The sequence below is a fragment of the Strongylocentrotus purpuratus genome, unplaced genomic scaffold (assembly GCF_000002235.5).
Source record: "Strongylocentrotus purpuratus isolate Spur 01 unplaced genomic scaffold, Spur_5.0 spur5_scaffold_1, whole genome shotgun sequence".
NCBI lineage: Eukaryota > Metazoa > Echinodermata > Echinoidea > Camarodonta > Strongylocentrotidae > Strongylocentrotus > Strongylocentrotus purpuratus.
In genome coordinates this window covers 5,459,434-5,515,240 of record NW_022145594.1, presented here as the reverse complement: position 1 = coordinate 5,515,240, position 55,807 = coordinate 5,459,434, and the positions used below count along the sequence as shown (strand labels likewise).

The 55,807-nt window shown below is 37.4% G+C and overlaps 4 protein-coding genes across 4 annotated transcripts in view; all 4 read left to right on the top strand.

The window, feature by feature from the left end:
* The first annotated feature begins 3,236 nt into the window (after nt 1-3,236).
* Nucleotides 3,237-6,703, top strand: LOC105445273. The gene is made up of 5 exons (XM_030978952.1): nt 3,237-3,486; nt 4,031-4,117; nt 4,646-4,741; nt 5,376-5,450; nt 6,442-6,703. Exons 1-5 carry the CDS (start codon nt 3,484-3,486, stop codon nt 6,508-6,510), a joined length of 330 nt encoding a protein of 109 aa, XP_030834812.1. The 5' UTR covers nt 3,237-3,483; the 3' UTR covers nt 6,511-6,703.
* A 10,929-nt stretch (nt 6,704-17,632) lies between these two features.
* Nucleotides 17,633-29,973, top strand: LOC589618 (deleted in malignant brain tumors 1 protein-like). The gene is made up of 6 exons (XM_030978399.1): nt 17,633-17,825; nt 19,077-19,409; nt 26,144-26,476; nt 26,942-27,175; nt 28,473-28,787; nt 29,657-29,973. Exons 1-6 carry the CDS (start codon nt 17,633-17,635, stop codon nt 29,971-29,973), a joined length of 1,725 nt encoding a protein of 574 aa, XP_030834259.1.
* Nucleotides 29,974-32,687: 2,714 nt separating this feature from the next.
* LOC115921456 lies at nt 32,688-33,460 on the top strand. The gene is made up of 2 exons (XM_030978951.1): nt 32,688-32,953; nt 33,296-33,460. The coding sequence occupies exons 1-2, from the start codon at nt 32,690-32,692 to the stop codon at nt 33,428-33,430; spliced, it is 399 nt and encodes a 132-aa protein (XP_030834811.1). The 5' UTR covers nt 32,688-32,689; the 3' UTR covers nt 33,431-33,460.
* A 20,781-nt stretch (nt 33,461-54,241) lies between these two features.
* The window catches only part of LOC115921179 (deleted in malignant brain tumors 1 protein-like), an 11,580-nt gene continuing 10,014 nt past the window's right edge, over nt 54,242-55,807 (top strand). Inside the window, exon 1 of the mRNA XM_030978369.1 lies at nt 54,242-54,431. Within this exon, the coding sequence (XP_030834229.1) occupies nt 54,242-54,431 (190 nt within the window). The remainder of the gene's footprint in view (nt 54,432-55,807) is intronic.

Genomic DNA, 55,807 nt, shown 5'->3' with positions numbered 1-55,807 from the left:
ATGAATATTGTGATACAAGTGTAGGTATTTGAGAGAAAATCACGTCCAGGAGATGATCCCCCATAATACTTAGTTCGTACTTTATTTCCAAAAATATGAAGGACTTTGACGTACATACTCGACGATACCATAAAACAATATACCAGGTTTTTTTTTTTTTACTGCTGGTAGGAAAATTTCTAAATATTTTGAGGATATTTTAGACACACGCAAAAACAGAAATACATATTGTGAACTTGAAACCAGAAGACGATGGGGTCTCACGCCATACAATGTTTATTTCATTTCGTAGAGAGGGCCTCTGGATCCGTCAGTGGAGTATGCTACAGTCGATAAACAACACAACACTTCCTCAAATCTTGGTTCATCATCTGCTCAGGTATCAATATACAGTATCTGTTCTTTTGATGTATTCTATACCTAAGAAATTATCTTATTACAGGATACACCTACAATGCCACACTTGAACGAACGTCTTCAATTACACTTCTTTTTCAAGAGCCAGTTTTTCTTTCATTAGAGATCATTCAAATGATGTATAAATTACGTCACTGGGTTTTTACACACACACGTAATACCCCCTTACACACATAAATACACGCATATAATATATATAGATATATTTACATATTATATAGGTATAAACACATATATTTATATTTACTTATATCAATACTTATCCATATCACTCTTTCTGCAATCTCTCTTTTTCTATCTCTATTACAGAGAGGGAAATGTGAATATATGATCCCGTTTATCACTGTATTAAATGAAGAACAACAAAAAACAGCAACAAACATAAACAGACTAACTACTTATTGCAAAAAGATTTCATATGGAATCTGAATAGGATTATCATTTAGTTCTAACACCCATTACATAACACACTTATCTCCTTCTTATTACAGCTTGGTCTCCTCGATCTGTCTTTGGACTATGCCACAGTCAACGAGCGAGTTACAGACGTGAATGCTGAGCAGAATATGGTATTAAATGCATGTTTGAAGCAACGGATACAAAATCATTATAAGAATACGAATGCGACACGTGCATTTCTATCAAAATTCTATTTGACCTTCACTTAAGAAAAATCACAATCCACTCCCACAGTGGACACACGTACTGTGTGACCCCCATTGAAACTGATTATTTTTCTCCTGTAACCCTGTTGGAAAAGGGAATCCATCTTATATATGCCGCTGGAAATACTCTAGCCATCGAAATGTCAAGAGTTCCTTATTTTGTTAGATTATGGCACTTCTCTTTATCAATATTGTGATACTATTGTAGGCATTTAAGAGATTATCATGGATCCCACATGATATTTAGTTCGTACTTTTGTCCAAAAGTATGAAGGACTTTGACATACATACTCGGCCTGATCATAAGAAATTATACCTGGTTATTTGAATGCAAGTAGGACAATTTTTGAATACTTTGAGGCATTTTAGACACCCACAAAAATAGAAATACATATTGCTTTGAGAAATGTACTTTAAATCAGAATATAGGGTCTCACATCATACCATGTTTTGTTCACTATGTAGAAAGGGCCTCTGGATCCGTCAGTGGATTATGCCACAGTCAATGAGCAACGCGACATTTCTTCATATGTTGGTACATCTTCTGCTCAGGTATTAACAGGCAATGTATTTTCTTTTGATAAAGCCTATACCTTAGAAACTCTCAAACAGGTACACCCACTATGCCCACAATTTCAAGAGACAGTTTTTTCTTATTTAGAGATCTTTAATATTATGTAGAAATTACATCACTGGTTATTTACACAATACACACACATAATAACCCCTTACATAATTACAGTACATTCATACATGCATATACTATATATGAATAGATATAGATATACATATACATATATAGATATATACACAAATATTTTTATTTACTTATCAAAACTTATCGATTTTTTTCTCTCTCTCTCTCTGCCTCTCACCATTTCTCTCTCCATCAAAGAGGGAGGGAAAATTAACATATACTTAATAAAACACCGTTGAAAATGAAGAAAAAGAGCAACAAATAAACAGACAAACTACATATTACAAAAAGAGATCTCATGGCAACTGCATAGCGTTAGCATTTAGTTCTAACACCCATTCAATAACACACTTATCTTCTTCTTATCACAGCTTGGTCTCCTCGATGTGTCTTTGGACTATGCCACAGTCAGCGAGCGAGTTACAGACATGACTGCTCAACAGAATATGGTATTGAATGCTTGAAACAACGAATACACAATCAATATTAGAATACGAATATGACATGTGTATTTCTATAACAATTCATTGTGACTAACATTTAAGAAAAATATTACAATGTACCCCAAAGTGGAAACTAGTACTGTGTGACCACAATTGAAACTGACTATGTACCTCTTGTTACCCTGCTCGAATAGGAAATACTCCTGTATACGCAGCTGGAGTTACTCTAGCCATCTGAATATTAAGTGTTCCTTATTTTGTTATATATATATGGCAATAATCTGTATCAATATTGTGATACTAATGTAGGGATGTAAGAGAATATCACGGCCAGGGGATTAGCCAACAGTATATTTAGTTCGTAGTTTATTCCCTAAAGTATGACGGACATTGGCAAATACTTACTTGGCCATATAATAACGTACTTGGCTGTGCTATTTGAATGCAAGTAGTGAACTGCGGAATCTTAGTCTAAAATGGCAGAAATAGATATTGTTTTTGATTGTGTACATTAAACCAGAAGACGATGGAGTTTCACATCATACCATACTTTATTAATTCTGTAGAGAGGGCCTCTGGATCCGTCAGTGGAGTATGCTACAGTCAATAAACAATGCAACGTGTCTTCAAATCTTGTTTCATCATCTGCTCAGGTATAAATAGGCAATATATTGTGTTTTTTTTTTATATATCCTATACCTAATAGATACTCTCTATTTACAGGAAACCCACAATGCACACACTTACACCTTCGTCGCAATCTTTCTTTCAAGAGCCAGTTTGTCCGTAATTGGAGGTCATTCATATACTATATGAATTACATTACTGGTTATTTACACACACACATAGTACCCCCTTACACACATACATACATGCATATAATATATATATATATATATATATATATATATATATATATATATACATATATATTTATATTTACTTATCAAAACTTATCCACTCTCTCTCTCTCTCTCTCTGTACTCTCGCCTTTTTTAACCTACATCAGAGAGAGGGAAAGATGAGCATTGGCTTCATTTAACACTGTTGATAGTTAAGAAGAAACAGTAACAAAAATAAATAGAAAAACTACTGGTAGCAAAAAGATGACACATGACATCTAAATAGCATTATCATTTAGTTCTAACACCCATTCAATAACACACTCATCTTCTTCTTATTGCAGCTTGGTCTCCTCGATGTGTCTTTGGACTATGCCACAGTCAACGAGCGAGTTACAGACGTGACTGCTCAACACAATATGGTATTGAGTGTTTGGAGCAACGGATACGAAATCATTAATAGAATACGAATGCAAAACGTGCATTTCTATCAAAATTGATTGTGAACGCCATTTAAGAAAAATATCAAAATTCACCCCACAATGGATATACGAACTTTTTGACCACCATTGAAGCTGACTATCTACCCCCCATTACTCCTGTATGCGCTACTGGAATTATTCTAGCCATCTGAATATTAAGAGTTCCTTATTTTGTAAGATTATGGCAATTATCTGTATCAATATTGTGTTAAAAGTGTAGGTATTTGAGAGAAAATCACGGCCAGGAGATGATCCCCATGATATTTAGTTCGTACTTTATTTCCAAAAATATGAAGGACTTTGACGTACATACTCGGCGATATCATAAAACATTATACCGGGTTATTTTACTGCAAGTAAGAACATTTCTTAATAGTTTGAGGAATTTTAACACCGACAAAAACAGAAATACATATTTAATAGTGTACTTCAAACCAGAAGACGATGAGGTCTCGCATCATAACATATTTTATTCATTTCGTAGAGAGGGCCTCTGGATCCGTCAGTGGAGTATGCTACAGTCGATAAGCAACGTAACATTTCCTCAAATCCTGGTTCATCTTCCGTTCAGGTATTAATAATCAAAACATTTTCTTTTGATAAAGACTAAACCTTATAAACCTACAATACCCACACTTAACCAAACACATTCAAACACACGGTTTTTCAAGAGCCAGTTTTCCCTTATAACTCGAAATTTATGTCATTTAGCATTTGTTCATGTTTTGATTGAGTTATGGAAATATAATTATTTTAATTGAATTAATCTACATTCAGTTGCTGTGATATGTCATAACAAAAATAAGATTTCTTCATAATAGCTTAGTGCAAGAGGTTTTATTAAGAAGAAAACAATATTAAAATCTACACTTTTATTTACCGAAATAGAAATCTGCACTAAGAAGCAGTATTGATTTTAGGGAGTAAAACCATATGGGAGGCCGGGAAGTGGCTGCTATACTACAGATATTGGCTGGTAGGGTGTGTAATATAACATTCTTTGGACTGCCGAAGGGGGTTATATTTTCCCAAGGGGCTATACGATCAATCTAAATACCAGTATGTATTATCTTAACCCTTTTATGTCATATCGAAACAGACTGGAGATGTTGTACAACCAGAACAGTCACTAAGAAAGGAGATAGGGAGAAGAGGAAATGTACCACACGTGTACACTGCATCAGCAAAGGGACTGGTAACTGTAGTATTTATAATCTCCTATGACGATTTAGAGTATAACAAGACCAGAAAATCAAGGAACTAAAATCCAATTAATCAAATAAGTTGTTAACACAAATCTATGTTTTAATGTAATAACAGTAAGTTATGTAATATCTTATATTCATCTGATATGTGTAAAAAAAATTATGACAGAAACAAGAAATTACAACAAATCCCAGCATCACATGTTTCTAGTGTGATATTAATTGTAATTTGGAAAGACGCCTTTTAGAACGCAAAGGAAGTTTGTTTCAAACTGTGAATTGCGTAATTTGAAGTTATATTTTATATAACGAGATTTTCCCTGCGTAAGATGTTAAATTGTTTTAAAGAGAAAATAATCCTGTATCATGTGAATATAATAGATTTTTTATTAAGAAGTTTTGTAATAGTTTGTCTGTGTTTCTGCAGTTGCCATGATGTTCAGATGTTGTTGAAATGTCTAGTTTAGTTAGTTTTGTTAAGTGCCAGGGGCATTCACGTGTGTTTGATACGTAATGAAAGTCTTCAGATACTCGAGATATAGTTTTATTTAGTTTTAATTATTCACATATTCTTTTACGAAACTGATCACGTTTCATATTTTCTTTGGTAATCTAATACTGAAGGCCGAGTATGCAGTTGTAGACACAACTAAAGAAGAGAGAAAGAAAGGTCAACCAAGAGCTCACCAAAGGAATATGGTAAGCTCTAGTCTAGAAAATCAGGTTTTTTTTGTCTACGTTAGATGGCAGTCCGAAACGTTTTCCTTCTTTTAACATGACTGTACTTATGTACGACATTGAATTTATTTTTATTTTGGTACGAGCGGTCATCTTGAATAAAATCTTGATTTAAGGATACCACTCGACATAATGCAATTGCATGAAAGAGAAACATATATATAGATGAAAAGTATTTGTTTCTAAAAATAACTCACTCGCAGGCAACTTGAACACTTTACTTCGGTGTTTTTTGCCCTCTCTACACGGTAGGTCCTTTGGCACAAAAGCAATTTTGCACAAAATAATAGGCACTACTATGACAGCAGGTTCGGCGTTGATAAAACAGTGATTTTGCAAATTACCAATTTTCGCTCTTGATAACCTCCATGACAACCTTTTTAACGCCAGTATAGAACAATCTTTTACTCTAAACGGTGAAAAAAATGAAAGATAAATACGAAGTGGTAAAGGAATATTTTATAAAGTATAACAGCCTATCTGCAATTTTTTGGCCATGAGGGATCAGACCTCCCTGCATGGTCACTGACAGGTGGTTATCTCATCAAATTGACTCTCAATTAAGATAAGAAAAAGGGGACCACGGGGGACCATGAGGGACCAACGGTCACCGCGTAGGCATTGTTTGCTATATAGAGGGCGCAAGTACCTATAAGTAGTGCAGTTGGGCTTTAACGGGGTTTGTTTCAGGTCAATCTCGATTTCGAGGATGGCTTTGGTCCCCCCCGATGGTGTCTGAGCATCTAAATCCTTACTCGATGACAGGATACGAATAGGTGTCACCTTTAATAAACTGGATACTGGCTACTCTGTATCAAACTAAACATATTTGACACCTGAGCCTTTAAACGCACTTTGAAATTGAAAGATAAAAGAGTGAATAGAAATTCGGAATGCAGCAATTGATTTAATTAATAGTTCTAATTTTATATTTCTATTGTATTGTTTACAGGCTTACAATGACCCGGAAGAAGATTATGCTGTAATTGACAAGAGGAAAAAGAGCCGACGAGAGAAGTGATATGAGGAAAAGGAAAAAAATAACAGAAATTTATTTCCATTTATTGTTGATAATAACATCTAAATTTCTGATCATATGTGTATATTTAAAATTAACTTCTAAAGATTTCTTTAAGAGAAAATTATTTTTTGTTTTGTTTATTGTTTACATGTAAAACGACATACCAGTTCAACCAGTTGGCCTACAAGTAGGCTCAGGCGCGGGTCCACGGGGGTGGGGGGGGGGGGACGGGCCCGGCCCCTGGCCTTTTTATACAGTGATCACTACCCCCCCCCCTCCACCCCTCATGAGCGCACTATTTGTCGGCGCGAATTTCAAATTTTAAGCCCCCCTATCGGCAAATCCTGGATCCGCCACTGAGTAGGCTTATACATATCATTTTCCCTTTCATATTTCACGTTTACGACTAAAATTGAAAGGGTGGAATAAAATCGTTCCGTTTACATATCGCTTTAGATTAAAATATAAATAATTCAACACACATTTTAATCTCTCTACATTAAGAGAAGAAAGACAGATGAAAAATAAATATTAATGCACATATTAGACATCTAAATTTGATCACTGCTCTTACAGGTCACCAATGCGAAAATCGTATATTCTATATTTTAGTCATATTGTGGCTCTGGAATGTCATAAATTGAATAATACTATGCAGGGGATCACGCGATTTGATTAAAAGTCGAATGCGTGACGAAATAATATGTGACAGGGATCATGGAGTATCGCTGTAACAAAAAAAATGAAATATGACTATCGGAGAAGATCTTGGTTATAAAGAGTGAAATTGAACAAGCAGGCGATGATAATAACAATTGATTTTTTTAAACCCTCCTTCTTACTAACCTGTATAGCCGGGTGCATGGCGTAATCGATGTGTGGTATACTTTTAACTTATAATCAACAGTATTGCTATATCAATCCAAGACTTTAAGTACTAAACTAGTGTAAATAAACACAATCTTTTCAAAAATATTGTACAAAACATGTTTCAAAGGAGCTTTAGGATAAAATATAATTATACGTATTTAATAGATCAAATTATACGAAAACGTGCATTGATATCGACATGTTTTGGTTATGAGTATATAATCTTGAATTTATCATATTCAAGACCATTTTGTGATTTCTGAGAGAGAGAGAGAGAAAGAAATATAGATAGAAAGAGAGAGAGAGAGAGAGAGAGAAAGAAAGAGAGCAAGGAAGAGAATGAGAGATAGAGGGAGAGAAAGAGAGACATGAAGGGAGAGAGAGAGAGAGAGAGAGAGAGAAAGAGGGTAATTGGATAGAATGCTAAACATGCATAAGTTGTTTTAAGTTTTCGTGTTATATTATGCAGCATTTCGATGTCGAAAGGGTAAACAAGATTTGTAGAAAACGTTAATGCATTTTGTTTTGACGATAGCAATTGAAAATATTAGCCGATCGATAATGAGTAGAAGAGAATTAAGTATTTAGGTATGTAAAGAAAGAAATGAGAAAACAAATACTGGTCCATGGTATGATAATCACGTCGCACGCATTATTGTTTTACTCCGGCACAGACAAAAAAGGCGCAGGGTGATAGTTATGCAAAATATCATGCTTGCCTTAACACTTTTATCATAATCTAAACGAAGGAATTAAACATCAATTCTTGCATCAGTATTATTTCATTGATAATAAACTTGTGTCACCAAACAATGGTCCTGATATTTTGTTACTTCATTGGAATACATTAGCACAAAATATATGCTTATCGTTATTAATATAATGATAATAATACTTAAACAAAATTATGAATTTGCTCGTGTTGATGTGTCATGCTCTCCGGTCCCTTTGATGATTTGGAATTTGTTGGAAAGAGATATTAGTCTTTAACGAGAAGGTAAGTGGGAGGAAAAGAGAGGGAGAGATTAAAATAGACAAAGGGAGAGAGAGATATATATAGAGAGAGAGAAGGGGAGGGGAAGATAGACAGAGAGATGGCTAGAGAGAGATAGAACACGAGAAAGAAAGAGAGAGAGGAGGGACACGAGAGGATTTGAGGGAGAGAGGGGTATTTCGTGTTTTGTATCAGTTTGGCCATGTATACAACACATCTAGGATGAGTACCTATGGAAATATCATTAGTGAACTCAATGCTTCTTACAAATTCTCCAGAAGCATAACCAGAACCAGCTCCAAGCTTTTACTACTGAAATTTTTATAATACGTGAAACGGCAGCACCGGCTGATTCATTTCGCAACAACACATCGAATAAACATAAATACATCGACAAAAAAAATAATTACCAAACGTTCTCAGCGGGGCAAGATGTAGACCTTGGTGGATATCTTCTCTCGTATGTGGACTCCAAAAGCGAGTCGAGCGAAAGCTGGGGAAAACTCAATAACCAGTGTGAAACAAAACATGACATAGAGTGGAATCCATGAGTATACGTGCATAAACACTGTAGGTAAAATACACATGAAATCAACGATGGAATTAGACAGTGTTGCGTAAGCGTTCAGTTGTTGCTATTGTGCATGATCTGTCATTTGTAATGATGTTAGCAAGTGTGCTAAAACAAAAGACTATCGAATGAGAGCCATATTTTGATGATATCAAATAAACACGGTCGAAAATGATTTTCACTCTTCAGTACGATGAAAACTGAAAGTGATGTCAAATTTTATTATAAATGGAGGTCATAAGTACTGTTCAGAAAACTGAAAGTGATGTCAAACTTTCTATACATGGAGGTCATAAGTACTGTTCAGAAAACTGAAAGTGATGTCAAATTTGTTATACATGGAGGTCATAAGTACTGTTCAGAAAACTGAAAGGAATGTCAAATTTGATTATCAATGAAAGTCATGAGAAGTGTTCTGTTAGTATGCCTCCTTAGTTTTATCCGGTGTCAACCGTTACAAAAAAACCTAATGGTAAATGTATGGTGTTTGAATGGTAGCGTCAATGGTAAATGGTATTTCAATGGTGTGCCAATGGTGGATTCTGTATGGTGAATGGTGTTTCAATGGTAGTGTATATGATGGTGGATGGTGTTTTTGGTGATGATTTTGGATCTGATATGTATCTCTTTACCGTGAATAACTGCTCCTTTGTGCTTGTGGTCCCACTCATATAAATATGTGATGTATATTGTTATACATTTGCTTACATGAATAGTGGAACAGCCTGTTATTGTTAATTAAAGCAGCTTATAAATCATTCTATTTTATTAAAATTTGAAATATTACGGTATTAGGTTCACACACTTCGTGAAAATAGGGACGAATTTAAGTATGTGGATGAAATTCAATGAGTTAATATAAAATACTAATAAAACTAATTAGATAAATGTTTGGAACTAAAACCGAAATTCCAATGGAATTAAATTTGTTCTATTCAAATAAAAAAGATAACTCGGGTGTCAAGTACAACATTTTTAGGAGTAGTTGTAAATGAAAAACTTTCTGAACCACCATATAAATCATCTTTGTAACATTTTATCTAAAAATATTGGTGTTTTATTCAGATTGAATTTCTTACCTCAGAATGTTTTGAAAATGTTAGATCATGCCCTCATTTCTTCCCATTTTGATTATGTAATATTGTTAGAATTTCTTACCTCACACTGTTTTGAAAATGTTATATCATGCCCTCATTTCTTCCCATTTTGATTATTGTAATATTGTTAGGCTTTTCACTTCTAAAAGAAATATTGAACGAATTATAAATTACAGAAACGTGGGATCGCCTTATTACACACCCTTTTTTTTAATTTAATTTTTTTATCTATCTCACACTCTATCATTATTTAAAAAATGCAAATCCTACCTATCCATGATTTACTAACCTTAAATACTACAATTTTCATGTTTCATCTGTCTAATTAACTTCTTCCTAAGATGTATGATGATTATATTACTTTGAATTGTTCCATTCATAATTACAATACTAGAAATGCTCAAATTATCCACTTTCCTTTAAACCGCATATCAAATACTCAGAATTCGATTTCTTCACAATGGTCCAATTATTTGGAATAACCTCCCAACTCATCTAAAAATAGTAAGACCGTAAAGCAGTTTAAACGATTAGTTAAACAACACCTCCTGAACTCATAAATGATGAATATTTTGTTGATGTTTCCTATCTTTTCTTCCTTATGTTTTTTTTTAAATTTAAATTTTAATGTTTTTGTTATGTTTTTGTTCAGTTTTTTTCTGTAATAATTTTTTGATATTTTTCTTACAATGTAAATATGTTATGTATTTTCTTGGTATTTGTTATGGGGTCACTTTCAACGAGCCAATTTAGTGCTTTTTAAGACCCTGCCACTTTTATTTATATGTATACATTATTGATTTGTAAATGTTTTTTTAAAGTGGAAATAAATTGAATTTGAATTTGAATTTATGGTATGGTATACTGACTAAATGGTGAAAGGTGTTTATACAGTGGTACATTATGTCTTTGGTAAATGGTGTTTCAATGGTATGGTAATGAAATGATAATTGGTACATGTACTTCGATGGTAGTGACTAAATTTCAAATGTTTTTTTAATGGTAATTACTTAATGGTAAATGGTAGTGACTGGTAAATGGTGTTTTAGTGCACAGTCTGTATGATGAATGGTAGTTCAAAGGTAATAATGATATTAATAAATACGGTGCTTATAAAGCGCTTACCATCGAAATCTCTAAGTGCTAGACAAACACAAATACAATGATAAACAATTACATATCAAACAAAACAAACAAAATCAAATAAACTTACAAATTACAATACATATGAATTATACATCAATGTGAAAGAGTAAGTTAATCAAAGGACGTTTTGCTGTGGAAATACCGACATCCATCTGGGCCCGTTTCATAAACCATTTGACTGACTATAACAAATTCGATATCTATATCTATAACAAATCTAATTACGACTATGACAATCTGTTATAGAAGTGAAAATCCGTTTCATGAAACTAATAACAAGGTGCTAGAGCTCGGACACAGATATAAAATGTGGACACTAGCTGACTGGAACTAGATCGATGCATGCGATGCATGGTCCATTCCGAAATTATTTAAAGGGTGATATAGTCAATGGTTATGTTTCTGAAGTGTCCGGACACCCGACCCACCATCTATTTTCCCATCTAAACAGTACTTTTTATTGATTGGAAAGGCTCTTTAATCACTCCCTTACAAAAAAAAAATGTTCAATGGTATACCAATGGTATACCATTCGGAAGTACCACTGAAAATACCATACGGATACCATTCACAAACACCATTTAAATACCATTCGGATACCATTGAGATTACGCTCGCAGTTTACATACCATTGGGCACCATTCATCTACCAGTGAAATACCATACAACCTAATAATATATATTTTTTAACGTTCGTTTGCATAATCACCAACGGTAGATGAATGGTACCATTTACACCATTGAAATTTGAATATGAAATATGCAAATTGTGTACGTCTATGGTAGGCCAATGGTGGATGGTGAACGGTAGGCCAATGGTGGATGATGAATGGTAGGCCAATGGTGGATGGTCAATGGTAGGTCAATGGTAGGTCAATGTCTGTAGGCCAATGGTGGATGGTGAATGGTAGGCCAATGGTGGGTGGTGAATGGTATGTCAATGAAAGGCCATTGGTGAATGGTGAATGGTATGTGAATGGTATGCCAAAGGGGAATGATAGATTAATAGTACAAAATTTGCATATTTCATATCCAAATTTCAATGGTGTAAATGGTATTATTCATTAACCATTGGTGATTATGCAAATGAGCGTCCAAAAAATTATTATCAGGTTGAATGGGATTTCACTTGTAGATGAATGGTGCACAATGGAACGTTGCGAGCGTAATCTCAATGGTATCCAAATGGTATTTGAACGGTGTTTGTTAATGGTATTCGTATGGTATTTTCAATGGTATCACAATGGTATACCATTGAACATTTGTTGGAAGGGAAAAACCATTATCAGTGTTGAACTAATTGATAAAAACAATATGAAGTTGTATTTAAAGTTTAATATGATTATCTCATATATATTCAGTAACTTTACCTGTTTGTGATACACAAAGTAATCGTTATCGTAATATGGTAACTGACGCAAATAATTGATTGTTCACAGCAAGCAATGCACTAAAAGGTAAATAAATTCAATCTATCAATCATTTTGCTTTCCTTAACTGGGTGTAGATGTGTTGAAGCAATTTACTTAGATGTTGACATGATTTTATTTTAGATTGTAAATATTCATCATGATGATTGTGTAATTTTTTTGTAGACATAGACTATTCACACACAATGCGTCACTTCTATTTATCTAAATTTATCTGAATATCCTCAATAAAAGCATGAGCATCTGCTGTACTAATGCAATGATCCAACCTAAACGTAATATGCTAAAATTCGCTTACAAACCTATACTATCAGCAAATAAAATTCCAGACTTGACAAAATGTCATTATTGCCACCACAAAAGGCCTTCAAATGATTTGCCAAAAGGTGATACATTTTAATTCAATTCAAGGTTTATTAAAAAATATCTTCGCAGCCGTAAAAGGCTGAATTGCGATACAAATTCACAGATAAAAACATGCAAAATTACAAAAATATACATATTAATTACAATGAACATAGTTTGACATAAATTAAAAATCAAATATAAAATATATAAACAGAAAACCAAAGAGTTACAAAGTGAGGTTTTAGAAAAATGGGTTGTTCAAATTAAATCAGGAGTTTAGCGATTATTTAAATTTTAAAACCATTGTAGACGTCTAAAGACAAGATGAGAAATTGCGAAGATTATATTTCAAGTTAAAAACTCAACTTTGGAATGATAAAAGATAAGTTTGTTCATTAGAAGTAAATCATCGATTTACAATATTCACATAGTAATAAGTTAAATGTATTGCACAAAGTTTTTAGGAAAGTACAAACAAATAAAACAAATTAAAAGTTTTTAGGAAAGTAAAATTCAAATATAGAAATATCGAAAACAAATTCTTCTTAAAAACAACAAATGGTTACATAATTAATGCAAATAAAGCAACTTCCATTAAAAAGTTATGTATAAGAGATTACATTTTTGTGTTTTATAGCCGGACTATGTAAGGTATGGCACTTTTTCGGTAACGTTCTGTTCTGCATCTGGTTTCTTTCAATTTATCACCGTTTTGGAGTTGGCGACGAGATGACCTTGGCTCTGGGAGCCAGTCACCAAAGTTTCTGAACAACTGTGAAGCAAACTTCCCGCACAATAATCTAGATGCGCGAATATGGCTGTGAAGAAACAGGTCACTAAAAAACAGCTCGTGCCGCTCGTATGCGAAGCCCGAATGATCCGATGAAAGGCCCCCAATTCTGCGGCATATATTCCTGGCATGTTTGTTTAATACTAGCCGCGTTCTATCAATACGTTATTTGACTGTTCGTCATTGTCGAAACCTGTGTAGGTCCTTCGTGGCAATACGTTGGACAAAATGATATGAGCATCGGGGAGGAGCGCGAAGGCGGCTAACAACCTACAATAGGAATAAAAGAAAAACTTCCGGTAGTTTATTGTTCAGCAACATTCGACCTATGTCTAATCAAGAACCCTTTCCATTAGCGATTGTCCAAAATTGCCCGCTTATTCAAACAATTGGCTTTAGAGGGAATCGGAAACTTTGTCTTAGATCCTTTAAAAATAAAACAAAATGAAAATTAAAAAACTTTAGGTCAATCAGGAACCCCCCCCCCCCTTTTTTTAAAATCTTTTTTTATTTAGGGCTTCAATACAACACCATATCACAAACACTGACGACACGCAGGGACGTGTATCTCAGATTTAGAATTGTTAAACGATCCCTTTCAGTTTAATAGTCGCTTTGATAGGGCTTAAATCAGACCACTGCATTTAAAAAAAAAAAAAAAATTGCTCAGTTTGTAGAAGAAAACATTACCCCAAGATGGGTGCAATTACTCCCAGCGTTGGTCTGACATATAATTACCCTGATGTTGGGAAATAATTGTATCCATTATTTTGTTGTCGATAATCTTCAAGTCACCATCACACAAGTGGCACAACATTCTCTAAGTGTCTATTAATTGGATGATAAGGATACGATTCAATTGCCAATATGTAAGCTCCATCGTTCATGTACTAGACGGTTTAATTTTTCGCTTACTCCTATAAGAAGAGGGGGGGGGGGGGCGACTGACTAGCGAGGGAGACTACTTTGCACGAGATGTTAGCTTGTCAGAGCAGGGATGTGATAGAGAAGGACTGGAATCAAGCCGCTTTCCTTTGATCTCATGCTCCAAGCCGCCGAAAAGTTATGCGCTAATCTGCAACTGTTGACCAGGTGGTGAGATAAAAGATCGCCTGAAATTTCAGGATTTAGAATTCCTACATCAGGAAATGGTGTCACAGCAACTGTTCGCTGTCCCTTTCAATGATTTATCATCCATTGTTGAATATGTAAAGAGTAGAACAAGCGAACGCAAACTTGTGTAATTTCATCCTTTTTTAAACTTCAAAAATATAAAAAGCACGCGAAAACACGCATTAGCAAGCTTAATGTTATTGAAGATTGTAAATCATGGGTTAAATAACGGGACATTAAAACATACTCAAATTAGCGCATTATCCTGCAAAATTGAGTTTTGTCAGAATGTAATGTTCTTTTACCAACTCTGTCACACAAATTATAGGAAGGACGGAGTACTAAATTTGAAATTATGTTTGATGCACTATTCCCAATACAATCCCCATATAAAGTTTTTGATTTACACTGACATTTTGCCGGTAATTTAATATTTTGTAATAAATGTAAAACTGGTGCCTGGCTTCCGAAAGTCCCCGCAGTGGAAACGCGGTGCGGAGCATGGAACTTCAAAGCCAAGTGGAATGTTACACATCCCATTGTTACGTTTTACAACTCATGAATGCGTTTGAATAAATCACAAAAGTTTCTCCTCCTTCCTTTAACCTCCCTGGTCAGAGAGAACGAATATTCACATTTCATGAATAATTCATTGAAACATCATTGAGTTCTTTTTGTCAATTTCGAACCATCGGCTAAACTTGTTTAGTTAAGACGGTCTCGTCTGAATGATGCAAAGTGCGCGCACATAACTATGCAACTTCTGAATTGGATTTATTATAGACATCGTGAACTATCTATCAAACAGTAGAATAATTCAATACCTACCTATACATTGTGACTCGGATCTTGCAAGTGCGGAAAGGTCTAGCCTCTAGTCACCTTCAACCCCCTTCAACCAGTCGTTTCGGGTATCCTACGTGATATATTGTCAAAAGGCTCTATGTGACCACACAAAATGACTAGATTTTCAATATTATGAATGATCTGAGCTTGGTACGTCCGATTTTCCTAATACTCTACGAACCTATATCTTTCGTGTTTTTGTTTATTTCACGAAGAAACCCTTCAAATATAAAAGAAATACACTCTCACACAGAAAGTTTTATCTTCTTGGACAAATGTCGGCAAAAGGTCTGGCAACGCCCCTGTTAGTTATCACAGTTTTACAATCAAAACAATCTGATTTGTAGTTAATCGAGGGATCGAGGGGCAATGGATCTGTTTCAGAAAAAAGGTTTAATCATTCTGTTCGTTCTGCGTCACTCTGAGTCACCTGAGATAATGGACAATAAAAAAAAGGCTTTGCGGAAACCCCTCGACGGTCTTCTACCCAGGAGTACGTCTGGTCATAAATTGCTCCAATATTAGCGAGTTTTCGCAACCGGCGACGAGGCCTTGTACAACACTTTTCTTAGCGGGGGAAGGGGGAGGGGTGTCACACTCAGAGCGAAAATTTCCTCGTAGCGTCCAAACCTACGACGGTTTTCAGCAGAATTAGCGTCGGGAGTCGAGCTAGTACGGGGTGGCAAGCTCATTTTAATACCTCGTAGTCAGCACTTGCGTCGCCGTGCGAAAACTCGCTAATGTAATGCTGAAGGAAGAGTGGAGGTCTTGTACGGTGGATCGTGGATGACCGTTTGTGGTGGTTCCTGGTATTTGTTCCAGGCAAGGATGGTTTGCAGGATGCTGGGGTTCGACGGTGCTCTAGACGCGCCACGATCGACTAGGTTTGGTCCGGGTTCCGGTGACATTCTTTACATCGATTGTTTTGGATCAGAAGACAGCCTGGCAGACTGTTTCACTTTTGTTGACTCTTCCTGTGAGCATCACAGGGATGTAGGTGCCGTGTGTTACTCAGGAGGTACGTTTGGACATGAGGAAACGGCCTTAATTCTAAATGGCATACTTTTAGAATCACATGAAAAGGAAAAAAAACTATACTTTTGAACTTATTTAGTCATTTATATATTTGTTCCTACCGTTACCTGAGAATTAATTAAATTATAAAAGTAAAGTTCTGTTTGGAAATATGCCTGTATAGGTCTTATCACATTTTATGATAGCATTTGACCTTGATTTTTTCCAGGCACTCCTTGAATGTGGGCCAACATGCAGTCTTATCACTGTTGAGAACTCATACACATAATACATGTACATTTAGTTTGCTTTAGTTTTTTCTTTTTTAATTTAGTACACCCGAATTCTTTCGAGATTCATCTGATCGGTGGCACCACCATAACAATTTTGTTCCTCAATAAAATCTTTCACTTTAATACTGCAAAGATTCGTTCATTCATTTATATATTATGTAATTACGTAAAGTATTACCTGTGTTGCCCACATTCATTTACACGGCGGTATTTCTCTGGTGGTTTGTCTCGCCAAGCGCCAAGTCTGAACATTTTGGGGGGACATTTCTTACGTTTCTTGAATGATTTGTGAGCAATAAATGTTAAATTTCGGTCAGGCTATTTTAAAAGCATATCTTATTTCGTACACGTTGGTTTAATCAAGAAGTTACTAGCCTCGTAACTTCTTGGTTTAATTAAACTGTATAATACATACAAATCTGAGCTCCTGTGAAGTGTGAACATTTAAAGCATTTTTTCCTTCTCCTTAGCCCACCCTGAGCCATTTCAAGTTCGTCTTGCCGGTGGGTCTAACGATGCTGAAGGCAGAGTAGAGGTACTGTATAGTGGATCCTGGGGAAATGTCTGTCATGATGGCTGGGATTTGAGAGACGCGAGGGTGGTTTGTAGAATGCTGGGGTTTGATGGAGCCTTGGACGCACCAGGATCTGCAAGGTTTGGTCAAGGCTCTGGTCGTATTCTTCTGAACTATGTCAACTGTGAAGGAACAGAAGACAACCTAGCTGACTGTGCTAATCCAGGGTTTAGAAATTACAATTACTGTGGTCATGGTCTTGATGTCGGCGTCATTTGTTATTCAGGAGGTATGTTTTTTAAAAAGCTATATTTTCAATCAACCTCTATGAAATGCTTCGATAACTCTTTGCTTAAATACTATATATATGAGTCCTGCAGGCAAGGCCCAAACCTTAAATACCAAGGCATTAACTATATTGGATTGAAAGGCCAAGGCTATACACTCCAAGACCAAGACCAAGGACAAATCATTGATAACGTGGGGAAAAATGGAAAGTGTATTCTAGTATTATCGGAAAATGTATCACTGCTCATAAACCCTCAATGCCCTTTCTTATTTTTATTTGCTTTTACGCCCAATGTACAATTTAAGGCTTCTTAATTGGTATGCCAAGGTAGTGAATTAGAGGTCTCATGCAAGTAATACAGCAACCAGTGGCGTAGCAAGGGATTATAGCATTCGTGAAAAACAAATTTTCTTCAGAGGTGACATTAAATATCATTTAAAAAAGCCATTTTTGACTTATCCTTAGGCTGGTGGGGGGGGGGGGGGAGGGGCGGATAGAATCAGGAGCGAACAAAGCAAGCATTAACAGAGGTAATAATAATAATAATAATGATGGCTTCTTATATAGCGCACATGTCCGTCACGTTGTGACGCTCCTGGCGCTGCCCCGATTATTACCCTATCTGGCGCTGCCCCGATTATTACCCTATCTATCAAAAAAGGCTTGTGTATTGACATTAACGAGCATAAACGGGGGCCACATCAATTTTACATCAGAACACTTCTTCTGCCAGGCGAGACACATGGACATTTGTTGCTCTCTTGGGATTTGTAGCAGGAGAGGCATTTTTCTTGATCTTGTATGTTCACCTGCATGTGCAATTGGTAGTGCCTTAATAAAAAACTGTTATCAGACAAAGCATCCAAATTACTTTTACAATTTTACTTGACAAAAAAAGTAAAACTAATAATGAATTTGAATTGCCTTGGAATTGCTAAAAGAAAATACAACGCTTCGAATCCTCAAGGCCAAGACAAAGAGAAAAAGAAGGCGCCTTGAGGCTAATGCACTACAACATAGTTATGATTTGTTATGGTTTATCACATTTCAAAAGAAATGTTCGTAGTTTTAGAAATACACTGTCTTGTGGTTATTTTTTTCATAAATGATATCGAAACGCTAATAATAATACTGAACAAAATGAACATTTTCGCACTGTAATCATTTCCACGAAAGTAGTTTAAGCCGCGTGTAAATATTATATCCTTACACTGGTACAAACTAACTATCTTTTTTAAAAACTGTTTTTAGCTCATCCGAATCCATTCCAAGTTCGTCTTGTCAGTGGGTCTAACGATGCTGAAGGCAGAGTAGAAGTACTGAACGATGGATCCTGGGGAACTATCTGTGATACTTGGTGGGATCTGAGAGACGCGAGGGTGGTTTGTAGAATGCTGGGGTTTGATGGAGCCTTGGACGCACCGAGATTTGCTAGGTTCGGTCAGGGCTCTGGTCGTATTCTCCTGAACTATGTCAAATGTGATGGAACAGAAGACAACCTAGCTGACTGTGCTCACCCAGGGATTGGAGATTACAATTACTGTGCTTATGGTCGCAATGCCGGCGTCATTTGTTATTCAGGAGGTATGTTTTTAAAAAGCCATATTTTTAATCAACTTATATAAATGTGCTTCCATCAATCTTTGCTTAAACACTAAATATATGAGTGTTACAGTCGGGTCAATATCGATATTCATAAGGACCGCTATTCATAAGGTTCGCTATTCATAAGGTCGACTATTCATAAGGACCGCTATTCATAAGGTCCGCTTTTCATAATTGGAGAAAAGGGTCATTATTCATAAGGGTCATTGTTCATAAGAACCGCTATTCATAATCAAAGAAGAGGGTCGGTATTCATAATATTAGAAGAGGGTCGCTATTCATAAAACGAAATCGGGGTCGTTATTCGTAAGGGTCCCTATTCATAATATTACAAAAGGGTCGGTATTCATAACACAGAAAGAGGGTCGCTATTCATAATAAGAAATAAGGGTCGCTATTCATGATACGAAATGAGGGTCGCTATTCATAATGCAAAATGAGGGTCGCTATTCATAAGGATCATCATTCATAAGGGTCATTATTCATAATCGATGAAGAGGGTCGCTATTCATAATAGGAGAAGAGGGTCGCTATTCATAATAGAAGTAGAGGGTCGCTATTCATAATAGAAGAAGAGGGTCGCTATTCATAATAGAAGAAGAGGGTCGCTATTCATAATAGGAGAAGAGGTTCGCTAATCATAATTGTAGAAGAGGGTCGCTATTCATAATAGGAGTAGACGGACGCTTTTCATAATAGTAGAAGAGGGTCGCTATTCATAATACGAAATGAGGGTCGCTTTTCATAATAGGAGTAGACGGTCGCTATTCATAATAGAAAAAGAGGGTCGCTATTCATAATAGTAGGAGAGGGTCGCTATTCATAATACGAACTGAGGATAGCTATTCATAATAGGAGTAGAGGGTCGCTATTCATAATACGAACTGAGGATCGCTATTCATAATAGGAGTGGAGGGTCGCTATTCATAATACGAAATGAGGGTCGCTATTCATAATACGAGATGAGGGTCGCTATTCATAATACGAAATGAGGGTCGCTATTCATAATACGAGATGAGGGTCGCTATTCATAATACGAAATGAGGGTCGCTATTCATAATACGAGATGAGGGTCGCTATTCATAATAGGAGTAGACGGTCGCTATTCGTAATACGAAATGAGGATCGCTATTCATAATAGGAGTAGAGGGTCGCTATTCATAATAGGAGAAGAGGGTCGCTATTCATAATAGGAGTGGAGGGTTGCTATTTATAATACGAAATGAGGGTCGCTATTCATAATACGAAATGAGGGCCGCTATTCATAATAGAAGAAGAGGGTCGCTATTCATAATAGGAGTAGAGGGTCACTATTCATAATAGAAGAAGAAGAGGGTCGCTATTCATAATAGGAGAAGAGGGTCGCTATTCATAATAGTAGGAGAGGGTCGCTATTCATAATAGGACTAGACGGTCGCTATAATTCATAATACGAAATGAGGATCGTTATTCATAATAGGAGTAGAGGGTCGCTATTCATAATAGGAGTAGAGGGTCGCTATTCATAATAGGGGTGGAGTGTTGCTATTCATAATACGAAATGAAGGTCGATATTCATAATACGAAATGAGGGTCATTATTCATAATAGGAGTAGATGGTCGCTATTCATGATACGAAATGAGGTTCGCTATGCATAATAAAAGTAGAGGGTCGCTATTCATAATAAGAAATGAGAAGATAAACGATTTATTGTACCATTCTCGACTCTTAATCCTTGTCTGAATACAGTTTTCCCCCTCGCCTTGACCTTTCATTAAGTTTTAGAGAAAAATGACGATTTGTTGTATCATTCTCGACTCTTATTTCTTGTCTGAATTCAGTCCCCCCCCCCCCCCCTCCTACGCAAAGCGCGTAAGCTTTGACCTTTCATAATTTGATGAACTTATTAGAGAAAGAAGACGATTCGTTGTACCATTCTCTACCCTGTTTCCTTGTCTGAATTTGGTTCCCCAACCCCCTCCGGCGCGAAGCGCGGAAGCTTTGATGTTTCATTAAATTATTAGAGCAAGAAGAGGATTTGTTGTATCATTCTCGACTATTAATCCTTGTCTGAATTCTATCCCCCCCCCCTCCCTCTTGCGCAAAGCGCGTAAGCTTTGACCTTTCATTGTTTAATGCAATTATTAGAGAAATAAGATGATTCGTTGTTCCATTCTCGACTTTTAATCCTTGTCTGAAGTCAGTTTCCCCCCTCCCGCGCGAAACGTGGAAGCTTTGGTGTTTCATTAAATTATTAGAGAAAGAAGATGATTCGTTGTTCCATTCTCGACTCTGGCTACGCGCCTGCTTTAAAGGGAAAATGAAACAATCATGATTGTGATAGCACACAATAAGTTTAGTAGAAATGAAAAAGAACAACAACTATTGCAACAACCATGGATAAATCACGGCCGGGAGCGTGGGCCGAATGTCATATCATAGTTTTGTGTTACTGGGCGAGGGGGCGTAACGACCAAGCGAGATTTTGCAATGTTGAATGCTGACATTATGCACTCTAGGAAATCCCTAAGCCCAATATGAACGTTCTTTCCGCTATAATTATATCTTTCTAGCTATATTTCTAAATTTCCTGGGGGACGTGTCCTCCTATCGGGCCCAGGATTGCCGCCCTGTCCATGATTACTACCAACATGAACTCAAATACAAGCTCAAACGAGTTTATATGAGCTGAAGCCAAATGAAGGGCAAAATAAGAGTTGTGAAGCGGCCCCCCTACCATTAATTACAAAATTGACTTTGCAGGGCAGGGGCTGTTTTAACGTTTAAATTTGATTCCGTTGCTCGAAAGTAACTGTCACTAAGCGCCATTTCCTTGTCTTTCCACCTTTCTAACCCCCCCCCCCCTCCCCCCCTCCCACTCAGTGTTATCTAGGGTAAGCGTACGCATTTCCCTCTCTTTGAAAGCACCCCTCTATCTCCGGTGTGTAAAGTCAGTACGGGCCGGATTTTTGTGTATTACGAGCCGGACTTTGTTGCGTGAAAAGTACCCCTTTACCGCCAATAGGGGGGGGGGGGGGGGGGGGGGGGGTCGCGGCCGTTTCGGCCCCCTGGATCCGCCGCTGAGTATGCCTGTGGTGTCCAGTGGCGTTTCTGGCGTTTGTTCTCGTTTGGGAGGGGGGTGAGAGGGGCGCAAAAACGTATCTTTTACCTCTTTATTTTCTTTCTCTTCTCTTTTTTTGCTGAGGGGAGGGGGAGGCAAGGGCCTTTCGATCCAAACCTTGTTGGCGGGAAAATCGCAACTGACATCTCGTTTCTTTACTTTTCTTTTTCCTCTTTTTTCTTTCACCTTTTTCTCCTCTTTTGTATGGGAAAGGGGTGGAGGCAAGACCCCCCCCCCCGATTACCTTCTTTTCCCCCATTTCTTTTCTTCTTCCTCTTCTTTCTTTCCTTTCTCTCCTCTTTACCTTTCCCTTCTTTTCCTTCTCTCTCTTTCTCTCTCCTTTATTTTGGGGGGGGGGGGGGCGGTGGGCGGGGGGAGCATTTGCCACCTAGCCCCCTGGATCCGCGCCTGGATGTACAGACGGTAAACGGTACGAAAAATGACCGGTATAGGCAGGGGCGTCGCTAAAGGGGGAGGATGTGGGGGTGCGACACCCCCCCCTCCCACCTGTCGGGATATTGTCGGTAAAATTGCGCTGCTGTCGGGGGGGGGGGGGATGAGAAAAGGGGGAGGGGGGAATGAGAGGGAAAGGAAGAGAGAGAAAACAAGAAAAGGAAAAGATGGGAAAGAAAGGAAAGAGAAAAAAGGGAAAAACCGAGAAAGAGAAAAAAAGAAAACAAGGAAGGAGAGGAAAGAAAGGAAAATAAAGAAAAGGAGAAAGGGACAAAAATAGGAAAAGGAAAGAAAAGAAACGGGGAATGAAAAAGAGGAGAGAGAGAGAGAGAGGGCCTAAGAGAAGAAGGGCGGGAGTAAGAGAGAGAGAGAGAGAGAGAGAGAGAGAGGAGGGCTTGGGGGTAGTTGCCCCCAACTTTGAAACGTGGTTTATTTTTAATTCGATACCAGTGATTTACAAATGTTGCTGAAATAAAACGATTTTCCAAGTTTCCGAGATTTTGTTCACCTTTTTGTAAATCATACTTTTGTATGCGTTTGTTGAAAAGTGACTAATTCCAAAATTTATACTCGTGCAAAAAATATGCTACTTTAGTAGCTAACGTGTCATGGTTTGAACCCCCCTCCCCCCCCCCCCCCCACACACACACACATACATCTTTTTGAAAAAGTATGTTAATAGGGAAATATAAAGAAAGAAAGGTGACCTGCCGGTTTCACAAATGAGGTATCAAAATATGCTCATCTGACCGTAATTAAATGCCTAAAACCCCCGAGCTTCCGGGAGTATGCAGACCCCACCAAAGGCCCTTAGGCGGGCCCCTGGAACTTCATCTGACCTTATTTTAATGCTTAAAACACCAGAGCTTCCTTGATCCTCACTTGCCCCTGGACCCCACGCCAATTTAAACAATATTGCCCAACTTTTTCACAGTGTATAGGCTAATGGTCCGGTCAAACTCCGTTTGTTTTCGATGTTAGGAAAGTTTCAGGAGATCAAGTTTTTTGATAAATCAAGTTAGGTTAATTAATATGATTATTAGTATCCTGAGGCATGATAATTCATGGAAAACTGAAATCTTGAAACTCTTCATTGGCTGAAATTGAAGAGCTTCTGTGTACCTGGATCTGACTAAGGCTATATAATTTGTAGTTCCATAAGTCCTACTAAAAGTTACTTTTTAAACAAATATTATTTTCGTATAAACAATTACTAGTTTCTTAAAATAGCAAACTAAGTCCTTAAATGGCTATGATAATTTGCCAGTGGCGTAGCCACGATAAGCTTAGTCGGGAGGGGGGCAGTGTGTTGGGGCAAGATTTCCCACGAGCGGGACAAATGACGATAGGATTATGTGTGTTTTCCTTCTTGTTTTCACCGCTGGAGCGGGGGAAATATATTAGCTAGATTATGGGGATGTCTATAATTATCAAAGCTAAAAAGTAAAATAATTTTTTTTTAAATACATAATACAGGGGATGCAACCGTTCGCATAATGTCTTACGGTTAAAAAAAATCTGATTCTGAATATCCAACTTCCTTACTTATATGGAAAATATGTCGTTCGGCATTGTATATTTACGAAAAGCTTGAATATGGTATTTAACTTAAGTCCCTACAACCCTCTCTCTCTGTCGCTCGAAGGCAACACTGATACAACTCCACAGCCCCCACCCTTAAACACACACAGGCAACGCCATCTATGAACTACTTGGACGAGAATTGTCGCTAATACGTACATGTACCAAGGGAATACTGCCGGGAGGGTGGGCAGAATGGCGCAGCGGGGTCGGGCTTACTTGGGGGGGGGGGGGGGGGCTGGTGACCGGAATGATGGGACACGTTCATTATTGGGGCACGGCTTTTTTTTTCTTCAGAAATGTGAGTTTTCAATAAATATTTTCTTCAAATGTTTGGGACCATGTGGCCAACCCCAACCCCGGCCTACGCCCCAGCCACGGCCTACGCTGTACCCATGGGGTGTCCTCTATCCAGTATGTCGCTTTCTTATTAACATTTAGTTTATTGCTTATGTCATTTTGACTTTTTCGGTATTATGAATAGCGACCCTCTTTTCCTATGATGAATAGCGAACCTCGTTTCGTATCCTGAATAGCGACCATCTACTCCTATTATGAATAGCGACCCTCACTTCGTATTATGAATAGCGACCCTCTACTTCTTTTATGAAAAGCGACCCTCATTTCGTATTATGAATATCGACCTTCATTTCTTATTATGAATAGCAACCCTCTACTCCTTTAATAAATAGCGACCCTCTTCTCCTATTATGAATAGCGACCCTCTTCTCCTATTATGAATAGCGAACCTCATTTCGTATTATGAATCGCGACCCTCTTCTCCTATTATGAATAGCGACCCTCTTCTCCTATTATGAATAGCGACCCTCTTCTCCTATTATGAATAGCGAACCTCATTTCGTATTATGAATAGCGACCCTCTTCTCCTATTGTGAATAACGACCCTCTTCTCCTACTATGAATAGCGACCCTCTTCTATTATGAATAGCGAACCTCATTTCGTATTATGAATAGCGACCCTCTTCTTCTATTATGAATAGCGACCCTCTACTCCTTTTATGAATAGCGACCCTCTTCTCCTATTATGAATAGCGCACCTCATTTCGTATTATGAATAGCGACTCCTTACATTAAAAAAAAAACATTTTTAAGCATTTTTCTTGATCTTGTATGTTCACCTGCATGTGCAATCGGTAGTGCCTTAATAACAAACTGTTATCAGACAAAGCATCCAAATTACATTAAAAAATTTACTTGACAAAAAACTAAAACTGAATTTGAATTGCCTTGGGTTTGCTAAAAGAAAATACAACGCTTTGAATCCTAAAGGCCAAGACAAAGAGAGAAAGGAAGGCGCCTTGAGGCTAATGCAGTACAACATAGTTATGATTTGTCATGGTTTATCACATTTCAAAAGAAATGTTCGTAGTTTTAGAAATAAACTTGTCTGGTGTTTATTTTTTTCATGAATGTTATCGAAACGCTAATAATAATACTGAACAAAATGAACATTTATAGCACTGTAATCATTTCCACAAAAGTAGTCTGAGCCGCGTGTAAATATCATATCCTTACACTGGTACAAACTAATTATCTTTTTTAAAAACTCTTTTTTAGCTCATCCGAATCCATTTCAAGTCCGTCTTGTCGGCGGGTCTAACGATGCTGAGGGCAGAGTAGAGGTCATGCATGGTGGATCCTGGGCAACTATCTGTAGTGAGCAGTGGGATCTGAGAGACGCCAGGGTGGTTTGTAGAATGCTGGGATTTGATGGAGCCTTAGCCGCATCTGGATCTGCTAGGTTTGGTAAGGGCTCTGGTGCTATTCTCCTGACCTATGTCAATTGTGGCGGAACAGAAGACAACCTAGCTGACTGTGCTCACCCAGGGATTGGAGATTACAATTACTGTGCTTATGGTGGCAATGCCGGCGTAATTTGTTATTCAGGAGGTATGTTTTTAAAAAGCTACATTTTTAATCAACTTCTATAAAATGCTCCCATAATTCTTTGCTTAAACATTATATAGGCCTATATGAGTGCTGCAGTCAAGGCTCAAGCCTTAAAGACCAAGGCATAAACTATGTTTACTAGCAAGGCCAAGGTTCGTAGTTTTATAAATAAACTGTATGTTCTTTTTAATTAATAATAAATGATATCGAAACGTTAATAATGACACTGAAAATTGTGAATAACTCATCTAGTGTATCCCTCAATTTGCTCCCGGCCTATGAAATGAAGGGAACAATATTGTGGTTTAAGAAATCATTTTAAAATAAATCAAACTTGTCTACGGCAATGAATAAAAAGGGGCTTACCATTACAAGCCACGCTTCCAGTAAGCCTCTCAGTTTCGACTTAACTAAAACATGATGGGGAATGACATACTAAACAATTTTGTTTTCATTTCGTTCTAGCTCATCCAAACTCTGAGGGAGTTCGGCTCGTGGGTGGATTCAACAGTTCTGAAGGCAGAGTGGAGATCAGGTACAGCGGCACCTGGGGAACAGTTTGCGACGATGGCTGGGATTTGCTAGATGCAAAGGTCGTTTGCAGAATGCTGGGATTTGGTGACACCTTAGCTGCACCAGGTTCAGCACAGTTTGGCGAGGGGTCCGGTGAAATCTTTCTGTCTCTTGTCGGGTGCGATGGTACGGAAGACAATCTTGCGGACTGCGCACATCTAGGGTTCGGAGTGCACAACTGCCAACATAAAGAAGACGCTGGGGTCACATGTCTGTTAGGAGGTACAATGCCTCGCTATTTATTTTGCTTATTGCATCAAGTGTTCATTTTTTTATTTAACTATTCAAATTGACCTAAAAATGGACACAATGGACAGAATGAATTGCTTACACTAATGTTGTGTATGGATAGCTTTATTCCAATATTCCAAAAGAACCTTCTCACCAAAATTCACATTAAACATGAATACGCGTATACCGGACAACGGAATCAAAGACAGTATATAATTTAAAGCATTTACCAATTAAGTTGAAGTCAGTGCAAAAGGTAAGAAATGAAGAATAATGATAAGACTTCAGTTACTTTCTTTTCACTCGCTTCCATGCCATATTCAAAATAATATTCGTAATTGATATATGACAAAACACACACCCAGCGGTCAAAACCAATCACGCACACTGTACGTATACAATTAGGATTTGATTGGGCATTAGCTGCTCTACCCCAAGCAAGATTTGGCCAAGGTTCTGGTGAAGTCTTGCTGGAAGGTGCTCAGTGTATTGGGACAGAAACCAGTCTCATAGATTGCAATCATTGGATCGGACTCCATAATTGCGGGCACAAGGAAGATGCCGGCGTCTCCTGCATGCGTGTTGCTCATCGAGGTAAACATCACTTCTGCACATAGTATTAATAACAATATTTTGACCAAGGCTGGTTTATCTTACCAGGTCCTCTTAAATACACTGCATCATATAAACGAAAAACAGCTTTCACGAATTGTCTCTGTAGTCAATCAATTTAAAGCATGGAAAGATTTCATCAAAATTTGAATTAATGGTCAGATGGTAAATAAAATCCATCAACAATTTGAGTAGATTCTTTACTAGATCTGAATACCTGTACAAATTTTACCTTTGGCATGGTCACTTCTGACATATATCTCTCTAGTATTGTTGTCCATGACATACTTTACTCCCTTTTCTCCCTTGAATGGATTAAATGTCGAATTTCGGATTGTTACTGTACAGGTCAATTAAAAATACAACTAAAGTGACGAAAGTAAATCCCCTGCAGTGAAACTCACACATCTAGCCTTTCAAAATATCTATTTTAGGACATTGATACTCCTAGACGAAAATTAGTATATAAATGCATTGGCTACCATCAAATGTAAACTTTGAAAAGCAGGCCAATGCGTTTTTTATGTGGGGTAACATGGGTTACATCTTTTAAATGATTACGGTTTTTCTCCCGTCACAGAGCCACCAGTGGGTTTAACCCTTATACACGAGAACGAAGGGACAGCAATCAACTCCAGCTTTCTCAAGGTCAGAGTTGATGTTAATACAACGATAAGATGCCTAGCCAATGATACATCAGTGTACCTCCAGTGGTATCCCAATTGTTCTGATCTTTCTTCCCATGGATGCCATGAGAGTGAGCCACACAACGGTGGCCGTGCATTGTCATTTACCCCAAGAGCGAGTCAAAATGGAACCATTCTAACATGTCGAATAGAGAACACGTATGAAGCACGAGGAAATATTAATACCTCGATTACATTACAAGTAGAAGGTATGTTTTTTTATTCACTTTCTTTTACTTTTGAATTGAGAATTTTACTAATTCACGTACAACGTGTATTATATAGATTGCAGTTACATATTTTCTTATCGTACTATGCTTAACTGTACTCTTAGCCGTATTATAATGTAATATATTGTTAATTTAATGTCATTATTCATAGAAAATTTTAGTTTTGTAAAGTTTATGTCAAGTATTTGTCCTATGCATTGAAATATTTATGTATTATTGTATTTAATGTTAAGCACATTGAAGTGTATTACGTAACATGTTATATGAATGTAACATTTTATTTATTTATTAATACTGTTTGTGCAAAAACTTTTTTCTTCTTGATGAATGTCTATGTCTTGCCACAAACGTTTACCTAAAATGGATTTATGTAAATGCAGACAAAAAGATTTGCACTTGCCGCATATGCGTACACAATGTTTAACAAAAAATTATATTGTACCATGGACCTGTCACCTGGAATCCGCTTCCCTCAAAGAATCTAAATCACCTAATGTTTTTAAAAGCAGGTTCAAAACAGTTATTCCTGCAAAATATTAATCTAACTTGAACCTGTTACTCTATTTATTTTTGATATATTATATTGTATTTTGTCATGTCCCTGTAATTTTCTTATTATATTTATTGTTAAATTCCATATCTTCTTTAAGTCGGCAGCTTATAAAGGTCACTTTCTGTCTGGCTACTACCTACCAAGCAACTATTATATTGTTTTACAAATATATATACATATATTATATTATTGTGATGTGACAATGTATAATGTATATGTATATGTTTTCTATTTTTGATTGATTATGTGAAATCAAATTGAATTACATTTTTAATTTTTTCCCCTTCTTTCACAGTATGTGTTCAACATCTTGCAATCGTCAGAAACGACTCCTTGGGATCTACCGTCGGTGGTTACAGTGCATTGAGCTGTCGAACCAATACCAGTAACTTCAATCTGGCATCGTCATCACTCTTCTTCACCACATCTTACCTGGACGGGAAAGGAAATGAAAATACGAATGCTTCTTGGGAAAATGCCGGAGCGTTACATCTGGCTAGCTACAAGCCTGATTTAAACGTAAGCTCTCTGTCTTGCTGTGTATCAAAGACCTCTCTATGCCCAGGGTTTTGCTCAGAAGAATACTTCAACGTACTCAATGGTAAGGAATAAAACACGAATGTCCACTTGTCACCTGTAAACGTTAACTTACACTTCTCTCCTACCGACATCATCACATAATTTAAATGAAAAGCACATTCAGTTGTTACATGATAAGAACTAAATTATTTGGGTGTCAAAATACAGTCCCAGTGATCTGCGATACTATTGACATCTCTTAATTGATTTCGAAGCTGATTAAAATAAATGCACTGAATGTGGCCACAACATAATTCGATCAAATGTTGATAACAGACAAGAAACTTAGACCTTTCTTTCTTTTATTTGGTTCATTATATCTATCATCTACAGACCACCCTGCAATTACAACCGTGGCTAGTACCACCGGATTTCTAGGTAAGATGGATTCAATAATTATTTATTTCCTATCGGAAAATTTGATAACATTTCATGAACGAAATCGTTTTGTTCTTCATGGATTATCCTTTAGCAGTCGTTAAAGTATATCACTTTGACATTTTCAAATCTATTTTGGGGGTATGAAATATCCAGGATTCTTAATCTTTAATTGGCTCTCCCAAGTCTTTTACAGCTAAGTTACTTTCTGTTTTTTCCGGATTTATATGTACATTAGAAGGTATAAGTTTATATTAATGTTGTCTTTCTAGAAATGTATAAGTATCAAAATGTATGAATAGTTAATATAAACATATTGCTCCGGTTGTCTCATTTTCGCTCGCTGGACCAATACCAGCACAAACGTAGCTAGTTCGACGTCACTACCAAACTAGCCAATCAGCTGTCAATGACGTCATATTGTATGAGGCGGCAAATATATTTTGTGAAAATATCGAAAAAATGACTATTTCTAATCGTAAACTAGTTTTATTTCTGTATGGAAACGCAGCCATTGTAATCTTGGCATGCATTTAAGTCATCAAAATAGGTTAAATTACGTCTTACATGATTCAAGGAGTCTATTTTGCAGGAAAATTGTCAATTTCGTAGAATGTTCCACTATGTTGCAGGGTGTGCCATTGGGTAAAGTGTGTGAACCGGGTATGCGGAAATGGTGTATTGGGCAGGGGAAGTGAGCGTGTTCGTGTGTGTGGTAATTGTATGTGTGTCAGATGGCTAATCATGAATCTGCAGTAAACTGTCTACATCACAGTCCACAGATAAATATGTGCCTTGAGCGTATATAGCAGACGGCAATCGGCGGAGCAGACGACACTTGATAGTGATTTTGTATGTGAGATTGCTTTGCTAAATATAAACTACAAGAACCTTTTCCATATCTTTACACTATCATTGATATCTGATAAATAAACAGTTAGTAAAATAAACCTACCGAACTACATAATACAATGAAATACTTGACTGAAAGTAGGGGAGTTTGATATGGTTTGGTATGTAAATACATATCAATCAATTGTGCTGTAATTTTGAGGCATGACTATACATGTATCAGTACAATAATTTAACAGTATGATACTAATAAGAGGTATTTAAAAGATAATGAAATAAATACATACTGTACTTGTTATCACTAAAGTTGTCAAAGTAAGTTTACATTTGCCGGTATGCCCTTGGTTGACGATTATGTATTTGGGAAACTCGGCGTGATAATTGTTTATAATATGACACAATTATTTCAATTGAATAGATCCTCATTAGCTCTTAAAGTATTTTTCTTTTCTCTGCAGATTCGGTGCCATTCGAAATGTACGCTGTAGGAGCCACGGTTTTTATCATCATGTTTGTCATTGTTTTCTTATTCGTCTTTTGGAGGTGCAGAAAAAAGAAAATGGGTTATAATTTTGTCATTATAAAAGCACTTAAAAGAAATGCAAAGTTTTGGGAGATTTTTAAAATTTGATGTTTTTTGATATATTTGGATGCCCCTGTGGATGTATTATAAGCACTAGAAAATTTAGCCCCTAAAACACTTCTGCTTTCTAGAAATTGAATAATAAAAAATTTACCGGTGCTCCCGGTAAATTTCAAATATTTCAATTAGCGCCTAGGGCCATTCCATGGTAGCTGCGACCACGAAAATCTCAGAATATGCAGTTGTGATATATAATTTCCAAACGGAAATAGCAAATTGGTCAATTGTTGTTAATATAATTGTTTTAAGGTTAAAGTAATATCTGTCTTGGGAGGGAGCTATACAACATAAAGAGTTTAGTATTTAAAATTTCATCCCTTTTGACTCGATTTCTACCGCAACAACGATCATGGAATATTGTAAAATCGCATATGCTTCCAATATGTTCATTTAAACCAAATTCATGATCCCATACCAAAACTTTGTATTACCTTTAACATATAAGAATATTGTGACAACATCAAAGGAATGAAATGGTTGTCGGAATATAAGAGAATATAAACATTGAAAATGTTGATGACTACACATGGAGAAACACGAATTATAATCATTGTAACAGTAATAAACGAAGTATAGGGTTTTCCTTTTTCTTTCATTGCAAGCAAATTTGCACACAGTTTGATCGGGAGGGATTATTGTGCTTTGTTTTAGATAAATCCCATGTCCCAACGGATCGTACGACATTTTGTCGTGGTTGGCCCATAACATATTTGTCGAATATATATATATATATATATATATATATATATATATATAAATATTCAAACAAAAATCATTCGTATGTCAAACCTCTCTTTAAAGGCCAACTGTCTATATTTGCCATGTATTTAAGTTATTTATTTGTGTATAATACTTACAGGAATAGTTCCTATAGAAATGGACAACATTCAAGGACCAGGTACACAACCGACGGAGCATGGGCGAGGAGCTCTTCCCTCTATCCCAACCATCATAGCTGACCCATCTATTCACCATTCACCAGTTGCATCCCAAGTGACTCAAACCAATCGCCGTATGGCTCAGAGAAGCCAGGACCGGATTCCGCTTCAGTCACTCGTGTCTCCTGTGGATGATACTCTCGAGAGAGATCAGAACAGGACCATGGGAGCCAGGTCCAACCCTTGTACAAGGGTCAAAACGGTAATGCTTCTTCTTCTTCTTGTCATCGATACATAAAACGTATTTCTATCTTTAAAACAAAATGTCTACGGAATTAAAGAAACACACAGGTTTGAGAAATTCTTTCCGACATGTACCAGTTCATATTTCCACCTCGTGGAACGTGTTTTAAGGAATTGTGCTCTAAAAAAAACCCATAATAAACCCCATAGTGTCCCATTTACTTGGAATAACATAAACCTCAAGAAAAACAAAATTCCGTTATTTATTTTATATCAAACAGAAAAATGAAATGTTTCTTTCCCTCGCCAAACAAAATATAATTCTTGTTATCGCTGTAATACCATATTTGGATATTTTCAGGTTCCGGTGAATCCAGATGTTGAGTATGCTGTAGTAAACAAAAAGTCGCGATCAGGAAAATACCGGGCAGACAAGCACACACTAGATCTAGATATCTCTTCGGCGTCGGTAAGTAGTATTAATATTACTACCTAATGAAACCTGGCAATAATCTTTCTTTTGTAAGTACTTGAGGCTTGGATTTGCAACGGTCTATCAAAATATATTATTAGGTAATGTAGTAAATACTCACATCAGCCATTGGAGATCATTCATATATTGTATATATAACATCACTGGCTGTTTACATATACATTTTGCTTTTTGTTATTATGTACTTTAAACCGGAAGAAGATGGGGTGTCACATCATACTATGTCTTTTTTTTAATCTGTAGAGAGGGCCTCTGGATCCGTCAGTGGAGTATGGCACAGTCAATAAACAACGCAACATTTCTTCAAATCTCTGTTCATCATCTGCTCAGGTATTAATAGACAATATCTTTTCTTTTGATATATCCTATATGTTAGAAACTCTCTATTAACAGGATACACCCACAATGGCCACACTTGAAAAAACACCTTCAAATACACTTTGTTTAAAGACCCAGTTTGTCCTTAATTAGAGATTGTCCATATATTGAATAAATAACATCAGTGGTAATTTACACACACATAATACCCCCTAACATATTACATGCATAACATATTTTACAGATATTGACTGCCTATAGAGGGGCAATATAACATTTGAGATCCTCGAGGGAGTTATATCTTTGTCGAGGGACATTATATTATATTTTTCCAAAGCGCGTAGCGCTGAGGAAAAATATATTCCGAGACAAAAATATAGCTCCATATAAAAGAAAATGAAATGTGATATTGTTCCCGAAGGAAAAAGTCAATATCTGTTATATTATGGTGACTTGTATTCGATACAAAACACGATGCAGTCTCATAATCTTTCATATGTGTGAACTTTTACCCGCACGAGAGCTGCAGTACTTGAGCCAGGTCCTGGTCCTGTACTATTAAATTGTAGTATGACTATGACTAATAGCTGGATAGCGGGATGAACGCTAGCCGAAGTGAATGGTGCTGTAGGTCATTTACAATGTCGAAACCGAAAGCACTCACCTTTTAAAAATGTCTCTGCAATCCATAGAGGTCTATTAATAGCAGTGTTATCAAAGACGCTTACTATTCAATTCACAAACCTCCGCATAAACATGATCGAAGATTGAAACTTACTCAGTTCAGTTGCTATATAGATTAAATTATTTCTTTAAAAAAAATGTAAATCCTTTGTGTTCGCTGTAGTGTAAGCTTTCAGCACATTCTCAGCTACATTGATGACTTTCTCAGTAGAACGAGAATCTTTTTCATCCATTATTTTTAGTCCAATTCTTCTTCACCAAGAGAAGCGAAACAAATTTGTTGCAATTTCATATTTCGCGCTGCATGCAATTAAAGCGTGTATTTGTGTGTGAAGCAGCGGTGTAGGTGTGTAGTGAATTGAATTTGTAGTGTGTGCTTGAGGGATTACTTAAATTACGTCATGCCTCTGGATATAACGGCGTTATATTCAGAGGTATGACGTAATTTGCGTCATGTTGGAAAATATAACGCTTCTCATCCTTGTTTCGATGGCCATGTGACAGCATTTTGACCAATCACACATCAGTATCTATATAGGAAATGTAATATATATATAAATAGATAGACATACATATATTATTGAGGTATATTCACATTTATTTTATATTTACTTATCAAACCTTATCGATTCTCTCTCTCTCTCCCTCTCTCTCTCGCTTTTTCTTTCTCGATCAGAGAGATGGAAAGATGAACATATGTTCCATTTAACACTATTAAAAACGAAGAAAAACTGCAACAAACATAAACAGACAAACTACTTATTGCAAAAAGATTTCATATGGAATCTGAATAGCATTATCATTTAGTTCTAACACCCATTCAATAACACACTTATCTTCTTCTTATCGCAGCTTGGTCTCCTCGATCTGTCTATGGACTATGCCACAGTCAACGAGCGAGTTATAGACGTGACTGCTCAACAGAATATGGTATTGAATGTGTGAAGTTACGGGTTAAACATAATTATTAGAATACGAATGCGACACGTGCATTTCTATTAAAATTCATTGTGAACCAGATTTAAGAAAAATATCACAATGCACCCCAAGGTGGATATGTTTTCTGTGTGATCGCCAGTAAAACGTACTATGTACCTCCTGTTACCCTGCTGGAAAAGGAAGTTGATCCTGTATGCGCCGCTGGAGTTACTCTTGCCATCCTAATTTTAAGAGTTCCTTATTTTGTTAGATTATGGTAATTATCTTTATCAATATTGTGATACAAGCGAAGGTATTTAAGAGAATATCATGGCCAGGAGATGACCCCCACATGATATTTGGATCGTGCTTTATTTCCCAAGTATGAAGAACATTGGCATATACTTACTTTGCCATATAATAACATACTTGGCTGTGCTATTTGAAAGCAAGTAGTGAACTAAGAAATCTTAGTCTAAAATGGCAGAAATAGATACTGTTTTGATGGTGCACTTTAAACTAGAAGACGATGGGGCGTCACATTATACCATGTTTTATTCATTTCTGTAGAGTGGGCCTCTGGATCCGTCAGTGGAATATGCTACGGTCAATAAACAACGCAGCATTTCATCAAATCTTGGTTCATCTTCTGCCCAGGTATTAAATAGCAATATCTAAAAACTAAATAGATATGCATATACTATTATGTAAATATATATATATATATATATATGCATATAATATATTGATCATATAGAAAAAACACATATATTTATAATTACTTATCAAAACTTGTCGATTATCTCTCGCAGCTGTACTCTCGATTTTTATTTCTCTATCAGAGAGAGAGGGATGGATAAACATATGCTCCATTTAACAATGTCGAAAATGATGGAGAAAAACAGCAACAAATAAACAGACAAACTACTCATAGCAAAAAGAGATCACATGGCATCTGAATAGCCCTATCATTTAGTTTTAACACCCATTCAATAACACACTTATCTTCTTCTTATTGCAGCTTGGTCTCCTCGATCTGTCTCTGGACTATGCCACAGTCAGCGAGCGAGTTACAGACGTGACTGCTCAACAGAATATGGTATTGAATGTGTGAAGTAAAGGGTTAAACATAATTATTAGAATACGAATGCGACACGTGCATTTCTATTAAAATTCATTGTGAACCAGATTTAAGAAAAATATCACAATGCACCCCAAGGTGGATATGTTTTCTGTGTGATAGCCAGTAAAACTGACTATGTACCTCCTGTTACCCTCTTTGAATAGGAAATACTCCTGTATGCGCCGCTGGAGTTACTCTTGCCATCCTAATTTTAAGAGTTCCTTATTTTGTTAGATTATGGCAATTATCTTTATCAATATTGTGATACAAGCGAAGGTATTTAAGAGAATATCACGGCCAGGAGATGACCCCCAAATGATATTTGGTTCGTGCTTTATTTCCCAAGTATGAAGAACACTGGCATATACTTACTTTGCCATGTAATAACATACTTGGCTGTGCTATTTGAAAGCAAGTAGTGAACTAAGAAATCTTAGTCTTAAATGGCAGAAATAGATACTGTTTTGATTGTGTACTTTAAACTAGAAGACGATGGGGCGTCACATTAAACCATGTTTTATTCTTTTCTGTAGAGTGGGCCTCTGGATCCGTCAGTGGAGTATGCCACAGTCGATAAGCAACGCAACATTTCCTCAAATCTTTGTTCATCATCTGCTCAGGTATAAATTGGCAATATATTTTCTTTTGATATATCCTATACCTTAAAAACTCTCTATTTACAGGATTCACCTACAGTGCCCACACTTCAACGAACACCTTCAAATTTTTTTTCTTTTCCAAGAGCCAGTTTCTCCGAAATTGGATGTCATTCATATACTTTATAAATTACATCACTGGTTATTTACACCTACATAATAACCCCTTACACACATACATACATGCATAAACTATTAATAAATACATGTACGTATACAATATATTTATATACACGTATATTTATATCTACTTATCGAAACTGATCCATTCGCTCTGTCTGTCAAAGAGATGGAAAGATGAACATATGTTTCATTTAACAATGTTGAAAATTTAGAGAAAGAAGCACGAATAAACAGACAAACTATTTATTACAAAAAGAGAATAGATCACATGGGATCTGAATAGCATTAGCATTTAGTTTAACACCCATTCAATAACACACTTATCTTTTTCTTATTGCAGCTTGGTCACCTTGATCTGTCTTTGGACTATGCCACAGTCAATGAGCGAGTTACAGACGTCACTGCTGATCAGAATATGGTATTGAATGCTTGAAGTAACGGATACAAAATCAATATTATTAGAATACACATGCGACAAGTGCGTTTTTATCACAATTCATTGTGACCCACGTTTAAGAAAAAAATCACATTGTACCCTACAGTGGATACACGCACTATGTGACGACCATTGAAACTTATGCTAGGAGTCCACTGGGCCGGCGCCAGTTGGCGCCAGTTTGCGCCAATGCAATTTACTTTGGCGCCTAGTGTCGCCAATAAGGTGCCTAGTGGCGTGTAGTGGCTCAAACTGCCTCCCAACTGGCTCGTGGTGGCCCCTAACGGCACCAAATTTGAATGTGGCGGCAAGAAAATTTCAAAATGTTTGAAATTTTCGTCGCACCACTTGCATCGAGCAATCAGCGCCAAGTGTCCGCCAAGTGGCACCAAATGGCGCGAACATATCGCCCTTTGGCGCAAACAATCCGCCTATTGGAATCCACTGGAATGTAATGGCGCGCGCCAAGATGCGCCAATGGGATTTCGCGCCACATGGCGCCACTTGGTGCCAAGGGGCCCCTTGTTTGCGCCACTACGCGAGCCAAACGGCACCCGATTGGTGACTACTTCGCGCCAAATGCCACCTGATTTCCCGCCATTCGGCGCCACTTGCCACCTATAAAAGCAGGGCGGCATCGCAGGACTTTCTCACAGTGATGGCGGCAGTTCTCCAAGCTCCAGGGATGAGGTTGTGCTGGGCATCCTCCTGGTCCAACATGCGGACGTCCAGTGCCTGATAGCGCTTCCTGATGAGGTTGTGCAGCATTACGGCAGCTTCAATTAGCAGGCGGACTGTGTCTGGTTCCTGTCCCATCTGGCCAAGGAAGCACTGGAACCGCAGAGCCAGAATACCAAAGGCATTTTCAAACACACGCCTTGCCCTGGACAGCCTGTAGTTGAAGATCTTCTGCTGTTGGTCCATGTTACGACGGCCATATGGCTTCATCATGTACGTCCTCATGACGAAGGCATTGTCTCCCACGAAGAAGTACGGCATAGGGTGCTCTTCATCATCATGGGGAAGAGGAGCTGGATCTGGAATGCCTAAAGTGCCAGCTTCAATGCACTCCTTCAGTTCACTGTTGTTGTAGATCTGGGCATCAGACTGATGGCCAACCCCACCCACATCGATCCACAGGAACTGGTACTTTGAATCTACCAGAGCCATCAGGACAACCGAGAAAAACTGCTTGTAGTTGAAGTAAAGGCTGCCTGATTTGTTGGGCTTCTAGAGACGGATGTGCTTTCCCTCATAGGCTCCCAGACAGTGAGGAAGATTCCACCTGGCTTCAAAATCACCTGCAACCTCAAGCCAGCCTTCATTGGTTGTGGGGAGGGAGATGACTCCTGCAGCATACTCATCCACTATTGCTCTGGCTACATCAGGGACAGACTTGTGGATGGTTTCCTTGCCTACTCGGAAATTGTAAGACAGCTCGGCATAGGTGGCCCCAGTGGCGAGATGGCGCAGGAAGACGGACAACTTGTGACCAGGGGAATGGCCTTCCTGATGTGGGTGTCCTTCTTCTGCAAGTGGGGTGTTAGCCTGACCAACAGGTCATCAAACATCTCTGGGGACACCCTGGTGTAGTTCTTGAACTTCCTCCTGTCATTCTCACTCAGCTCTTCGATCAAAGTGTGGTACTGTCCACGTTCGGCCCTCAACTGTGGGTGGAGCATGGGTCTAAACCACCAGCTGTGCTTCCTTTTCTTCTTAGGAGGCTCTTCTTCTTCAGGATTGGCCAGCATAAGTTGATAGGCAGTGGCCACCTCAGCATCTCTCATCATCTTCTGATGGAGCAGCATCATCACTCCAACATTATCAAAAGCCTCGGACATATCAAAATTGTAAATATTTAGTAGAGATGTTGTTCATACAGCAGCTGAGGATGGTCTGAACCAGGTAGCCAATTGCCGGTATTTATTTAGTCGGCAAGTAGCGCCAAGCGGCGGCAAGTTCAAACCAATTTGGCGACCTTTGGCACAAACTAATCACCAAGTGGCGCAAAGTAGCCGTCTATTGGCGCGAATGGCGCCAACAGGGTGAATTTTGGAATCATTAATGTGGCGCGAAATCTCATTGGCTCAACTTGGCGCGCGCCATTACATTCCAGTGGATTCCAATAGGCGGATTGTTTGCGCCAAAGATCGATATGTTCGCGCCATTTGGTGCCACTTGGCGGACACTTGGCGCTGATTGCTCGATGCAAGTGGCGCGACGAAAATTTCAAACATTTTGAAATTTTCTTGCCGCCACATTCAAATTTGGTGCCGTTACGGGCAACCACGAGCCAGTTGGGAGGCAGTTTGAGCCACTACACGCCACTAGGCACCTTATTGGCGACACTAGGCGCCACAGTAAATTGCATTGGCGCAAACTGGCACCAACTGGCACCAACTGGCGCTGGCCCAGTGGACTCCTAGCATTAATCCTGTATGCACCGGTTGAGTTACTCTAGCCATGGGACATTTTAAGAGTTCCTTATTTTGTTAGATTATGGCAATTATCTTTATCAATATTGTGATACAAGCGAAGGTATTTAAGAGAATATCACGGCCATTTGATGACCCAACATGATATTTTGTTCGTTCTGTAGTTCTGTACTCTCGCTATTTCTATCTCCATCAGAGAATGGGAAAGATGAACATATAATTTCATTTAACACTGTTGAAAATGAAGAGAAAAACAAATAGCAACAAATAAACAGACAAACTACTCAAAGCAAAAGGAGATCACATGACATGTGAATAGCCTTATCATTTAGTTCTAACACCCATTCAATAACACACTTATCTTCTTCTTATCGCAGCTTGGTCACCTTGATCTGTCTTTGGACTATGCCACAGTCAACGAGCGAGTTACAGACGTGACTGCTCAACAGAATATGGTATTGAATGTTTGAAGTAACGGATACAAAATCATTATTAGAATACGAATATGACGCCTGCATTTCTATAACAATTCATTTTGACCAATATTTAAGAAAAAATTTAATATCACAATGCATCCCACAGTGGATACAAGTACTGTGTGACCACCGCTAAAACTGACTATGTACCTCTTGTTACCCTCTTTGAATAGGAAATACTCCTGTATGCGCCGCTGGAGTTACTCTAGCCATCTGAATATTAAGAGTTCCTTATTTTGTTAGATTTATATGGCCATTATCTGTATCAATATTTTGATACAAGTGTAGGTACTTGAGAGAATATCACGGCCAGGAGATGATTCCCCATGATATTAAGTTCGTATTTTATTTCCAAAAATATGAAGGACTTTGACGTACATACTCGCCCATATCATAAGAAATTATACCGGGTTTAATATTTGACTACAAGTAGTACAATTTAAATATTTGGGGTAATTTTAGACACATAAAAGAACAGAAATATATATTGTTTTTTATTGTGTACTTTAAACCATACGACGATATGATGTCACATCATACCAGACTTTGTTCATTTTGTAGAAAGGGCCTCTGGATCCGTCAGTGGAGTATGCTACAGTCAGTAAACAACGCAACATTTCTTCAAATCCTAGTTCATCATCTGCTCAGGTATAAATTGGCAATATATTTTCTTTTGATATATCCTAGAAACTCTATATATACAGGATACACTCACAATGCCCACACTTGACCAAACAAGTTCAAACACACTTTTTAAGAGTCAGTTTCTTTGTTGTCCTTTAGCTTGAAATTTATTTTATTGAGCATTTGTTCATGTTTTGATTGAGAAATATGGAAATATAATTATTTTAATTGAATTGATCTACATTCCTTTGATGTCATTACCAAAATAAGACTTCTTCACAAGACTTAGTTTTAGAGGTTTTATTTAGAAGAAACACAATATTTCCTGTGTGTATGTCGTCCACGCTCTTTATTAAAATCTACACTTTTATTTACCGAAATAGAAATATGCACAAAGAAACATTATTGATTTTAGGGAGTGAAACTTTATGGGAGGCCGAGAAGCGGCTCCTTTACTACAGATATTGACTGGAAAGGTATGTAATATAACATTCTTTGGACCGCCGAAGAGTTATATTTTCCTAAGGGGCTATACGATCAATCATGCAGGTACCATGTCTACTAAATACCAGTATTTATTATCTCAACTCTTTTATGTCATATCGAAACAGAAAGGAGATGTTGTAAAACCAGAACAGTCACTAAGAAAAGAGAAAGGGAGAAGAGGAAATGTACCACACGTGTACACTGCATCAGCAAAGGGACTGGTAACTATAGTATTTATAATCTCCTATGATGATTTAGAGTATAACAAGGCCAGAACATCAAGGAACTAAACAACCAATGAATATATTAATTTCATTAACAATTATTTCTTTTTTAATGCAATAACCGCATGTAATGTAATATCTTATATTCATCTGATATTTGTAAAACATTTTTATGATATAAACATGAAATTACAACAAATCCAAGCATCACATATTTGTAGTGTGATGTTGAGGATATTATGCAAATACGTCTCTCCGAGGGCAAAGGAAGTTTATTTCAAACTGTGAATGTTCATAAGTATTGCTTAATTTGAAATAAAGCTAACATCAGGCTAACAAAAAGTTTAATGTTTTAAACGAAACTTTTCCTACGTAAGATGTTGAAATGTTTTAAAGAAAAAATAACACTGTATCAGGAGAATACAATAGATTTTCTATTAAGAAGTTCTGTAATATTTTGTCTGTGTTTCTGCAGTTGCCTTGATGTTCAGATGTTGTTGAAATGTCTAATTTAATTAGTTTTGTCAAGCACCAGGGGCAGTCATGTGTGTTTGATACGTAATGAAAGCATTCAAATACTCAAGATAAAGCTTTCGTTGGTTTTAATTGTTCACATATTCTTGGACGAAATTGATCACGTTTATTTTGTCTTTGTTAATCTAACACTGAAGGCTGAGTATGCAGTTGTAGACACAACTACAGAAGAGAGAAAGAAAGGTCAATCAAGAGCTCATCAAAGGAATATGGTTAGTTTTAGAAAATCAAGTTTTTTTCTATGTTAGCTGGCAGTCCTAAACTTTAGGGAAAAGTTTTCTTCCTTTCATGTACTAATATGTCCTTCTTTAGTACATGTACTTACGTACTACATTGATTTGATTTGTTATTTTGGTACGAGCGGTCATCTTGTTTGAAATCTTGATTTAAGGATACCACTAGACATAATGCCATTGATCTTTAACTTAACTGATATTCTGAAAGAGAAATATATATAGATGAAAAATATTTGTTTCTGAAAAAAAAACTCACTCGCGGGCATCTTGAACACTTCCATATTACTTCGCTTTTTTTTTGCCTCTCTGTACGGTAGGTCGTTTGGCACACAAGCAATTTTGCACAAAATAATAGGCACTACAATGACAGCAGGCTCAGTGTTGATAACACAATGATTTAGCAAATTACCAATTTTCGCTATTGATAACCTTCATGACAACCTTTTTAACACCGGTATAGAACAATCTGTTACACTAAACGGTGACAAAATTGAAAGATAAATACGAAGTGGAAAAAGAAGATTTTATAAAGAGTTGCAGCCTATCTGCACAAGTTTGGCAATGAGGGATTAGACCTCCCTGCATGGTCACTGACAGGTGGTTATCTCATTAAATCGGCTCTCATTTAACATACGAAAAAGGGGACCATAGGGGACCAACGGTCACCGCTTAGGCATTGTTTGCTATATAGATGGCGCAAGTAGCTATAAGTAGTGCAGTGGGGCTTTAATGGAGTTTCTTTCAGGTCAATCTCGATTTCGAGGATGGCTTTTCGCAAAGACATATCTCACGGATTTCCTTGGTCCTCCCCGTCAAAACGGCCCCCCCCCCAAAAAAAAAAAAAAAAAAAAAGAAAAAAGAAAAGAGGCCGATGGTCTGAGCACCTAAATCTTTACTCGATGACTGGATATGCATAGGTGTCACCTTATTCACTGGATAATGGGTACTCTGTATCAAACTAAACATATTTGACACCTGAGCCTTCAAACGCACTTTGAAATTGAAAGATATAAGAGTGAAAGTAATTAGGAAAGCATCAATTGATTTAGATCTAATTGTATATTTTTATTGTATTGTTTACAGGCTTACCATGACCCGGAAGAAGATCATGCTGTAATTGACAAGACGAAAAAGAGCCGACGAGAGAAATGATATGATGCAAAGTACAAGTAAAAGAAATTTTTAAAAAGGTCCATGCGTTTATTTTGATAATAACATCTAAATTTCTTAGCATAATTATGTGTATATTTAAAATTAACTTCTAAAGATTTCTTTAAGAAAAGATTAGTTCTTGTTTTGTTTACTGTTTAAATGTAAAACGATATACCAGTTCAACCAGTTGGCCTACAAGTAGGCTTATACATATCACTTTTCCTTTCATATTTCACGTTTTCGACTAAAATTCAAGGGTGAAATGATATTGTTCCTGCTACATATTGCTTTAAATTTTAAAAAATAATAATTAAACACAAATTGTAATCTCTCTACATTAAGAGAAGAAAGACGGATGAAAAATAAATATCAATGCACTGAATTAAACATCTAAATTAGTGCACATACAGGTCACCAATGCGAAAATCATATATCCTATATTTTAGTCATATTGAACGTCTTGGTTTTTATCCCATAGTTTGGCTGTGGAATGTCATAAATTGATTAATAAATACAGAGGATAACGCGATTTGATAAAGAGTCGAAAGTTTGAGATGCGTGACAAAAAATTGAATATGTGAAAGGGATTTTGGAGTATCGCTGTAAAAATTGAAATATGATTATCGGAGAAGATCTTGGTTCTAAAGAGGGAAAGGGAACAAGCAGGCGATGATAATAACAACTGATTGTATTAAACCCGCCTTCTTACTAACCTGAATAGCCGGGTGGCGTAATCGATATGTGGTTTACTTTTAATTTATAATCAACAGTGGTACTATATCAATCCAATACTTTAAGTACTAAAATAGTGTAAATAAACACAATCTTTAAACAAATATTGTATAAAACATGTTTCAAAGTAGCATATATTATTAGAAATAATGATACGTATTTAGATCAAATTATACAAATATTTGCATTGATATCGAAATGTTTCGGTAATGAGTATATAATCTTGAATTTTTCTATTCTAATATTAGCCAATTGATAACGAGTAGAAGAACATTATGTATTTAAGTATGTAAAGAAATAAATGAGAAAACAAATACTGGTGTGCAGTAGGGTCCAAAGTGTGATAATCACGTCGCACGTATTATTGTTTTACCCCGCACAGAAAAAAAAAGCGCAGGGTGATAGTTATGCAATATATCATGCTTTGCCTTAACACTTTTGTCATAATCTAAACATAGGACTTAAATTTTAATTCTTGCATCAGTATTATTTCATTGATAATTAACTTGTGTCACTAAACAGTGGTCCTGATATTCTGTTACTCCATTGAAATGCATTAGCACAATATGCTTATTGTTATTAATATAATAATAATAAATAAACACAATTATGAATTTGCTCGTGTTGACGTGTCATCAGCTCTCGAATTTCGATTTTTTATGAAAGAGATATTAGCCTTTAACGAGAAAGTAAGTGGGAGGAAGAGGGGAGAGAGTAAAATAGAGATAGAGAGAATTGAAGATAGAGAAGGAGAGAGACAGATGGATAGAGAGAGAGAGAGAGAGAGGGGGGGAGAGAGAGAGAGGAGAGACACGAGAGGAATGGAGGGACAGAGGGGTATTTCCTGTGTTGTAACAGAAAAAAGTACCTATGGCTTTATTTATTTATTTATTTATTTATTTATTTGACATATTTATACAGGATAAAAAAGAAACAATCGAGTCAGCAAAGCTGTTTTTCATCGATGTCCTGTTAACATGATTAAACATTTCCGCTTCTAACCAATGGGATTCATTTCATTACATCAGTTAAAAAATACAAAAAATGTTTTAAAATGCAAGAAAAACACAATATTAGAAATTCGTTTGAAAGAAGTTAATGAATGACTAATCTTATTTGTTGAGTGAAAAAATAAAATAGCAACAATAAAGACGGTTATGAATCCCCATGGTTAGAATTAGATAACAAGTGCAAATACGAATACAATAATCCATATAAATTTTATACCTGAGAAAGCATCTATACAATATATAATATATAATAAATACATAAATATAAATATATTACATCAAATGAAATCGAAAAAAACTGTGATCAACTAGTATCATGATTATAGAGTACGGCGGGCCAGAACATGTAAAACTTAATTTTTTATTTCAGAAAAATGTGCGTTTATAATTATTTTTGAAAGAGGAAAGAGTATGATGATTTTGCATTTCATTTGAGAGAGAATTCCATGTTTTCGGGCCTGAATATCTAAACGATTGCTTGAATAATTCCGTATTTGGTTTTGGTAAGACCACATTGAGTGAGTCAGAATTGCGAGTGTTGAAACCATGTCTATCACAGAACATTTCAATTTCATTACATAGTCTTACTGGAGCATTACCATGTATACATCGGAACATAAGCATATTAATAAAATAATCTCTCCTAGTTTCAAAAGTTTGCCATTTCAAATCTTTAAATAGTTTAGAGACGCTGATATCACGTGAACCATAATGTTTCGACACTATACGGGAAGCTCTGTTCTGTATGTGACGAATATAATCACGGTATTTAAGTGAACAGTTTCCCCACACTGAGCATGCATAATCAATACATGGTTAAATGGTTGCTTTATATAAAGTATTTAGGAAGGACGTGCTTAGCGTGTTACTTAATCTTCTTAATAAGAAAAGTTTATAAGCAAGGCTTTTACACACTTGTTTGACATGTTCATGCCAGGTCAAATGACAATCAATATTAACACCTAGATATCTCGCCGAATTAACCTGTTTTAGTTTGGTGCCATTTAAATATACGTTTAGTTCATTTTGGTTGCAATTAGCTCTCGAGGATACAACCATAACATGAGTTTTATCAATATTAATCTTTAATCTATTATTATTATACCATTTCTCTAATTCGTTGATGCAAATCTGTAATTTAGACTCAGCTTCATTCACAGTTTTACCAGTAGTATAAATTGCTACATCATCTGCAAAAATACTACATGAGCCAGCATTTACACTCTGAATAATGTCATTACTATAAAGAAGGAAAAAGGTGGGGCCAAGTACCCCACCCTGAGGAATTCCGATCGTTACTTCACCTGGTTTAGACAGTTTACCATTTAGGCTTACAGCTTGTTTTCTTCCACTTAAATAGCTTTTAAACCAGCGCAATTCTGTACCTTGTACACCATGGTATTGTAGTTTTAAAAGTAACAATTCGTGAGATATAGCATCAAAGCATTAAGATATATCAAAGAAACAGACAGCAACAACTTCACGAGCATTTAATGCTTCAAAACAATCATCTATTACTCTGTGTAGGCACGTAACAGTGGAGTGATCTTTCAAGAATGCTGATTGTTCAAGTGTTATAAGGTCATGCTGGAGTAAATACGAACTAAATTGCTTTAGAACCAGCTTCTCCTAAATTTTAGCTAAATGGGATACAACAGAAATTGGTCTATAGTTTGAAAAGACACTCTTATCTCCTATTCCCTTATAGATAGGGGTGACACGCGCATATTTCCAGTCGGTAAACACAAATCCATTCTTTAATAAGTAGTTGAAAATAGTAGATAGTTTTTTTGATAAAAATGGCGCAGCAATATTTAGTAACTTGCTGTCAATATCTAATAACATCTAAATTGCTTTTTGTTGGTAGTTTTCTTAACAATTTCAAAACATCATCTTCCGAAATGTCGATAAATTTAATTTCATAAAGACACTTTGGATTTCTCCAGCATAATGATTCTTGAAGAAAGGAGTTCGTGATCTCTTGGCCTAAATTAATAAAAAAAAAATCATTCAGTTCATCAGAACTTAAGTCATTATTAGCATTATCTTCATATTTTGAATTACCAGTGGCTCGATGGAGTTCTCTCCAAAGTTTCTTGGGGTCATTTTGAAATTTGATAGAAACCGTTTTATAATAATCAGTCTTTGCCTTCCGAACATCACTCAGTACAGTATTCCTTTGTTTACGGAATTCATTGAAGGAAACGTCACATTTAGCTTTACGTTTAAGATAATCTCTTTTGTTCATAGAGGCTACAATATCTGGTGTTATCCATGGGTTATATTTATTCTTAACACGAGTACATTTAATGGGTGCATGTTTGTTACAAATTTTTAAAAATGCATTCATCCAGGAAAGCCAAATGTCATTAGATGGACATTCCGTTTGTAGGTTATAATCCTTCACAAGACTATCACAAAAGCTTACATCGTATAGAAATTCCTCAGACTCAAATTTTTTATATGCTCTGAAACGGGCCATTTTGTGACCAGAATTATTTACTTTACAATTTACACACGTATATATCATGTAATGATCACTTTAAAAAATCTGAATAAATAAATATCATAATACCCGCGTCACACTGTCCCGAAGTTGACATCAGATGGACACACGAATGTGTAATTTTGAATTTCGCCCCGAACGTGGTAAACAGCCAATCAACGGACATGGACACTGTAGGTAAAATAGACATGAAATATAGGATGGAATTAGACAGTGTTGTGTACAAGTTCAGTTGTTGCTAATGCGCATATCCGCCATTTGTAATGATGTTAGCAAGTGTGCTAAACATGAACAAAAGACTTTAGAAAGAGCGCCATATTTTAACGATATCAAATCACCATGGTCGAAAAGGATTTTACCTCTCCAGTAGGATGAAAACTGAAAGTGATGTCAAATTCAATTATAAATCGAGGTCATAAGATGCCTCATTAGTTGTATACGGTGTCAGCTTAATGACGATTAATGTTGATGCTGTTACTGCACGCATGCAACTGTTTTTATAAAATCAATGGACATGCACAGTGTTTAAATTCATCTTCCAACCGACGATCGAAACCAAATTTATATAGCTTAGTCACTAAACAGACAATTTATTCATTCTTCTTCTTCTTATCAAGTCACTACACAAATCCCGTCCAGTGGTCCACGTAGGTTTTGGCACGGCAATTCACGACTTCCAGGTCATCTTGGGTGCATGGCTCTGGCAGAAGTGGGCAGACTAGCAGGTGTTCCATTGTCTGTTCCTGGTCGCATTCACATGTTGTCTGTTCGTCCCCTAGACCCCATCTCTACATTAGGACTCTGCATCGTCCGTAGCCAGTTCTTAGGCGGTTCAGGCTTAGCCAGGAAGACCAAGTCTCGCTGGAGCCGGATGCGAGGGATTCCTTCGGGCTGAGGGAGATTTCGTGTGGAGTGGTCGGGAGGTGGTTAGACCACAAAGTTATTTTTTGATTGTAAGGGCTGGTATTAAGGGGCTCTACAGTGTGCAGAAAACTGTGTCTGGATTTGAGCCGCTTGCCCACTGGCTGTTGTTGGAAGAGAGGGTGGAGTGGATTGTTTTCTTCTTTGTCATTTTCTTTCTGGGACATGACCAACCTTCTGACGTGTGGTAGGACAATACCGCAGAGCAGGTAGAGGTCTTCTACTTTAGTTGGCTAAAGGCAACCAATGATCGCTCTGCAGGATGAATTAAGAGCTGGGTCGATCTAGGGTGCATGGATCAACCTACTCCATACTGGTGATGCATACTCCTCAGCAGAGAAGCAAAGCGCAAGGGCTGTCGTCCGGATTGCTCTGGCATCAGTCCCCCCAGTTGGTGTTGGCTAGCTTCTTGAGGATGCTATTGCGGGCTTCAACTTTTGCCTTTGTGTTGGCAATGTGGTTCTTGTAGGTAAGGGAGCGATCCAGTGTGATGCCTAGTTGGACCGTGTGTGAGCTTCAGCCTTTTCCCATACCAGCTGATCCTCAGTTGATGGTTGGCATCCCTGTTCTTGAAGTGGAATGCATATCGGTTTTATCAGGATTAGCTCTAAGGTGGTTGGTCGCGTCGTATGGGATGAGTCCGGCCAGGGCATTACTGAGGGACTCCTCCAACTTCACAAATGACTTGTTGTTGTTGTTGTTGTTTGGTATTATCGGCGTTTCATTCTTTTTTAGAATATTTACGCCTTTCACTTTATTTCTTTCTTTTTTTCCTTCTATTTTTGGTACTATTTGTCAATTCATATTCATCTCTTTTTTTTTTTATAATATAATCTCAGATCTACTGGTCCATGAAAACCCCTCACCGCAATTGGCACCTTCCTGCCAGACCGGCGCGGTACATTGCGCAATCTTCTCGGCCATCATTGGCCTAGGCAACTCTGGTGCCGGTGAGAGGATTCTGGGGTAGATCTTTGGAGTCTCTTGTTTGGGGTTTACCGTCCTCAATCCGTCTTTACTCTTTCTTACCTTTTCTCTTCTAGTATTTTTCCATTTTGTAAAACTGGTTCTGTAAGACTGGTTCTGGGTGGCGATTATAGGTTTTCTCCATAGCGTTACATCATTCAAGACAAAATGATAAAGACAGTTATACGGAAACTGGAACATATAATTTATTCACATATCATGGACCATCTGGAAGAAAACGATGTGCTAGTGGATACACAACATGGTTTTAGAGCGAAGCGATCCACCGAAACTCAACTTATCTCAACGATCGATGATGTTGCTAGAATACTTGACCGGGGTAACTCGGTACACATGGCCATCTTGGACTTTGCTAAAGCGTTCGACAAGGTTCCACATGAACGACTACTGGAAAAGCTTCACTACTACGGGATTAGACACCATACACATCGGTGGCTTAGGAATTTCTTGACATTCCGAACCCAGAGAGTGACTTGTGAAGGTAGTATGTCATCAGTTCTATCCGGGGTGCCCCAGGGGACAGTGCTCGGGCCGTTACTGTTCCTGATGTATATCAATGACCTTCCAGACCTGCTGAAAAGCCAGACCAGACTATTCGCAGATGACTGTTTGGTATACAAGGAAGTAGAGAACGAGAGGCACACAGACTCCTTACAGGCGGATCTTACATCTCTGGAGTCGTGGCAAGATAGGTGGAACATGAAGTTCAACGCTTCCAAGTGTTCAGTGATGATCATCTCGAATAAGAAAAAACCTCTGACAAGGGATTATATCTTCTGTGGACAATACTTACAACAGACAAGCTCTCATCCTTATCTGGGAGTAGAAATAGACAGTAAACTGACGTGGGCGAACCATGTTGACAACACAGCCATGAAAGCCAACCGCACGTTAGGATTCCTCAGGAGAAACCTATGGTTTTGCCCAAGTAATGTGAAAGCCATCGCATACACGACCCTAGTGAGACCAGTGTTAGAATACGCAAGCTGTGCCTGGGACCCATACAGGATAGGGCAGATTAATAAACTGGATGCAGTTTAAAGGAGGGCAGCACGCTTCGTAACAGGAAACTACCAAAGGGACAGCAGTGTCACACAAATGCAGATCTGCCTTAAATGGGAATCACTTGAACGCAGGAGGGAAAAGAGTCGTTTGGTTATGTTGTACAAAATCTACAAGGAAAAGGTGGGCCTAAAGCAAGAGGACTACATACAAGTATCAACAGGGTCAAGGTTAAGAAGAAACCACCAACACTCAATAGAAATCCCCTTTGCCAGAAAGGACGTATACAAATACTCCTTTTTTCCAAGAACTGGACGAGCATTGAATGCCCTCGACCGGCCAGCAGTCTGTAATAGCTACATCAGTTGATAATTTCAGAAACACACTCTAGCATGCATCACCTGCCATACAAGTTAGCGACATGCGGAATACCGCCCTGCTGACTCCAATTTCAGAAGGTTCAGAAGGACATAAATGACAACAAAATACCTTATCAGTTTTGAACTAATTAATCAAACGACATGGATTTGTGTTTTTTGTTAATGAAAGTATCACATATATTAATTTTCACTCTTTGTGATACACGAAATAATCGTTTCTGTAAGATGGTGACTGACAAACGTAAGTGCTTGACCTAATAAGAGCACATTGTTCGACATTACAAGCAATGGACAAAAATGGAAAGAGATGAAATCTATCAATTATATTGCTTCCTTTCAATAGACGTGTTATAGCAAATTACTTAGATAGTGACATGGTATCATCAGTTTAGATTGTAAATGTTTGGCTTATTCATTATGTAAATAAAATATACACAGATTATTTACATATTTGATAAGTCACTCCTATTTACCTATATGAATATTTTCACAATAAAGTATTTGTCGTAACGATAATGACATGGATAACATGTCAGGTTTAATATCGCATCTAAATATACCTTACAGTTCCGGCTCCTCAGCACTTTGTGTCTTCCTTTTGTTTATTGTACGTGTTTAGTAAGTATCATATTGGCTACAAAATTAATCCCTTGTCACTTAACAATTTTTTACATAAAAAAGGGTAATTGTTAGCGAGTATCCTATTGGCTAACAAGGTGCGACGTGACACTGATGTTTAAAAAAAAGTCCACGATCATGCAATAAGGAAAACCTTAATACACCCTTTCATGGTTACAAGATTGAGCATGCGCCGACATGGGTGTCATTTTAAATTGGGATTAAACAATACACCAGTTTACGGTTACAACAGTGCGCATGCGCAGACATGGGCGCATTTTAACTATGGGTAAACAAACCATTGACATTTTAAGAAAAACCTTAATACACTCTTTCATGGTTACCAGATTGCGCATGCGCCGACATAGGTGCCATTTTGAATTGGTATTATATAATACACCAGTTTACGGTTACAACAGTGCGCATGCGCAGACATGGGCGCCGTTTTAATTATGGGTAAACAAACCATTGACATCTTAAGGAAAACCTTAATACACCCTTTCATGGTTACAAGATTGAGCATGCGCCGACATGGGTGTCATTTTAAATTGGGATTAAACAATACACCAGTTTACGGTTACAACAGTGCGCATGCGCAGACATGGGCGCCATTTTAACTATGGGTAAACAAACCACTGAACTCTAGAGGTCCGTTTACGCGTAAATTAAGACGGCGCCCATGTAAATATGATATGAGCGCTCAGCGCAGGCAGTGACAGTGGCAGATCCAGGGGGGGGGGTGGGGTGAGGGACGGGAGGCCTGGGTCCACTCCCTAGAAAAAACAACAGGTAAAAACACGCTAATTTGCCCTTTATTTGAAGACGGACCCCTTCCCCTAGTGCTCAAGAAGGGGGGGGGGACGTGTTTTTCGGGGGCAATAAAAAAAAATTGTTCCTTAATATAAAAAAGAGAATTATCTGCGCCTCTCTCTTCCCTGCGCGTACCCTGTTGTTTATGTGTGATGAGCGCGCATGGCCTGACTCCAAATGAGCAAGGCATGAGATCGCAAATACCCTCAATTTTATAAAGCAAATAGTGCATGCATTGCGTTGTTAAGTATATATTCACTAGCAAATTCATAATGTCCCTCGAGCCATTATATCTGAACCTCGGCCTGTGGCTTCGGTGAAATATAAGATCACGCGTGAAATTGTCGATTTACATATTTGTTTGTACTGAACGCCAGTGTATGCAATATTTCCATAACATGTGCACGAGCGTGCAATGTAACCACCTTTTTTGGACTGTATACCGCGTATTAAATTAGACTGTGCACCTCTCTACCTAGACCAGAATCTGCTCGGTCCTTTATAATTCTCTACACACTTGATTCAAGCCGTCGAAGATGGCGTTATCAACAAACTCATTATTATTTTTTTCACCGGGGGTTCTAATTTAATGATCACGCCATCATCGGCTGGTAGCAAGTAAGTAGGAAGAGTAAGCGTTGGTGTGGTGGAGAGCAAAATTAAATAGGCCATATTCTGGACTACTCTCTACCCTGCGCGTACCCATTGTTTGCATTGTTACAAGAGTACCCTGAATTGTATATAACATACATTGCACGCCTTTCGTTGTTCACTGAAACATATTTTCACCTCCGAATTCAAAATAACCCCGTAGGACAATACCCCCCTCCTGCCCCAAGGACAATCAAGGACGATCACCCCCGAGGACAATTACCCTCCGGGAATAAATCCCTACGACAATTAACCTCCGTGGACAAAACACCTCGAGGATAATAACCACCCGCAAAAAATCTGCCTTTTACGGAATCCGTATTGCGACGTACTTTTGTTCAAATGCCATTTACTCAATATTTTCAGTGTGAATACATGTATCTACCGTGCATTGTATCATTCGAAAGGGCATTTTATTGCAGTCATTTTGACACCTTTGTAAAATGCATGTAATGTACTTCAATCATGTATCACATTGTTTTGTAAGGCATAGTAAATTCATCATTATCTGCAATAAATTCGCGATATATAACGTCATGCATAATGCACTGATGATATAAATGATTTTGCTATTGTGACATTGGCCAAATGCTATCCCGATGCGGTATATATGGCTTTCCTAATCACGTGTAGCCCATCCGACCTCATTTCAAGTTCGTCTGATTGATGGATTAATGACGCTGAAGGAAGAGTAGAGGTCTTGTACAATGGATCCTGGAGAACTATCTGTGATACTTGGTGGGATCTGAAAGACGCAAGGGTGGTTTGCAGAATGCTGGGGTTTGACGGAGCTTTAGACGCAATTGGATCTGCTAGGTTTGGTCAGGGATCTGGTCGTATTTTCCTCGATAGGATCAACTGTGATGGAAATGAAGACAGCCTTGGAGACTGCGCTCATGGAAGGATTGAACATTTTTCATGCAGTCATACAAGTGATGCAGGGTCAATTTGCTACTCAGGAAGTATGTTTTGAAAAATGTTTGCAGTGGGTTGGGAGGGGATGGAAAAGGGTTACAAATATTCTGTTTCATAACCACCTTTTCATTTCCTACTTGTATTATCAATTTCCTCGACGTAAGCGAATCGAGCTAATTAATAAAGAGGGACTTACAGCACTATTGCCTCATATATTAGTTGATTGGGACTGTATTTTTAACTAAGCTTAGTTGGAGCCTGCATTTAAATTTGGTTAATAAATATTTTCTTCTTTTGATTCAATTTTAGGCTTCTTGCTTGGTATGTCAAGAGAGTGAATGTGAGGGCTCATGCAACGTTGCACATCAACCAGTGGCGTATCTAGGGAATACGGCACTCGTGGAAAACTAGGAACTGCCCCCCCCCCCCCACACACACACACACACACCGACCTCCCATACCCAGACTACATTTTGTCTACATAATATTACTAGCGATGGGGCAAAGCACCTCATAAAAGCAATTTTAATACATTTCAACCAGGAATTACAAAGGCATCCTAAAGTTTAGATTTCTTTTAAATGTTATACATGTAATATTTTGTTTTCGAGGCGCATTATTTAACATGATGCCTGATGCTTAAGTTATCTTGCGTATTTTAAGGTGCATATGATGCACATTTTTTTCGAGCCCTCTAGCTGGCATTTTTGTTCTTTCACTTCAAGTGCCGCCTTGAGAAATTGGGGAACGTAGGAATTAGGGTAACATTTTCTTTCTGTTTAAGTCTGCACCATTTAAAGAGCTATTATAGCATACATCATATACAGCTGTATGCAGGTGTAAAAATGCGATATCCTGAAGTTATGTTTAATATGCGAGGTGGTAAAGCGAATTAGCTTTTTGTATTTTTGTATTATTTCATTTCCTAAAACAAAAATTATAATGCAACCTACCCTGCGTATGATGTTGCCTTTTTTCTCGTCCTCTATTTTGCGTTTTTTGTGTCATCTTCAAGTGCCGCCCGGGTGAATTTCAGCTCCAGAGGAGCATTATCTCGGGAGGGGCATGTGTTCACTTCGATTGAATGCTTTTTGTCAGAGATGACAATACACATCAATTATACTTTTAACATTTAACTTGAGAATAAAATAAACTTAATAATGCCTTAGAACTGCTAGAAAATATCAACGCTTTGAATATTCAAGGCCAAGGCCAAGACAAGGAGAAAACAATGGGCTTAATGCGCATTCAGGCCAATGCACTACCATTCTGATTTATATAGGCATGGCTATGATTTGATGTGGTTTATTCACTTACAAAAAAGATCTTCGCAGTTATAAAAATAACAACTGTATTGTGCTTATTTTCTTATAAATGAGATCGAATTGTAAATAATATCAATTTTCGCAGTGTATTAATTTCC

Bases quoted from the DNA above. Each gene is read 5' to 3' on its own strand.
- LOC115921456 (XM_030978951.1), top strand. From the start codon at position 32,690: ATGGACAACATTCAAGGACCAGGTACACAACCGACGGAGCATGGGCGA. The intron at 32,954-33,295 runs GTAATGCTTCTT...GGATATTTTCAG, and splicing joins CTTGTACAAGGGTCAAAACG to GTTCCGGTGAATCCAGATGT.
- LOC589618 (XM_030978399.1), top strand. From the start codon at position 17,633: ATGCTGGGGTTTGATGGAGCCTTGGACGCACCAGGATCTGCAAGGTTT. The intron at 19,410-26,143 runs GTATGTTTTTAA...ACTCTTTTTTAG, and splicing joins CGTCATTTGTTATTCAGGAG to CTCATCCGAATCCATTTCAA. The intron at 26,477-26,941 runs GTATGTTTTTAA...ATTTCGTTCTAG, and splicing joins CGTAATTTGTTATTCAGGAG to CTCATCCAAACTCTGAGGGA.
- LOC105445273 (XM_030978952.1), top strand. The intron at 4,118-4,645 runs GTATTAATAATC...ATATCGAAACAG, and splicing joins CTGGTTCATCTTCCGTTCAG to ACTGGAGATGTTGTACAACC. The intron at 4,742-5,375 runs GTAACTGTAGTA...CTAATACTGAAG, and splicing joins CTGCATCAGCAAAGGGACTG to GCCGAGTATGCAGTTGTAGA.